The 72089-nt window shown below is 46.6% G+C and overlaps 1 protein-coding gene across 1 annotated transcript; it reads right to left on the minus strand.

The window, feature by feature from the left end:
- Nucleotides 1-10614: 10614 nt before the first annotated feature.
- Nucleotides 10615-52338, minus strand: LOC125760309 (ATP-binding cassette sub-family C member 2-like). The gene is made up of 6 exons (XM_049420190.1): nucleotides 52218-52338; nucleotides 34941-35097; nucleotides 30047-30304; nucleotides 13254-13457; nucleotides 11334-11480; nucleotides 10615-10635 (listed from the first exon to the last, which is right to left on the minus strand). The coding sequence occupies exons 1-6, from the start codon at nucleotides 52271-52273 to the stop codon at nucleotides 10615-10617; spliced, it is 843 nt and encodes a 280-aa protein (XP_049276147.1). The 5' UTR covers nucleotides 52274-52338.
- Between the last annotated feature and the right edge of the window lie 19751 nt (nucleotides 52339-72089).

Consider the following 72089-nt stretch of genomic DNA (forward strand, 5'->3'; position numbering starts at 1 on the left):
CGAAGCAAGTGCTGCCTCAAGGAATCTCGATCGCCACGCTGTGATCCTTAGCAGACAACCACGTGACCACTGTTGCGGCAGACATATACTCAGATGTATCATGTCGCCCACAAGACGCCAAACGCCTCGACAAGGTCTCACGCCCCATAGTCGCCCCGGATCTCAAACCTGAGCAATCAGCCGCCCTATGCCGCATTCTGACTTCCTACCGCGGCATATATGGCAAGACAGTCGACCTCTCGGCCAGACTTCCCTTGTGAAGCACTGCATAAACACTGTTGATGCTCTTCCCATTCACCGCCGACCATATCGGGTGTCTGTAGCCGAGCTTAAGGTCATTCAAGAAGTCCACAAGATGCTAGCCAAAGGCATTACTGAACCCTCATCGAGCCCTTGGGCGTCGCTTGTCGTACTTGTTAAAAAAAAGTAATGACAACTAACAGACAATAATGCCACGGAACGTATAAGGGATGCTATTTGTAGTAATTACGATATATATGTGAAGAAAGTAAAGTGGACGAAAAGATAACTTGCAGCCGGCAGGGACCGAACCTGCGACCTTCGAATAACGCGTCCGATGCTCTACCACTGAGCTATGGCGGCGCTCATCTGCCCGTCCACTTTATGAGGCATTTCTTGCAAATAAACAAACACTCGCCAATGTTGCAATGAAAAAAGAAGAATTTATCACGTTTCGAGACCACTACGGGTCTCTTGTTCACACACAAGCGTTAGAAGTTGGGCCGTGCCTTTATATGCGTAGTAGATGGCGCAATGATCTGGTGTAAGTATCGGGTAGATTTCTACGTGTCCGTCTAAGTGTATGAGGCGCCGACTGGATTAATAATGATTCCAAAAGAAGGCGGGATGACAGTGATTTTTCGGTGCCGATGACAGTCGCTGAATTCCAATCAATGTTGTTACCCGTGTTAAGATGATGTTCAGCTAGTGCGTTGGCGGCAGCATGTCCTTTAGCTACGTCATTCTGGTGCTGCTGGATACGCCGCTTGAAGTTGCCCGATTCTCCTATGTATGATGCGCGGCAGTCTTGGCATGATATCTTATATACCACTCCAGGAACGGCTCGTTTTATTTGTTAGACAGAATATTATGAGAACTAACAGACGATAATGCCACGGAAGGTATAGGGGATGCTATTTGTAGTAATTACGATATAAATGTGAAGAAAGTAAAGTGGGCGAAAAGATAACTTGCCGCCGGCAGGGACCGAACCTGCGACCTTCGAATAACGCGTCCGATGCTCTATCATCTAACAAATAAAACGAGCCCTTCAAAGCCATTTTCTTTCCTTCAATCATATCAAGGGTCTCGTTCTGGCAGGCTTGATGCATTTAGGTGGCATGCGAGGGATTATTGGTCAGCTGCCAGCTCGTAAAAAGATCACGTGCTACATGACGCCAACAGGCACAAAAAGAGTGTTCCAAACTCGCCGCCATGGCTGCGATAAGCGCTAACACTCCTAGGTTTATATTCACATATATACCTCATAAAGTGGACGGGAAGATGACCGCTGCCGTAGCTCAGTAGTAGAGCGTCGCACGCGTTTTTCGAAAGCTATGTTCTTCATTTTCTAACCTCATCCCAATATTGACGACACCACCTGTATTGGCCGATTTTGACCCGTCCGCTGCTACCGAAGCACGAACCGATGCTAGTGGTCAAGGGATTGGAGCTGTCTCAGCCCAACGCCAGCAGGGACACGACCACGTTTTTGCCTACGCCGCCTTACACCTGAGAGCGCAACTATTCAACTTCAGAGCGTGAATGCTTTGCTCTTGTCTGGGCTGGCTCCAAGTTCCACCCACATATATATGGTGCGCATTTCTCTGTAATCACAGACCATCTGCGCTCTGTTGGCTATCGTCACTAATGGACCCTAATGGCCGGCTTGATCGCTGGGCTCTGCGGCTACAAGAGTATTACACAGTGACGTACAAGTCCGGACGCCTGCATCAAGACGCAGACTGCCTATCTCGCTATCCGGTTGATGAATCGAGCACGACCTCTGACACCGACACCGTTGCTTGCGTCTTCTCTGTTTGCCAACTAACCCACATAGCCGACGGCCAACGCCCTGTTACGTCCTTGCGTGCTGTCATCGTACGCCTCGAATCACCATCTTCCGACCGGTCCCATCACACGTTCGTCCTCCAAGACGGTGCACTATACCATTGCAACTTCCACCCGGACAGACCAACCGTGCTGCTTGTTGTTTCAAAGCACCTCCGCTAGGCTGTTTTCCATGAACTTCACGACCTTCGAACAGCCGGTCACCTTGGTGTGTCGCGGACATACGACCGGATCCGCCCACGCTTCTTTTGACCAGGGCTTGCGCGCTCCGTCAGAAGCTGCGTTGCAGCGTGTGAGAAATGTCAGCGCCGAAAAATACCATCGACGCTTCCCGCCGGGTGCCTTCAACCACTTGACATTTCATCAGAACCGTTCTTTCGTGTAGGCTTAGAATTAACTGGCCCTTTTTTCCTGTCTTTCTCTGGCAACAGGTGGATAGCCCTGGCGACAGATTACGCCATCACACGAGCCCTTCGAACAAGCTGCGCCACAGATGTCACCGACTTTCTTCTCCACGACATGATTGCGAGAGAACATGATTTAAACCCTATCTGCACATCGTCTACATACGTAGAATAAAACATGTTACGTGGGATGTACAGGCGAAGAGAATTCGTTTTTATAATAAAAAGAGTACAATTGAGCACCCCATGCTGAGGCACTCCGGTTTCCTGCACAAATTGTCCTGATAGTACATTGCCCACTCGAACACGGAATATGCGGTTCGACAAGTAGCTTTATATTACATTTAATATTATACCGCGCACGCCTAAGTGTGAGAGTTCTCTTACAATTCCAGAGAAACTTATTTTGGGCCTAGTTGGTTCATAATCCTAGAAGTACATTTACAGCGCAACCCCACAGACGCACCACAAAGTAAGAAACGACACACACAGCGCTTGTCTGTGTCGTTTCTTTCTTTGTGGTGCGTCTTTGGGGTTGCGCTGTAAATGTACTTCTAGTGTTATAATTCCAAACCGCCACGTTGTATCCTACGCCTTTTCCGTATCAAGGAACACAGACGAGAAGAACTGTTTATGGACAAATGCTTCACCAATTTGTGCTTCGATACGTATCAAATGGTCAGCAGTGGACTGACCCTCTCGAAATCCACACTGATTGGGGTCAAGAAGTTTGTTGGATTCGAGGAAATGTAACAACCGGCGGTTTATCCTCTTTTCAAAACCTTTACAAAGACAACTTGTTAAGGCTATAGGCCTGTAACTGTAAACGGAATATGGATTCTTGCCCTTTTTCACAATTGAGATTATAATTGCCTCCTTACAAGCAGGGATCTCGCCGGACGATCATACAGCGTTGCAGAGACATACGTAGGAGGGTGTTTTGTGTTTCATGTGGTAGATTTTTCAGCATTTCATATACTACACGGTCGGCACCTGCGGCAGACCCGTTGCAGCAAGCTAGTGCTGCCTGCAGCTCTGCCAAGCAGAAAGGCCGGTCGTATCCTTCACTTTTCGCACTTTTACGTTCTAACTTCTGCCGTTCTGCCAGTGTTTTGTACCGTTGAAAGGCTTCGGAGTAGTGTGACGAGCTGGACACATGTTCTAAGTGTGCGCCCAGGATGTCCGCCTGGTCCTCCAATGTGTCTCCATGTGTGTTCGCCAATGGAAAAGCGAATGTGTGTCGATCTTGTACCCTACCAACCCTGTTCCATACTCTAGCCTAATCCGTGTAGGTGTTGATACATGATATGTATCTTTGCCAACTCTCTCTTCTGGCTTGCCGGCGTGTTCTCTGCCCTTGGGATTTTACCTGCTTAAAATTGATTAGGTTTTCTGCCATGGGGGAATCACGTAGTAGCCTCCACGCTTTTTTCTGCTTCTTGCGAGCTTCGCGGCATTCGTCGTTCCACCAAGGAATACTAAGTTTACCTACTGCACTTCTTACTTCAGGTATACTTTGCAAGGCAGCGTCAATTATAAAAGCAGAGAAATATTAAACTGCAGCCTTAATTCCTAAGGAAGTCATTTAGGCCCAGGAGATGCTTGCAGTAAGAGTTCGGTACTTTTCCCAGTCGGCTGTATGGACTTTCCACCGCGGAGCTTGTGGCGGATATGTTCTCTGGAGTAGTGGAAAATTATCACTCCCAAAAGGGTTTTTTATAAGGCTCCAGTTAAGTTAAGGTAAAATGATGGCAGAAGCAATGCTAAGATCTATGGATGAATAACTTTGGTTGGCAAGGCTATAAAATATTGGTTCTTTCTTATTAAATAGACATGCACCGGCAGACAGCAGAAATTGTTCAATGAGCCGGCCTCGCGCATCGCTGCGAGAGTCGCCCCACAAGCTTCTGTGGGCACTGAAGTCACCGAGAACAAGGTAAGGTTCTGACAACTCATCTATAAAAGACTGAAATTCATGTTTCTGTAGCTGATACTGTGGGTGTATATAAAGTGAGAAAATGGAACCACCCGAATGGCCACCGCTTCCAGTGGCGTTTGCAACTGCAGGCATTGACGCGCTACACTTTTAACACGAAAGTGTTTTATGCCGAGGTCCACCAAGATTTTCATGACGTATTCCGTCACGGAAGTACGTCAGCAAAATGAATGCCATCAAATGGCAAAGAAAAAAAGCTATAAGAAAGAGTTCGGTTGACAGCAGTCTGACCCATGACCTCTCGGTCCGCAACGATGGCTGGCGGGCGTCTAGCCCACTGAGCTACCGCCAAACACATAACGGAGGCTACATGAACGCGCCTATTATCTTTCACACTTTCCTCTCGCAGTGCTCTTGCATGGATGGACGGATGGATGCTATGAGCGTCCCTTTTATAACGGGGTGGTGACGTCTGCCACCAGGCTCGGAAAAAAAATACGTGCCGTTTCTGCGATCGTCCCATTCGGCGCTTTTAATAGAAGTGTAATTTCGTTTAACACACCGCGAGGTGGTTCTTTTAGCCCTAGCCTCACTCATAGCATCCATCCATATCGAAAAATAGCTCTCCGACGCTCGCCTGGCTGTCGCACCGCGTTCCCCGCTCACCCTGTGAGAATTAATTGCCAGGCTAGAGTGAAGACACGACGCGCGTAGCGTTTCTCTTTGCGTTTCACGACGCTTTGGGGGAGTGCATATCGAGTATCAGTACTTATCACGTGCTTGTTAATGTCATATTTGCGCGGAATTCACCCCATATGCGGTGTCCACGTATATGTTAAGAACTTCAGCTAACGCAAGCGTTAAATCATGATCAGGGGCGTTAGTCGTCGGTACGGAGATGTGCCCTAAGCGTCAACGTGAGGGCGTCCACATCAGGCGGTGCTATATCTTCGAAACAACAATAGACAATATACAAGCTCTGACATAGCAGTGTACTAAAGCAATCTACTTCTTCTGTAACGACACGTCCCACTTTCGTGTTATACTGATTCCTATGACAGAGGGATCAACCATCTTTTTTTACTATTATGATGGCAACACCGCCAGTCGACGCGAGCACATCATCACGATCTTTGCGGAAAATGATATAGTGTGTAAGGAAGTTCGTATGCTTTGCCTTCAGGTGTGTTCCTTGCACACACAGCACTTTTGGGTTATGTTTGTGTAAGAGTTCTTGAACGTCATCGAGGTTCCTAAGAAGACCCCTCACGTTCCACTGCATAATTTGTGTTTCTATAGTGAAGGCGAGTTGGTGCTGTGTGTACAAAAGAAAGAGGTGCTGCCTTAGATTACAGGGCCCTTTCTGGGCCCTGTGACGCGGGTGTCACATTTTTTGGAGCGGTTGAGGGGCGCTCGGCGCTCCTTGGGCGCTTGGTGCACCGTTAGGATAGGTGTAGTGTCCATTGCCTCCTGCGAGGCGCCGGACGAGCGCACGTACCAGCGAGACGTTTCCCGTGAAAGTCTCGCCACAGAGGACGAGATTTTTGAGCCCATCAGCCCTGAGGTCGAAGGGACAGTCTTCGGGTCCAGGCTGCGCTGTTCGTCGACAGCGCCAGCTGGGGCCGGAGAGAGAGAGGCTGCCTTGGCTGGGCCCATCGTTACGTGTCGTGACGGTCCTGGGTGTCGGGTTCACGCAGCTCAGGCTTTCGCCGGTGGTTGTGTTGGTGACAACGACCCTATGTTAGCGGGGATTTCTTGCGGGGTGGGTGGAGCAGAGCTAACTGCCTTCACCACGGAGGCGGAAGCCACAGCCGTCAGCTCGCTGTGCGCGAGCTGGGCTTGTGGCGAAGGCCGCTGCGGCGCTGCCCTCCGACGCGCCGCATGAGCATAGAATGAGCCATGCAAAGGTGAACACCGCCTTCGTGCTTCCCTGAATGAGATATTTTCTTTGTATTTTAGTGCGACTATATCTTTTTCCTTTTTCCGTGTAGGACAGGCTCTAGAGTACGCCGTGTGGTCACCTTCACAGTTCGGACAGTGGAGCGGACTGTCGCAGATGTCGGAGGAGTGTTCGTGCTTTCCACACTTGGCACAGGTCAGTCGGACTCTGCTACTCTGCGAACCATGGCTGAAACGTTGGCACTTAAAACACCTACGTGGATTGGGGATGTAGGGCCTGTTCCTCGTTTTTTATACCCAGTTTCAAGAGAATCTGGCCGGAGAGTAAGCAAAAGTGATCATCAAAAATTTTGTCAAAATTTCTTTGTTCTTGCGTTTGATCTTAATTCTTTGCAGCTGAGTTACGTTCTGCTCCTTCCATCCTTCGAGAAGCCCTTCACTCAAGTTTAGAAGGTCATCATCGGAGATCACTCCTCGAACGGTGTTCTTTGACCGATGAGGGATCACTGTGATCGGAACAGCGCCTAATGCCACAAGGTTTATCAGCTTTCCGTACTGTGCACTGTCTCGTACTTCAAGCAACAAGTCACCGCTAATCATTTTGGTGGCCTTATAGCCAGGTCCTATTGTATCAGCAAGGAACTTGGCAATCGTAAATGGGGAAAGGGTTCTGACGGCCTTCTGAGGATCTGTGTAGTGGCTTACATGGAAACGAGCGAAACTTTCGGCTGAGCATAGATGTTGTGGGTTTCTTCGGTGCGCCATCTCTTTGCAAGGGGGCGATCAGGAAGTTTGGGAAAGGCCTTATAGCTCCTAAGTGCATGACAATTTTCGGCCTCCATGGCAGCCGCCCACCACCGAGCCCAACGAGGGGACGCTGCGGCACGTTATAAAAGTACAGACACCGGCTGTACATGACCACTATAACCTAATATATAATGCCCAAGGAAGGGCATATACACAAGGCTAACCCTTGCCGCCAGGAAAACGTGAAGTAAACAGAAGGGAAGAGAGGACAGGAAAGTATTAAAATTGAGAGAAAAGACGAAGTTGTGGGCGAGAGATGTCAATATTGTCAATAGAGGAGGTGTTCTACGACGCTTTGTGCAACTATGCAATACGTCTGAGAGTTTTCTGGGCAGAACCTGTTCTCTACGGAAATAAAATTGTCAAAAGATTGCACGTTGGCGAGTATGACGCTGACGAAGTCTTTACACCAGGAGATAAGTATAATATGAAATGTCATTGCCGTGTGATGTCCTCTACGTTGCTGTCATGTCACGACGTGTCACAAAAATGCCGGTAGCAGCGTTAATAATAATATGTGGGGTTTAACGTCCCAAAACCAGGATACGCCGTAGTGGAAGGCTCCGAAAAGTTCGACCACCTGGAGTTCTTTAGCGTGCACCTAAATCTAAGTACACGGGCCTCAGCATTTTCGCCTCGATCGAAAATGCAGCCGCCGCAGCCAGGATTCGATCTCGCGAACTTCGGGTCAGCAGTCAACTGTCATAACCACTACACCACTTTGGCGGGGCTCGGTACCAGCGTTGTTGCTACTGTACACATGTCCCGTGATCCTGTATTGCGTAAATGGCACCTTTATGGCCATGTAAAGGTTCACACCAATATTTGCGGCATCGTGTGGATGCCTTTTAATTGAAGTTTTTGCAGTTAGATGGCAATCCGCTAGCTGATTAGGCACAAAGAGCAGCAACTCCCATCAATCACAAGAGCGACAAGCAAAAACGACTGACGGCGCTGTCACGTTCAGATCTCATGGAACGCCTATGGTGTGAGCGAGAAATACAAAACTTTTGAGATTGTATCATAATTCTCCCTGAAATGAAACAAAGTTGTTCGCAGTGAAGAAATGTTCATAAAAACATTTTTGTGCATAGTCATTTCGTGCTGCATTATATAGATCTACAAAACAAATATGCTACTGCATCAATACAATTGAAAAGTATCGTATCGGATAGAATAATTGCGGTAGTATCTTGCATCTGTATCTCAAGTACTTTTGGGCGCGTTTCTTGTATCTTATGGCGGTACAACTTCAAAGGCTTATTGTATTTGAAACAGTATCTACTTTTTGTACTTTTCTTCTTTTATATTATAGTGATGTGCGCGTTTGCCAAACCCGAGGGCGTAGACCCGGTTAAGCATAATTTGCGGCTTTTTGTCTGTACCCACCAAGCTTCACTGAGTGTCTTTGATGCGGAAATAAAACCCTGATTGATTGATTGATTGATTGATTGATTGATTGATTGATTGATTGAACTATCTTTGCCGAGCCCTGCTTCAGCGACATTTAGAAACTCTAAGTGATTCTTCAGTGCTTTCGCCCTTTGTCTGACGTACAACCGGAAATAAGAAGAAAAAAGGGCGTGTGGCCCAGTAGGGAAGACATTCGCTTTTGGAGCGTGCGGGTAGGGTTCAAATCCAGCCCTGCAAAGGAACTTTTTCTCTCCTATTAATTTATTCATTGCGCCAGTGTTTTACTTTATAGTGCTCTACTTTCTTCTTCCACTCTAAAGAGGGCTGTTGTGGTTCCAATTCATTCAAAATACACCACTGCCGCCTTAGTGGGCTCTGGGGTTTTTCTCTACGTACGCAGCGATCCGCTTGAAATTTGCGTATAGCAGCTCCACTATAAAATGAACGTCAGACGCCTAAAAGGTGCAGTCATTCTTCCCACTTACGTTGCCGCTAGTCATTGATGCTAAGTCAATAAATTTCGCTTCAGCTGCGATTAATCGCCATTTAAGTCTAAGTCAGTCACAAGTCGGCTTCGAAGTACATCCGACGTCGAGTGGCTAGTCGCTTGAAAACTTCAGACACCGTACCCATCATGCATGTGATATACGAGATTTCTCCGCACGTTAAGAATATGAAGCGTGGAGTCGTTATTAATCTTCAGCCGCCACCCTAACCCTTTCTCTTCCTCACCTAATAGTGTCCTTGCTGCCTCGTCCTCAACTAATATTGTACACCGACCATCACGGTCACTAACCGACGGCCTGCCAACTGGCTCGTCCAGCAACTAGTTTTACTGCACTGTTGAAAATTTCAGTGAGACATCCAAAAGTTATATATAAATGTGTCATCAAAACATCTGAAATATACATTGCTATCTCTGCGCACTGTGTATCACGTCCCCTCTCAAGGCTGCTCTTTTTTTTGGTGACGTTGTCAGTTTTAGGCAAATACTAAAAGCTTTTACATGAGGCTGCCCTACACGCGTACAACCACAGGAAAAACCTGCCCAGTTTTCTACGATAGCTTTGGTCAGTAGAGAAGTAATGATATTGTAGATGCCTTAATACAAAACAAGGTCACTGTACCTGCCTGCAGGTTTTTCCTTACTGGCGCCTCTTCTTCGTCCTTCCCAGACTCCTCAGCGCAACAAAGCCTCACCACGCGACTCATGGCGAATGACATCTGCGCATAGGGAACAAACACTTTATTGCAGTTGACTTTCCAGTTCCATGGAGACTAGGCACAACTTCAAGCATTTTTGATAAATTAGGCATAACTGCAAAGTTTGAGGCTCCATAAAGTTGTGCTTGAGTACTTGCCAAGCACTGAACGAGTCGTGCCTGTAACGCTCGCACTCTGAGCGTCAGGATATCTACAGTGGAAGTGCTTCGTTTTAGTATCTCCCTAGCTGCTTCGCTTTTTCCGAGTGTATTCCCTGCATTTCTTCTTTGCGTTCTCCAAGTGCGTGAGCCCGGCGCATTTTTGAGGTGACAATCGTTTCTTCTCGTCGTGTTTTATAAAAAAAAAATGTCAGAATTGCGCCGCAAGGGCGAAGCAATGAAGGCAATAGCAAGAAATTAAAATGTTATACGAAGTAAGCCTAGCAACTAACTCTTTCGGATCTTGTGTAACCCAATAAGACGCTAGCTTAAAAGAATACTGCCGCTCTAGGAACCGAATAACTTTTCATGCTGTCAGTCCTCTAAACGCGAAGCGTTGTGAGCGCAGGAAGTTCACGAGCAGTTTCCTGATGTCTGTCGAGATAGCGCTCGCGACCGCGCCCTTACGAGCGAAGTTCGCAGTTGCTGCTGAAGCGGCGCCGCCCCCATTCACCCCCCCTCCCCCCCGGCGCCCCTTCATGCTCTTTCACCTGACGAAAGATGGGCGAGGCGCTACCCTCTGCTTGAGCAGAGGGAAGCGTGCAGGCAGAGGGAGCAGCGTGCGGCAGGCCTCGCACGCGGGGCGTTGTTATCGGGTGTATGCGCACACGGCGCAATCAAGCAGCACAGAATTTACGTGGTCTCACTTTGCAGCGCGAACAGTCTAGATGGACAAACTCAGGCGCATATAGAGAAACACACAGGCAGCTCTGCGTGCGCGTCCCTTCATGCGCGCTGATTTGTCCGAATGTCTAGACTGTTTCACGATTTGATACCAATAAGCCGACGTCCCCATTTTCATGGGCCGTACCTTTGAAGCAGGTGTTAACGTCGGTGCTAGCGTGCGATGAAACACTCGCGAGCTACAAATAGCACGCAGCTGCGGCTTTCATTCGCTGTCACGTTGCAGTAAAAACGCGCAAGTGTCGCAATAGCAGCAAAAAACAGTCCTACGTTTCTGCAGGCACTACTTTCCACTGCACCTGTTTTGCTACACCGCTGGATGATGAGGGCCTTTTTGGACGTGTTGCCGACGCGGAAAATTTGTGAAAAGAGGGCGACACGGACTCAAACAGAAACGGTGTTCCAACAGCCGGTGAGGTTATGGACGCTCTCGTGAAGCGATTCGCTTTGTCTAACTGCAAGGGATACCGGAGGTCTTATTTAAAAACTCAGGAAAAGCAAAATAACTATCCGTTTTGCTATCAATAATTTGTATCTAGCCGTGGCGTTCCACATTTTTTAACGAAGGTGTCACTATTCCCTCTTGAGACCGCGAAATTCGGTTGAACAGCTTATAAGAGTATGCAAATCTATTTATACTGTGCGTGGAGGGGTGCACCCAAGTCAAGCAGTACGTACCCTGTTAGTCATGATCATGAGAAGAGGGAGGCTGTTCAGGAAAGCTTCAACGAGGGACAGAAGGTAGACGCTGGAGAAGGATTCTGAAGCACTCAGCATTCTTGCAGGTTGTATTAGCCATAGAGTGGCATACATAAGTATTGTTAGCTGAAAAGGAGAGAACAGAAGAGAGCCTTAATATTTTCTGACCGGTCGCCACGGCAAATGAAAGCAACTTCCAAGTCGCGTTTAAAATACTGATGGCTGTTGTGATTTTTCGACATGTTGCAGAGGAGGATGGCCCATTCAGTTTCAGTTTATCGGCATTCTTTTCCAGACAGTTTCGTGTGAGTTTACAGAGATTGCAACATTCTCATATAATTTTAGACATTACATAGAAAACAAAAATACATTTCATTCTTATGCTAGATCGCTTGATTGCAGGTTTGGCTCTGTCACATTTGCGTCAGACGTGTCGAAAGAGCAGACAAGTTCCCAGCGAAACAACGTATGATTATGAGTTCGTGGCTCGGGCGAGAAAAGATACCGCAAGGAAGCGGCAATCTCCTTTTAACCATAGAAGGAAAGAAGTGTTAATTTCAAGGGCTCGTTTTCTTTGTTATACACAATTTAATGAGCACTAACAGACAATGATGCCAAGGAAAGCATAGGGGATGTTTTTACTAGTAAATGTAAGGTAAATGTGAAGAAAGAAAAGTGGACGAAAAGATAGCTTGCCGCGGGCAGGGACCGAACCTGCGACCTTCGAATAACGCGTCCGATGCTCTACCAACTGAGCAACCATAGAGTTTCATAACATAAAACTAGAGGGGAATTTGGCACTGCGATTGTTCAACCACCATGGGAATGATGGGAAGTACAGGCATCGAATTGGATTTCAGCGAGCTGCCTACGGGTCTTTTTCGTCATTTTCAGTTTCGTTCTTCACGCAGCGTGGGTTGTGGGGTGCGGTGCAAAGCATTCGAGCGGTGCCTTTGTTTTTGAAAGAGGCTGAAGACCACTAGGTCTCTTGGTTTGCTGTGACGTTGCGCTTTTACAGGCTGTATTTGACAGTTTAACAAAGTGTCGTACACGCACCGCTGCGCACAGATGCAGCGTCCCGTGCCAGTGCAGGAAATTGCATAGAGGTCGCGTTTTGTTGATAAGCGCGTCTTGCCAAAACTCGTCCAAATCGGCCGCAAAACGTCGGCGAAGCGAAGTAGACGCAACGTCACGCTCCTCTGACTCAGCTTTACAACGGAAGCAGCGATGCGTTGGGGGGCAGACCACTGTAACGGACGCACCTGGCGTCGCAGCAGATGATACGTAAACTGTCATTGAGTGTAAGACTCTCACTTAATGAGTGTAAGACTCTCACTCAATGCAAGACGGAAGAGAATTTTGAGGTCTCGTTACTATGTTTGAGACAAAGTTAATGAAAACCAGCAGATAATGAAGCCGAGAAAAGTATAGAGGACGTTAATTGTACTGTTTTAAGTGTATTGTAGTAATTCTGAAGGAAGTAAAGTGGACGACAAGACAACTTGCCGCCGGCAGAGTATGAACTTGGAACCTTCGGATTATGCGCCCGATGCTCTTACCAATGAAGCTATTGCGGTGGTCGTCCCATCGTTTACTTTTTGGGTATTTATGTACATGTAAACCCTGGGAGTGTTAGCGCCGCTCGTTGCCATGACGGCGAGTGTGGAACACTCTCTCTTTGCCAGCTGGCGTCACATAGCATGTGATCCTGTAACGAGCGGAGAGCTGACCAATAAGCTCTCGCATACTACCTGAAGACATCAAATCTGCCGGAACGAGACCCTCGCCATGAATGAATAAAGCAGGAGAATCGTTTGACAGAACGGTAATGAAAGAGTGATTTGCAGAACAGACAAAATGAGCGATGAATTTTGTTCCTGTTAAAGCAGTTAAACTTACCAGAGAGCCAGCAGCGCCGGTAAATGCCTCGAGAACTCCGCTGATGATGTCAACCTTCAAGACACAACGCAGCTCGTCGGCCCTGAGTGCTTCTAGAACCTTGGCGTGATTACGTTCCCACGCGTACATCTTGACGGTGCGTATTGAGTTCAAGAGCTCCAGCATTCGCTTCAGTCGTTCATCACGCTTTTTCAGGCTCTCCCGCTGCGCAGAATGAGAACACCTTGATGTACTGCAGCATCCACGTTTCGTTTAACTTGCGTTTTCATTTTTTAAACCTCATGCACTTTGGTTGTTTTTTCTGTCTTTTTATCTATCTATCTATCTATCTATCTATCTATCTATCTATCTATCTATCTATCTATCTATCTATCTATCTATCTATCTATCTATCTATCTATCTATCTATCTATCTATCTATCTATCTATCTATCTATCTATCTATCTATCTATCTATCTATCTATCTATCTGTCTGTCTGTCTGTCTGTCTGTCTGTCTGTCTGTCTGTCTGTCTGTCTGTCTGTCTGTCTGTCTGTCTGTCTGTCTGTCTGTCTGTCTGTCTATCTATCTATCTATCTATCTATCTATCTATCTATCTATCTATCTATCTATCTATCTATCTATCTATCTATCTATCTGTCTGTCTGTCTGTCTGTCTGTCTGTCTGTCTGTCTGTCTGTCTGTCTGTCTGTCTGTCTGTCTGTGTAAATGAAATATTCGCATAACACTTATTTCACGTTTTAGTACCTCGTAAACACAGAAAAGTTTCAGTAATGAACGTTACCAATATTTGCCCATGGAATTACTAGTCTTCTGCCTTCTTATAGAGTATCGGAGGCGTTTTATTAAACGTTGGATAAAATTAAAACACAGCACTTTTACGAATGGAGACTAATAAAGGTTACCCACTAAAGTCAAAATACCAATAATACGGCTGCCAGACTAACGCATACACCGTTTTGTCACCGCCAAATAACCACGCTATGTGTATAACACAGGTTAGAGATCTGTGAACCGGTGATTCGTTCAAAAGAACCGGTTGATTTCAATGAGCGGAGCCGCTTTGTGCTACGTTGAGTTGTTTCGTACTTCTAGGAACGTACGCGAAATTTCTGCGTAAAAAGCTCTGCGCGACGAGCTGGAAAGGATAAACCAGGAGCGAGTTGTTTCATAGAAGGTTGGACTATGAACGCTACGCGCGCTCTGCGCTAACCATTTTTCTTTCAAGAGTTTGATATCACAGCACCGCGCATTGTTGCAAGAGTGACGAGACTGTTGAGTAGTAATAAATTTCTGTATAGGGTGCCTGATGTCAGGCATTAATTACCATTGGGTAATTGCAAGGTTTCAAAGAGAGGTTATTTTCCTGGGGTACACCTTCAGAAATTGGTACTCTTGTAGAAAACGGCCGCACGAATCCTTTATAGGATTTATTCGGAAACAGTTCTAGAATCTATCGTTCTTTCGCCCTTGAGACTGCAATAACTTTCTATCCTTTATGTATTCAATAGAAACGTGTAGCTAAAGATTCGAAATGTGAATGCTGCTATGCAACGCTATTTGAATAGGCGGGAAATAACTTTTGCTAGACATTTCAAATTTGGAAAAATAGTAGAAACGCTTGACTAAGTGAAAAAGAATTCAGTAGATGGTGTTGCGGCTCCTAGACGGCAGCGTCTTCCTCAGTAAATAAGGCAAACGCAACGAGTTAGGCAATATTGACTACATTACGTGCGGTCCGCGCGGAAACCGGGTCCTCTTCGTTTCAAATCGAAGTTTCTGCACTTCTGTGCATAAGCGACTTTGCACATAGGGGAGCTCATTCTTTGAGTTGCGAGGCCCACCCCGGGCTACTTTTACAGACTTTGTTTCTGTTGTTTGCCGGAATTCTTCCCGATGAGACGACATTTTGTGATACCCTTGACTTTAGAAATGTGCAATATACCTAATCTTCTCTATATAAGTGTCTACTTTGGGTCTATACACTTTAAAATCCAAGAGCTGTAGGACTATGGCTTTCTATTACCTGATTGCGCGCTCGGCCTCGATAACTGTGACTGTCCATTTATTTCGGGATTATTTGTCCCTAGCACAACGGCCCAGTGTAGCTTCCATGCACTCAAAACTCGGTGTAGACAGGCGCGTCTGATAATGTTAATTCAAACACTGCAAAATAATTATACAATCGACCGCTCGGAATGAATTTCTATCTCGCAATCTAATGACAATCTCTATGAGGACGCGTTTCCGAAGTGATCTTAGTCAAGTAGAAATTTCTTCCATCTAAAATACGAGAATGTTTCCTCTGATGGTACCCTCAAATTGCCACTAATACACGCCTTCCTGTGCGAAAAGTCTGTGAGAGCAGCCAGACCATACATTCCTTTCATGACCGGGCGACACAGGCGAGGTAGACCGTCAAGTGAAGCTTCGACAAGCTGCAGATATTCACCGACAGGGAGAACGAATACAGTTAATGTGCGAGCAGGCAGAACAATTAATTTCCAAGGAGACGATCAGTGCCACTTGTCTCGTTAATCGTTACATAACTTAAGCAATCACAACAAACCACGAATGCCCAGCGCCATTTGAAAGGTAAAAGCGCTACCGACTGCGCCGTGCAGTTGGTCAAAATAAAACTAGTGCCGTGAATAGTTTGGCTAGATGTTTTGACGCAATAGTGTTACAGCGCACGTCCAAAGAAAAGTGGTCCGTGTAAGAACTGGAAAGAAATCTCTGCATTTTCGTCCACATTGAACTCTATGCGTACCTGCCGGGGAATGGAAATTTCTTTGTTAGGTAGTGAAATTCGTAATATGGGGTTTCGTTAGATCGAGTTTTAACTGTATTAACCCATCGTAACGTGCCAGAATAGACCTTTGGGGTAATTCATGACACATGACAAGCTGTAGGGGTGAAAAATCACGGACGAAAGGAAAAAAAAAAGGGACAGACGACTTGACAGAAAAAAGATGCCTGGGATCTTTTGAGTCGGCTTTTTCGTTCGCGTTTCAATATAACTCGCTACCTGGACACCAAAAAAAAGAAAAGCTCTGACAATAGACATTGTCAGTGTCTACAGGTCTGCGCTTCGACGCGTTCAGTCTTCATCATACTCATCACCAGCCTGCGTACGCCCACTGCAAGGCAAAGACATCTCCCAAGTTTCGCCAAACAAACCTGTACAGTGCTTGCTGCGGCCACGTTATCCCCGCAAACTTAATATCATCTGCCCACCTAACTTTTCTGTCTCCCCTTCACGTGCAAAGCCTTCTCTTGGAATGCAGTCTGTTACGCTCAATGACCTTAGCTTACCTTACCTTGGCGCTAGATGTCCTGTATGACTATTTCTTGTGGATATTGTCCAAGATGTTCTCAACCGCCGTTTGTTCCCCTAACCCACTTTGCTCTCTTCGTATCCCTTAAGGTTACACCTATCATTTTTTTCTTTCCATGGCTCGCTGCATTGTCCTCGGTTTTAGGTGAACCCTCTTCGAACGCCTCCAGATTTTTGCTCCGTAGGTAAGTACAGGTAAAATGCAGCTGTCATATAACTTTCTTTTGAGGGATAACGGCAAACTACCATTCCTGATTGCAGAATGTCTGCCCCACCCCATCCTTATTCTTCTAGTTATTTGAGCTTCATGGTTTGGCTCCACGGTCTATACCTTCATGCCGACCTGCTGCGCGCTTAAACTATAGAGAGATTACGGTAAATATGAATAAATAAAAAAAAATAAAAACGCACGAAGTTGGTATTCAGAAGTTAAGATGTATGGATTCGCGTGTTGTTTTTCTCTTCTCTTGATGTATACTATGAGACCAAGAGCGCTAGACGAAGTCGCACTACCCACTGTAGATTTATGTCTGGTGTTCATTCCAAATATAGAGCGAATAAAATATTGTTCTTGTCACGGAGAAAAGGAAAAAAAAACTAAGAAGAAGGCCTGCCCAGCCCGCGTGATAGGAGAAAAGTGTGAAGAAAATGACGTCTTAGCGGCCAAATGCAGCGGGCATAATTGCGGCATTGCTAAGGTCACGCGGCCCGGCGTATTGTGTGGCGACGGTAGTTCTAGTACGCTCTAGGGGCGGTGACGGCGGCGTGCGCGCTTCCGTGGGTGTCGTACCCAAGCGCGGTGGACTGCAGGTTTTCGACTACATCCATTCTTTGCTCCACATAGCGAGCTCAGCAGTGTTCTCCAGGCGGTTGTTGTAGCCAGGGTGTCTGAACTAAAGTACGCAGAACGCGCACGTAGCCACGTACCATGCAACGGATGCAGAATTTGTAATGCTCAGTAAAATCGTGCTAAGGTGCAATCACAGACCGAAACGACTGTCCTACAAAATCCGTTCGATGAATGCCTTGCAGGTCAGTGACATTTGTGCAGTGTTACTGCTTGTGAGAACAGAAGAAACATTGTGCACCGCAACATGAAATCAGGACAACATAATTTAAAGTTTCGAGCTATACTGAATAACAGAGAGCCGAGGTAGTTGGTAAATATTCATTCTAAAAAGGAGGGCGTCCAACTTCTTTCTTGTGTCCGTGATTGAGCTATACAGGGTGCTTTTTAAAAAAATTACATTGTTTTTTTTTTAAAGAAGGAAAACAAGACAGGGAGGAAAAGCAAAGACGTCAACCAGTTGACCTTGCTACCCCGCACACGAGAAAGGAATGCGGGTGATAGAAGGAAGAGTAAAGAAAGCAAGAAAGAGAGGGGGAGCACACACACATTACGTCACAAAACAGAGCGGCAGTCGTGCGCAGTATACGGCATCATTATGAGTCTACAGCCGCTCGTGCAAGCTGTTGTTCTTAGAAATTTTAACAAAGTCTTGGTTGCTTGAATTCTCGATGAATTTTCCGGACGACACTTGAGGATAGTTACTAGCGACATCGGTCTGTTCTCAAGGCGAGCGAGAGCGATTGCGAGTGATCATCTCTGCTCACCGTAGAGAGGACAGTCGGAGAAGATATGCTGCAAAGTATCCTCGGTACCGCAGACGTCGCAAAGAGCGTTGTCGGCCATCCCTATGCCAAACGAAAAGGACTTTGTAAAAGCCACTGTTAGCCATAATCGGCTTAGCAGAATGGACTCTCTTTGGCGGAGTCCGGGTGGTATTTGAAACTGTAGCAAGGCGTTCAAGTGGTGTTGGCGGTAGTTCTGGCAACTTGTATTCACTGTGGAGGGCCTAATATAATTTGCGATAATTCGAAGCATGGTAGCAACATCAGACCTTGAAGGGGTACAGCCTCTTTCTTATCGCCTTGAAAAACTGACCGAGCAGTATTATGAGTATGTTCGTTGTCTATCACGCCGCAGTGACTTGGCAACCATTGAAATGTCACTTGGTGTTCTTTCTCAGATTACGCATGAATGAGGTGTATAATATCGAATACCAGTGGCTCGTACGGTCCATGTCGCAGAGCTGATACAAGAGATTGTAGGGCTGCTTTGGAGTCGCTGAAAGTCGACCATCGCTGCGGTAGTTCGCGGTTGACAACACAAGGCGCAGCGCGAAGAGCTGCATGTTCCGCAGCCGTCGATGTTGGGTGGTCTCTCTTAAAGCTTAAGGTTACACGTCTCGCTGGGACAACCACTGCTCCGGACGAACGCCGGATGGTCGTTCAGCCGTCGGTGTAACTATTTACGTGGCCGGTGTACTTCTCATGCATAACTTCGCAGGTATAACAGCACGAACAAGAGACACGAAGACCAGGCAGAAAATGGGACATTGCTGAGTTCAACTAACAGTTTATTTTGGTTCGGCTTGCATATGTATGGGAGATCCCATCGATATCAACAAGATGACACCAAAAAGAACTGAAGGAACAACAAAAAAAAAAAAAACCTTCCAAAACCATGTAAGTCAACACGTGACCCGCTTCCAGATCGAGCATTCACTTCCTATCTAAAGCTAAAAATTGTTGTTCTTTTTCAGTTAGCAAAATAGAAGGAGCGCTAACACACGACAAAACCGCTCTGTCAATTTCTCGAGCATGAATAGTTTCACGTGCAATTTTATTCCGGCATCTGCGCACCACGGATGTCCGATCAAAGTGTGGACTGAGTCACGGCAGTGCAAGGCTAAGTGACCCGGCATCAGTCTAGTCACGTTGTAGTGGCGCTCCTTGAGTCTCTCGTTAAGGCCCGTCTGGCCTATGTGTCTTCTCCCGCAGATCAGCGGAATGCAGTACACTACGTCATCCACGCAATCCACATATGGCAGGCGGTGTTGCTTTGAGCAACGGGGAAGAGGCTCATCAGCGCTTACTGCCTTGCATAATCTGGACAATTTCTGAGGCACGGAAAAAACAACGTGGACACCCGCGCATTTACCCGCCTTTTTTGGTTGTGGGAAATCATGTGGCAATATCGGATCACGGCTACATTCTTTTCTTTCGCTGTGGTTTTGGCATCGGAATTGACGGGCTTCTTCAACTTCAGCAGCAGGCTTTCAGCCACTGTTCACAGATGGGCATAGGGTACCCAGCTTCTGTAAGGCGTTGCACTTGAGCACTGGCACTGCTCTCCAATGTATGAGTGCAAGATTTCAGTAATGCGCGGGATAAGCTTGACTGAACTATGGTTCGCTTTGCTAATTTTGATAGCTCAGATAGCCGTTTCAGGACAGGCAATGACAACACTTGATTTTTTTCCTGATTCCTAATACACTGAGGTGCACTGCAGGACGAATCAAACACCAAGGGGGAATTGATGGTTTGGATGCGTGGCTGAAGCATGACAGAAGCTAGAGATAGTTGCGGAGTGTGATGCTAGCGGGATTTCTGAGGGCAGTACTGCAAGGTGGTGGTTATGAGCTCGAGCAAAACGCCTGATGGGAGCTCTCAAGGCTCCTACCGCAATGTGTGTTTGTATCGGTTGGTCCTTGCCGATGGCGACAGTCGCCTCTGTTGGCGCACATTCGGGTACACCACGGCACATCCTGGGCGCCTGAGCTTGTGCACCCGGCAGAGCGCGAAGATTTATCTTGAAAGTGTTGGTTAGTACAGGCCGACTGTATCTCAGAAGCTCGAGAAAAAGTATTCTGCACAGTTCTAACATTGCGTCTACAGATATACCCCAGGCTTTCCCACCCGGGAGCTTGAACAACTGGGCGATTGTCGCCAGGCGCTTCTTCACGCACGCTGATGAGAAACTTTGAGCGCAAAAAGGAGACAATTCACAAGACGAGATAGACAGGACGGGCGCTACTTTCATCTAACTTTATATGCGGCTTCGCCAGCAAATATATGAAGAATACACACATGCGCAAAAATCAAATGCATTGTCAAACCACGTAATCACATCAGTAAAAATAATCAAGAAATTCTGTTTCTGCCTTCCAAAGCTTCAGCGATGTGACACCAACACACCTACCCCCTATCTTCCTGATATGAATCGCTTCCAGTAGCTCCCGTGCCATCTTATCCCTACCTCTGCCCAGAATTTTTACCTCATCCAGTTTCGGCTCACATGCATCGCAACTCGCGCAATGCTCAGCAACATTAGTACCCCCACTCTTAATAGCCCGTAAATGCTCCCCCGCCCGGCCATTAATACACCGACCAATCTGGCCTATATACGCCTTGCCGCAGGTCAAAGGGATTTCATATATAACGCCCGTACAACAGTTAACAAACTTCCTACCGTGTTTGTTCTGGCATCCCCGTTTCTTCCCATCACGAAAAACACGCGAGCACAACTGAACAAGCTTGTTCGGAGCGGAAACACTATTGGCACCTTATGACGGCTCGCCACCTTTTTCACATGGTGCGCAACCTTATGTACGTACGGCACCACAACAGGCTTGACTGTGCTCTTTTCTGGGGTGCTTACATTTCCGCACATAGCTCGCTTGGTTTTTCGCAACAGGGCCTCAGCAACCGACAAAATTCCTGCACATGAGTAGCCAGCCGACAACAACCGGCTTACATGCTTATTAAAGCTAGACAGCACTGAGCGAGGACGGGATTTCGTTAATGCGGACCCCAAACAAAGTTTAGCTACAGCCTTTTTGACCGTCTTTGAGTGAGCCGAACAATAGGGCAATAACTCTTTCTGGGCCCGCGGAGCGTACTCCCAGCAGACATGACCACGTTCCAGCGTAATTCTAATGTCTAAAAACTGCAACGAACCCCGTACCGGCAGCTTGTGAGTGAAAACTAAAGCCTTCCCTTTCTGCTGAAAGATGTCCAAGATTCTACCAACACATTCAGGGTACGTCAAATCTGTTATTTTGTCAACACAAATGAGGTAATCGTCCACGTACCGAAATACTTTTTGCACCCCCATCCCATTGAAGTCTTAAAGGGGTCATGAAGCACCCCTTGGGCTTGTTGAAAAAACACATCCTGCGGAAAGCTGGCACGGCTATGAACTGCTCTGCCAAATACTACAGTCGTGCGCGCCGCGTAAAGGCCACAAGCGGAGCGCGAAGTTGCCGTTTCCCCAGGCGCCCTCTTTTCAAACAGAGGCCGGTTCTCACTCTCGTCGGTGGGCGGGGCGTCTGGCAGTTTACGTCTCAAGAGACATAGCATGCTTATTGGCCGATAGCCGACGTAAATCGAGAGCGGCGTTCGGATCAGATGCGCTTCTTGCCGCGGGGTGCCGCCACTTGTCAGCGCCGCACTCCTCAGTACACGGTAGCCGCACTCGCGCAAGCGAATCACAGCGGGAGAGCGATCGCGTTTCATGACGCGCACTGACGTAACTTCTTTCCCCCGTGTCATCCCTCCCTGTCTAGCTTCGAGTGCGCTCGTCGGCACGAGAAAAGAGAGAAAGCGCTGGGAGCGTGCGCCAAACCCCCGTAACTCCGCTGATTCTTCACGGATTTGAGAAATTTTTGCGGCAATCGATTCGGGAGGCAGTAAACTCTGATACTAAGGTCATTAGATTATTACTTGGAAAAGTGGTTCATGACCCCTTTAAGGGTTGAATGTCGCAAATGAGACAGGGACTAAAAGAAGAGACGACAACACACAGAGCTCAAACTACCAACAAAAGTTTATTTCCTGAGCACACAGTTTTTTATGCACCACTCTTGCGCCAGCAGGTGAGTACAACAATCAACTTCTTAGAAACGCGAGCTCTTTGCGAGATAAGTTAACAGACTGCGTGCTGACGCATTCGGGACCTAATCTAACAATGCTCTCAGCCTCGATTATTTCTCTCGTCAATTTATCGTTCTGCAATGCGACAACTGTACATGCGCTGAACACAGGTTCGCACCCACATGTCTTGCAGTGAATCGCAAGCCATCCGTCACGTCCATTTTTTACATTGTTGTTATGTTCTCTAAGTCTGTCATTAATACACCTTCCGGTTTGACCTATATATATCTTACCACACGAAATTGGAATTCGATACACAACATTACTCTTGCAAGGAACATAGCTGACTGTGTTTCTTAGTACATGCATTAGATTTCATATTGCTATTATTGCGGTGGCATAGGCTCAGGAGTTTGCGCGGGGCTGAAAAAACTACTTTTACTTTGGAACGTTCCGCCACTTTTTTCAAATTGTGTGAAATCTTGTGGAAGTACGGTATGACGGCAACTTTTTCCGCGTTAGTTTTTGAGGGCTCCTCAGTTGAGGGCGTCTGGCGATGCTTTCTGAGCAAAGCTAGAGCTACAGAGGATTCCAAACTTAATGGATAACCTGCTTCAGATAGCCGGTCGGACTGGTGCTCAAAACTAACCGCAACTTCATGCTCGCATGACTTTGATAGAGCATTATGAAAGCAAAGCTTTACAATTTTTACTTTTTACTAATTTGGAGTGTGCCGAGTTGTATGGCAGGACCGGTTTATTACATCGAGGTTGATAGCGCCAACAGAAATGATCTGTGTGGAAGGTGAACATGATGTCAAGGAACTTGATCACATTGTTATCAGGCATTTCATGCGTGAGAGTTAGGGGCTTAAAGCTATCTTTAAAACGAGAAAGAATGTCTAACGCGTATGACTGGTTACCTACGGGGTCGTTGCTCACCTGGTACTCACCAGTGGCGCAAGAGTGGTGCATAAAAATCTGTGTGCTCAGGAAATAAACTTTTGTTGGTAGTTTGCGCTCTGTGTGTTGTCGTCTCTTCTTTTAGTCCCTGTCTCGTTTGCGCGATTCAACCCTTAAGATCATGAACCAACAAGCCCAACTGACACCCATTGAAGCATTGTTGAAGAGCACGGTCTACAAAAGTTAAGAACAGATTACAAAGGACTGGGGCTGCGCATGATCCAATACAGATCCCTTTCTTCTGACGGTAAAATTTGCCCTCAAATGAGATGAATGTTGAACTAAGATAAAATTCAAGAACACACTGAAAGTAAGCTACAGGTAAACCACAAGAATTTTGAAAGTCAACCACACCACACTCTTCTATGGCATCCTTAACCGCGACAAAAAGATCCTCATGCGGCACAGAATAAAATAAATCCTCAACGTCAACGGAAAAGAGGAATCCTAGCGACACTTTTGCTTCAAGAAGCTTCACTACTTCATAAGAGTTCTTAGTTACGAAGGGGTCTTCAACCTGCAGCGCACTTAAGTGTTTCTGTAAGTACTTGCTCAGGACATTCTGCCAAGTTCCGCTCTCACTTACAACAGACCTGAAAGGCACATTCAACTTATGTGTCTTTGCCGTAAAAAACACATTCAGGGCACTACACTTAGCATCAACGATAGCACTCGCGAACATGTTCAATTTCAAGTCCTTGCACAAAGCCGTCGCCTTGCCCTTCACTCTGGTCTCACTGGAACTCACTGGCATGAAGTTCTTAGTGAGTGCTTCTTTCGCTCTCCTGTGGTACTCATTCTGGGCAATCACCACGAACCCTCCTTGCTTGTCTGACAGGAGCAGACGCAGCTGATTCTGTTGAAAGAAGGCCACCACCTTTCCCAGCCCATCCTTGGTACCTCTGGAGGTAAGCCTACGTCTCGTCTTCATGAGCGCATCCACACCATCGAGTAGGCACCTCTCGTGGTTCTCGTCAGACACCTTCCTGGCAATCTGTCGGTTCAAAGCGAGCAGCTCATATCCCTCGATTTGAGGGCGCACGTCACGCGCGGGCTCCAAATGACGTTTCTGTCAATAATTATGCCCAAAAATGTGTTGATTCACGCATAAAAAATCGCCTGCATGTCAATAGGAATGGCATAGGGTGTCATTGGTTAGCGCGTGAACGTCACTAATGCACATTTTGCGGGGATAGCTTGAGGCCGTGTTTGCTGAGGTCAAATTTGCAGTTCCCCACGTATTTGCGGTAGTGTAACAGCAGACGTCTAGACTCATATGTCGTTTGCGTATATGGACATCTTGATCGTACTTGGCAGGTATTCGACAAGTTTAATGAGGGTGCGATTGAACAGTGTGGGGCTTAGTTCTCGGCCTTGAGCAACGCCTCGGCAGGTATAGCGTCGTGTGGTCGGCTCGTCGTTGTTCGACACAAATAATGCTCTTACGGCCAGGTAGCTAGCAATTCACCAAAAAACTCGACCCCAAAGACCAACCACCTCAAGTGCATCGAGAATGGCCTTGTGCTGAACACTATCATCTGCGCCTTTCACATCCAACACCAATGCTGCAGATAGTCGCTTACGTGACCTCTGCTGTTTAACATATGTAACGACATCAAAAAAACTGTCTATGCATGAACGGTCACGTCGGAAACCAGCCATGGAGTTCGGATAGACATTGTAATGTTCAACATACCACTACAGGCGCCCATAGATCATTTGTTCCATTATCTTTCCCACGCAGCTGGCCAATGCAAGAGGGCGGTACGAGGCAAGTTCAAGCGGGGACTTGCCTTGCATCAGGAGTGGTACAAATTGGCTTGCCTACCATTCGTCAGGAACGTTGCATTCTTGCCAAGATTTGTAGTACAGTGGCAGCACTTCTCCCCGCGCGGCCTCACCAAGATTGCACAAGGCTCGATATGATGTGCAATCTGGCCCCGGAGATGAACAAAAATCCTAGGACAGTAAGGTTCCTGTCGTTTTCGCACACGAACTCCACGTCGAGGGGGAAATGCTTCACAGCGGCTTAAAGGACCCTGTAGCAACTAATTAACAAAAACATCTCAATTATCTTTATTATTATTGATTGAGGGCAGGTGTTTATACTAGAACTTGTAGTGCATGACAATTTATGGCATATCCATTATTTAGATACGAAGCAGCTGTTGCTCGGGGCTGTGTCCGTCACCGGAGGTGGCGTCCACGCTCCACTGCGCATGCATTTACTCTCTCTCCCACTCTCCGCCTTTATGCAGGTGTTCGGTCGCCTTCTCTCCTCTCCTCCCCCGCGCTGCACCCGCGGCGCAGCCTCTCCTCCCACGTAATGCAGCCGCGCCGCAGCCAAATACAGCCTGTAACCCACTCTCTCCTCTCCCTACCCCATTTCATGTGTATATAAGTGCGTGCGCTCGGTCGGCTTCCGTCATTCTCGCTTCGCTCCCGTTCCGATGAGTTCTAACGTCCACTCGGCGCCACTCGTTCACTCGACGCTAACGGAAAGCAACGCACAAACACAGCGTAATGATAACACAAACACAAAATACAAAGCTCACACACTAACGGAAACGCCGAGTGAACGTAACGGAAAATTGTTGTGCGCCCCCAATTCTGCTTCGCATCCCGTCATGGTTCCCTTGAGTGGGAGATGGCATAAGTTTTAGGAATCACAAAAGTTACACGTAAATGGAGAGAGTCATCACCGAATCTTAAAGGCGATGTCGAAATTGATTGCGCTGGCGTGCACGAGAGGCGGCCAGTATCTTAGGTTAGACCGGAACTTCCCGTGACAAAGAAATGACAGAAGAAATAAAGTCAATTCAAATTTGAACAAAGGTGCGTCGCGGCAGTATCTTTTCGTGAAAAGTGACAAGTCATCTTACTTGTGCCGCCGCATCACCTTACCGTTGCCCGTGGTGTTTGGTGTTTATCTGTTTCTTTGGAGCTGCGCGCAAGAAAGCCGCAATATCAACCTTCTCTTTGCCTGGGAAGCATAAAACTCGGGAGCAGCTACTGCGGCGCATCTTCTTGCACACATGCCACATAGTAATAGCGCCTGTTTGTAGTTTAGGAAAGAAACAGACAAGCGCTACACATCGCACTCAAACAATGAGCTGTCCACTTCTGTATTTCAGAATGCTTGCCGGTTTTTCTGACCAGATTCCGCTTCGTCGCGCCTTCACTCAAATTTCGTCGCTTCATTGTCATGGGTAGTTCGGTCTGACGTAACAGAGAGGCCGCGTTTCGTGCGCGGCGGGCGCCGTAAGTTTCCATATCTCCCTTAAAATTCGATGACGAATATCTCTGATGCCACGCAACTTTTGCGAATTTAAATAAAAAGCGGGTACGCCATAAATTTCCCCGCACTGCACCTTTCTAATATAAAGAAGTGCCCTCAAGTCAGTAGTTAAAACGTTAATTAACAAACGTTTGTAAATTAGTTGCGTCAGTGTCATTTTACCTACGGAAATGTATTCCGCCTCGTCATAGAGCTCATGAGCGAAAACGACAGGATCCTGACTGTGATAGAAATTTTATTTAAAAAAAAACCTGTATTTTCGAAAAAAAAAACACCCTCTATGTTGACAGTAGCAACTTGCTTGTGTGTATTAAATCATTTCTTGTGTGTTTTGCTTATAATGCACGCTACTAGCTATGTACTCTCGGCATTAGAGCACGCCATGTTCATTCACACAAGTGCCATTCACGCACTGTTCATAACGTCTCCAGTTGCCGAGTTATGACGCTGGTGTGGGTCTAAAGAGAACACGGGCACGATGATCGGGCGCCGTGTGTGAGAGACACAATCCAGCCATGGAAGCCGCGCATGGCCGATCGTGTTTGCTTTGCAGTGACGTGGATAAGTGTCGTATAACCATTGACATCACCCGCCGTAGACCGTGCATCTAGTCCGACGTTCTCTTGTACTGGTCTCCTTGTCGGCCCGCTGTTGCTCGCCACATTTCCGAGGCGCGTGGCCGCCCGAAACTTGTTCGGTAAGTTAAAACGATTCGTCAATCTGTGACAGAATACGTGTTTGTGCTCGTAAATAGCTGACGGGCTAGCCGGCGTCTCTACGTTGTAATGGACGTCAAGTATACCTGTGCTGCCAGCCATCGTCTAGGATGCTTCAGTGCAGTGAGACAGACAGATAACGAACTTTATTGGATCCTGAGGAGTTACTGACAGGACCCCCTAACGGGAGGCCGTTGTAACCGCGGGCCGCGCCCGCGTAGAGGACAGAACGCCGTGACGCTCCGCCCTTTTGTGGGCCCTCTGTATAGCCTGGGCTTGCTTTCGGAGTGCCGTGCTTCTGATGGCCTCCTCCCATTCGGCTTCGCTGGAGTGAAGGGTCTTAGGCAACGCGGGACATCGCCAGAGCATGTGAGCCATGGAACAAAAGGTTTCGCTGCAGTCGGGGCAACCAGGGTCAACGTCTGAGTACGTCTTACTGAGGATGCCCCGAGACGGGAAAGACCCCCTCTGCAACATTCTCAGAGTAGCTGACTGAGCTCCGCTGAGCTTCGGGTGAGGAAGAGGATAGACTTTCCTGCCAAGTTGGTAATGCTTAGTGACTTCATTAAATGTCAGAAGTGGGTCGTTCTGCTGAGCCCCTTCCTGCCCCTCCGGAGCCTCCGGACATGGGGAAGAACGTCCGCGAGGGCTTCCCATACCTCAACGAGCTGGCCCACGATCGTGCGCGAGAACTCAGTGCAGTGAGAATGCGCAATGTTTCTTCTGTATCGCCGCTTCTAGCTGGCAGTCTGTCTAAAAGCCGAGAGAGATGAACACAACGTAGTAGCATCAAGCAAACGTGTTTTAAAAGAACTATACAAACTGCAGGCGCTTGGTCGTCGGAACAGTGCCTTCGATGCTCCGATGAAGCACCATTATTTTCACGTTAGCTAACAAAAGTAAGATTTTATGGTGTAAATTGCAATGTTCATTATAACTTCTTTCAGCGCAAAAGTAGGATAGTCGGGAGAGATGATTTCGCCAATGGTATCGCGGTGTTGGGCGCGTTGAGTTCCGTTCGATTGGTTTAGGATCACCACGGCGTGTTTTCTCTAGAGCTACGTGAATAAAAACCACCACCTGGTTTTGGTGCAGGAGAGACATATATGTCTTATACTTCTCTGTTCGGACGCAAACAACATATCAGAATGTGCCCAGTCAATATGGCAGACTACCATCCTCACCGAGGCTTCACAGAAAGTGACGTCATGGCACCTCCTGAATTCTTTTCTTTCTCCACCGTTCTGTTTGTGTAGAATGTCGTTTTCTGAGCAATGATTCTGAATAGCATCGGTAGAACCAACTAAATGTAAAGTTATGATACGATATAATTGAAATGAGCGCTGGGACTTTACCCAGCGGTACAGCCTTTGGTGGCTAAGCTGTTAGTGGCTAGGCTGCTATCCTGGCTGAGCAGCTTTCAATCAATCAATCAATCAATCAATCAATCAATCAATCAATCAATCAATCAATCAATCAATCAATCAATCAATCAATCAATCAATCAATCAATCAATCAATCAATCAATCAATCAATCAATCAATCAATCAATCAATCCATTGTTCTTCTCCGTCGTATGGGAACGCAAATACAACTCAATGCTCAGCCTTGACGAAGTCTGCGTCCCCAACGTGGCAAACAGCAATATAAAGAAATACATTAGGCAATAACTCAAGTAAAAAACAAGGAAATATAAGATGGCAGCAGCAGTACACTGCTGCTGCCATGTTAAGCACCATGGAAACATATCTGGACGTCCAGTTGAATTATGTAACCTAAATAAAAAAAGTTAGCGTAGCTTGCACTGGAGGCGCAATGCTTAAAATACAGCGGAGCTGATAGGCACCTATGTAGTCCTGGCTTTTGCTGTTTTCCTAAGTACTGCAAGCTTTCTTTCTTCCTCTATTTCGTTCATTTTCTTCTCTCTTTTTTATGTCTTATTTTTTCTGCAGATTTTTATTTCTTGATTTCTCTATTTCTTTCTCCTTCTTGCTTATCCTAGCTTTCTTCCTCTCTCGCCCCTTTCTTTGTCTCTCTATTTCTCGCCTGCTTCCTTCTTTTTTCCGTCCTTTCCTCTCTGTATCGCTCTCTCTCTTTCTCTCTACGTATCACTTTCTCATTCTTTCTACGCAATGCTTTACTCTCTCCGCTCCTCTTTTCCCTCCTCCTCCTCCTCACGTCACTTCCATTTCCCACCACTTTGCTACACTGTACTATGCAAGGCTATGCTACGCTCTGCTAGCGTGCCTGGGTAGCCGAGTGGTCAGGACACTCGCCATCAATCGAGGGTACGCGGGTTCGAATCCCGGCTGGATAAGACTTTTTTCGCTTTTTTTGCTGTCTCTTTCTTTCTCCCCATCTGTGCTCCTTCTCTCACCCATCACGGTTATAACGGGCCACTCCGGCGAAATCGGCGCACCTGTTCTGGGAGCGAAGCTGATGGGGACGAAGATGAAGAAGGGCATGTAGAGAATAACTGCCAGTTGGGCGTGTTGGTATACATTCATGATGGTGAAGCGTGTTCCTGTGTTCTTCGTAAGTCCCCGCTTCTTTTAGCGCTTCACCACCATGGATGCAGAGAGCGCGGGCCGGCTCATGATGGTGATCATTTACGTTTCCTATAGACAAATTACGGCCAGCTTCAACAGCTTCGCTGTTGAGAACCAATGCTGATCGCTCGAGTTGCTGAAAGAGTGAAATTGAAAGCACTTTCCAGGTGTTTTCTCGTCTACAGAGGCGACAGTTGTTCAAAGAGCGTACCTCAACAGCACGAAGTCTTGCGAGGAAGAATCCGAGAGCGGCCGTGGTTAGTAGAAGCCAGATGGCGCAAGCCATGGCGGCTTCGATGCCCACGCGCCGGACAAGCATGTAGAATATGACTGGCATGACTACGAGACCAGCTGCTGGCATCGGGATCAGCGTGACGGCAAAAGAGAGCGTCGTGCAGTCTACGCCGAAGACAGACATCACGTAGCCCGGAGGATTCGCCTTGCGGGCACACGGCGAATGTCGCAGCATCTGCAGAACATCGATAAATAAAAACTCATCAACCTGCTACGGTAAAAGCGCCTTTGCCGACACTTTTTCGCGCATTCAGCTCCTGATAATTATGAGCGCAGAAATTGGAAACAGCGCGCAAAAATTAACGCTTGCATTGGCGTTGGTTAGACAGGTATTATTTGTATAAAGTGCATTCCCTGCACGTTTACATAAATGGGACTCCGTTTGCCTCACGTTTCCAGCATTTCCCTCAAACGACACCGTGTGACGCTAAATTCACCGGATAATTAACGCGATACGTTTCGAGAGCACCACATTAACTCTAGCAAACACGCTTGGAAACTCGATGCGCTGCTGTCGAATTCGTGTAAACGTCGCTCTTCCACCACTGTTGAAAGCTATACAGCTATCTTCGTCGAGTTCCAACGCATTTACAAGTACGCTCACTGCGTATATGTAGAGTACTAACATGCATTGCAGCCAGAATAGCCATTCGCTCATCGCTAACTAATCGCGTACGTTATTTATCACCCTTGTACCTTCAGATTAATTTGTTTGTCCAATATTTGTGAGTTAAAGGTAAACATGTTCGATAGAACTCTGTCTGACTGGGTAAGGTTATAAGAATAAAAATACTCCGCACCGTCTATGGAACCAATAGAGAAGACAAAAAGAAAAAGAACAACGGTGGAGAGCGAGACAACCACTAAAAAGCTTTGGAGCCAGCCGGGTGTCGAAACGTAGGGTCAATTAAAAAAAAAGATGGTTGATCCCTCTGTCATAGGAATCGGTATAACACGAAAGTGAGACGTGTCATCACAGAAGTAGTTGATTGCTTTAGTGCATTGGTATGTCAGAGCTTGTACAATGTCTATTGTTGTTTGGCAGATGTAGCACCGCCTGATGTGGACGCACTCACGTTGATTCATAGTGGCACGTCTCCGTGCCGACGACTAACGCCCGTGATCATTATTTACCCCTTGCGGTAGCTGAAGTTCCTAACATATACGTAGACACCGCGTACGGTTAATCCCGCGCAAATATGGCATCAACAAGCACAAATCAACAATGATATTCGATATCAGTGGCGTATCCAGGGGGGGTGGCCACACCGGGCCCGTGCCCCCCCCCCCCCCGAAGTATTTTTTTGCCATGGCACACAAAGCACAAAATGACACTCGACCACATCTGCCTACGCAGCCCCCACTTCAGATCAAGGTGGTGCTCCCCCCCCCCCCCCTCGAAAAAAATTTCTGCCTACACCCCTGCTCGATATGTACTCCTTCAAAGCGTCGTGAAACGTGAAGAGAAACGCTACGCGCGTTGTGTCTTTCCTCTAACCTGGCAGTTAATTCTCACACGGCGAGCGGGGAACTCGGTGTGACAGCTAGGCGAACGTCGGAGAGCTATTTTCCGATATGGATGGATGCCATGAACGAGGCTTGCGCCAAAGCCACCATTTCGCGGTGCGTTAGACGAAATTACACTTGTATTGGAAACGCGCCGAATGGGACGGTCGCAGCAACGACGCCTTTTTCTGTTTTGTTTTTTGAGCCTGGTGGCACACATGTCACCAACCCGTTATAAAGGGGACGCTCATACATCGATCTATCCATCCATGCAAGAGTACTTAGAGAGAAAAGGTGTGAAAGATAAAAAGCGCGTTCATGCAACTTCCATTATGCGTTTGGCGATATAGCTCAGTGGGCTAAACGTCCGCCAGCCATCGTCGGGGACCGGGAGCTCATGGGTTTGACTCCTGTTAACGAAACTTTTCGTTATAGTTCTTTTTCTTTGCCATTTGATGGCGTTCATTTGGCTGTCGTATTTGCGTGACGGAAATACGTCATGAAAATCTTGGTGGACCCCGGCATAAAACACTTTCGTGTTAAAAAAAGAATTCAAGACTAAATATGGCTGGAGACTTTTTTTATTCATCATATTTGTGAGATATAGCTTTGCACCACACGCGCCGCCATCACTTAAGAAAGCCCTCAAACACTTCTAGAGCGCATGAAGTAAGCATCATCGACCTGAAGACGAAGAAGACGAAGCTCATGCGAAAATGTCAGCGGGATACTCATAGGCGTGTGCACGGGGGGGGGGGGGGGAGGGAGGAGGGTGTGTAGGCTGCGCCCCCCCCCCCTGGTCACCTAAGAATAGGGTGGAGAGAAGTCTGCCCCATACATTGACCTAATAGAGAGGGGGAGGTGCCGCGATTAACCTTCGCCCCCCCCCCCCTTGAATGGGAACCCTGCGCACGCCTATGGGGATACTATCGCACTGTATTGCGCTCGAGTGGCACCAATGGAAAAGCTGGGGCCACCATCGGAGTGACATGCTAGGAAGGATCACGTGGTCACAGCGGCTACGTCGTCTGCTTCGAGAGCTACGAAGCGAGTTGAGAACGAAATTTTAGAATGCCACCTGCGCTGTAATTCTGACTAAGTGGTGAAGCTTTCCCACTTCCAGCGTGCGTTTGACAGCACTTGAAACTACTAAAATATGCATTCACTATATTTGAAGGCGCCTTATATGGTAGGCAAGTGCTGGGTGCTTCACCGCAGGACGTACACAATGCAGCCAGGTGTCAGCTTTCACACGTGTACACAGAGTCAGACCCCGCGTGAAGCTTGGTTTGCGAAACTTAGAAGTGATGAAGAGTCATCGTCTACAACATGCACCTGCAGCCAGTATTTCCGCGAGGGAGACTTCGTGGGGCTGTGATGTTCGGTGAATAGCATAAAACGCTCACTGGGACGCTAGTCCATGCACGTTGGTCGGCTAATGACGCTTTTCACCGGCTAGCTGGCCCATACATGTTTCCCACTTCCATATCACTTCAAAATCGAGTTCATTCATTCAATCGGGTTGAGGTTGGTCCATCTCAAACCCACCCGTTGGCTGCGAAGTCGTATGTATTCTTGACGCAAGGATCCTACGCCTTTTGCATTATATGCACAATTTTGCCGCGGATATTTCCGGAGAACTTGCGAAAGAGTGTTGCTCCTTAAAAATTCATTTGCAGCCCCGCTCTGCAGCAACGAACTAATTTCTTAGTTAATTCTCTCTTTTACTGCGATTCCTAGCTCATGCCGGTCCTTGTCTACTGCTGTCATTTGGAGCAGTAGTCCTGCGAACGTTGCTATGCGGTATTCGTTCACCTCCGCGTTTCAAAATGCCACATGTATTGCCTCGTAGAGTGCTTCGCGTTCAACAGCAGTCGTGATGTCGGCGGTCTTCAGCTTTGGACTACGAACGTTTGGATGCTACAGATACTGGCAAGTTCACTAGAATATAAAGGGAGAGGTAGATATTATTGAAAAAAAAAAAAGAAAAGAAAGATCATGCTTGCCTTAGACCCAACCTGTGAGCGTTCTGGATTACGAAAAATAAGTGGCGGGAAACTGCCCCTGAGGACACCCATTAAACACAGTGTGACGCCGCATGACAAATAATGATAATGAAACGTCTAGGAATTTAGAATAGCAAATTAGCCTTCCTGATGGTACACAGAAGTCGCCGCATATGCCGAAGTCCCTGAAATTTGTAAGAAATTATTTTCCAGCTGCCTTGATAGCGTTCACGTAACGCCGGTTACTTAGGTATATTTAATGGAATCCCGGCCGCGGCTGCTGCATTTTCGATGGAGGCGAAAATGTTTCAGGCCCGTGTACTTAGATTTAGGTGCACGTTAAAGAACCCCAGTTCGTCGAAATTTCCGGAGCCCTCCACTACGCCATCTCTCACAATCATGTCGTCGTTTTGGGACGTTAAACCCCAGATATTATCATATTATTTAAGTGCTCCTCTGATGCGGTCACGCGATCGCTGATTTGGCGCTTCATTCTGGTATGCTCCATATAGTTATACAGGTCGAGAGCATATATGTCACATAGTTTGCCCTCAGCGACTGTCCGCTAGAAGCCGGTTTGAAGGTAATCTATCGCGGCGACCGCGTGCCGTGTGCGCCGACTGCGCACATTCTGTAAACAGGCAGCGTCTGTAAACAATTCACTCCTCTTCGTCCAAGATTTGCCTGCAAAAGTTTCCCTTGTTTCGAAAGTGTTAACAAATATGTCTAGGAGGGCTTCCGCAGGGAGTTTTCGTGGAGGAGTGATACCAGCACGTCCAGGCGCCGAATTTGTTGTTACTTACGAATAAAATCCAGCCTCCCCTCTTCTCTCAAGCTGTCATCGCGCGCACTTCATGCCTCCGCTAACCAGCTCCCAACGTAGTGCTGACTGGAGACACCTTTCACCATTGCTGCCGTCCAAGACACTTCTAACTTCGATGGTGCTGTAGTGATTGCTTAGTTTTCTTTTTATTTTGTATGCACCTTCAATTGTATAATTCCACTTTGTCGCTATATGAGCGTGTATCAATGTAATTAGTTGCGCTTGCTTCCCAATGCTAAGTTCTTAATTCGGTTTGTTTTTTTGCTGAAATAACAAGCGTGTATTACCGCTCCTTTCCACAACACACTCCCGTGATCTGAAAGTATTTGATGATATGTTCTAGTACGCTCACCGCTATATAAGTGAAGGTGTACATTGTGTGGATCCACTACAATAAGGTAGTATTCATGCCCTAGTTTGAGACAGTGAGCTTGCATTGCGTTATGCACACGTATGAAGTGAACGGTCAAAGTTACCCTTGCGAAGACGGCCCCTTGCATGAGCACCTGAAAGCGCTCGCTGAATGCAGAGCACAAGTGGTTCATGTAGCACGTGAACACGGCCTCTCCGACACAGGTGGCCACGAACAGAAGCACCGCGGCTGACAGGCTCTCGGTGCCCGCGATGAGACTCCTGGAAAAGGTATCTTAGTGTGTGCATTTAATTGAGCTTATCCATAGCGAAGAGCTGATGTTTTTACCCCTAAACTGGTATGTGTTGACGCTTAAAGGGGTGGTGCCACCAAATTTGTGGCTTGCGCATTCTTCGCTGTAAGCGTTTCCTATAGCTCCAGTGATGCACGCACCAAGATTCATGTATTCTCGCTAAATAACTTAATATCGCCTTTAGATTTGGACAGCTTTCGGTTTCGGTTTCTGGGCGCCGAGGTTGGGCAGTGATGTAGAAGTGTAGGAGGTGTGGTCACGTGACCACACAAGGCTGTGACGCACATAGCCAGGAAACGATCGAAACTCGGGGAGTGATGTAGCAACCGATGCTTTGCCGGTACTACAGTGAACTAGAATGTATTCTAGTTCATTACAGCCGGTGCGTACGTTGCGGAAGTGGCGGAGGTCCGGAGGTCACTCACGTTACTACAGCAGATTTGGTGTGACGTCACTACAACTTTCGTTGCCCATCCTACAGATCTACGTCACTGTTGGCGCGCTGGCGATGGGTTTCGATCGGGAGAATGAGCATTTAGGTACACTTTGGAAGTGAATTAAAATATAGTCTAAACGTTTGTTGTGTCCGACCCTTCGTGTGGAATGTCCTCGCATACAGAGGAAACCCACAACAGGCTTGTTATAGCCTCGAAATTTGATGGCACCACCCCTTTAATCAATTCATCAGCGTAACTATATATGGAACCGCGCTTTGGAATTAATGTGAAAGCTATTTATGAGAAAACGCTCTGGGATCTACCTTCTACCTCTACCTTCTTTCTACCTGCTAGATATCTTGCACTTTATGCTGTGAACACGTAAACAAATTTTTCTGTCCGTATCAAGCTGTCTTTAACGTCGGCGACTAAACGTTTTCGTAATTCGTAAGCATGCAACGCGGTATCACTTTTCTATTGAGGAGGTTACGTAAATATATGCTTCAAGATGCATTTTAAGTTTTATTATATGTATCAAGTAAAAACCTGGAGGACGCTTGAACTTCGCCTTCAAGAGCAGAACGTAATAGCGCAATCGGGCGCCGTTGACATGGCCTTCTCATTCGCTAGCGAGCCTTCGCTTTTCGGTGGACACTGCAACCGTGCCGCCTGGAAACGAACGTCTGCGCGCGTTACATTGTCCCTTTTTAAACTCTGCTAGAATGCATGCCTACTGCGTGTACAGCTGCGAAGTGCCAACTACGCCAGAATTCGTAATTTGGCGGATCATCGAGACACCCACTACGCCTCCGTAAGGCAATACCTGCACCTGCGTAGCACCACATTTTCTTGATGCTGATACTGATGATGATGACGATTTGGTGCTTATTTGATGATGATGACTATTTGTTATGGGAGGGACTTTCAACCACCCACCTATTTCGCAATCCACATGGTGTGACGCCTTGTCCCATTATATGCTTCTGCCACGCAACATTACATGCACTGACGCGACTAATCGCACTACATAACACATTCATAAGTGAAAACTTGAAAGCGCGAACGACGAAGACGAAACACATACAACAGGACTTGCGCTCCTGTTGTATGTTTTTCGTCTTCGTCGTTCGCGCTTTCAAGTTTTCACTAATGATGGACCAACTCGCCCAAACCAAGGTATTGTTAGGTTCATAAGGTTTTATTTCGGATAGTTTTCAAGGAGCACCAAAGAAATGTTATGCCCATTGACATGCTTCTTCTAATAAGTACGCAGAGCCCATGAAAAATTTAAATCTCAGACAGGCATGCGAAACCAATTGTATCACCGCGGTAACAATTCATACAAATGGCTTTATGAAATCAAGAGTTCGACGAAAACACGTCTGCTCGGGAATGCTCATGGAAAAAGGTAAAATGAAGATGCCATACAAATAAAAAATAAACAAACAAAAAACTTTAATACAAAAGACGTGTCGAGTCCCGTACGGGGGCCTTGTGCAAAATTTGATAGAGAACAAGGCCCAGTATGGGAGCCGAAACGTCTTGGAGACTATATGTAGTTTCCAAGACGTCTTGGAAACGCCGGTGGAGACTATCCCAGAAAAACTTGGTAATGGACCCACCACTGGAAACGCCGGCGCCACCGTCGGCGTGACGTGCTTGGCAGGATCACGTTGTCCCAGCGGCCGCGTCGGCTGCTTGTGGAGCACTGCCGCGTGCTTCGAAAACAAGTTTGAAGTCCCACATGCGCTGCGGTCTGTTCAAATTCAGAAGTTTTCTCTCATTTTCTACTCAATTGAAACCATTGTAATAGAGTGGCTGCCTCCGAAGGCGACGAACATGGGGCTCTACCGCTCGGTGCCGCAGTGCCGCGCTTGCGCAACGGAGCCCAGTGTCTGCCTGCACTGGTAACCGCGACACAAGAAACTGCGTGAAGCCTTGGTTGTAAAGCTGAGAACTGGCAAGTAGCCATCGGCTACGAGTCTTATGTGCAACAAGCACTTCCGCGACGAACTCTTTCGTTACTGCTCGGGTCTGCGATGTTCGGTGAGTAGCAGACAGCGCACACTGAGACGATGGCTCGCACGCGCTTCCCGCCGGCAAATGATGGTTATCTGCCTCAGGATGGTAAAAGCGCTACCTTTTACCACGTGCGATGCCATCTCAGAACCCTCCAATGCGACCTCTTGATCGTCGGCCCCGTGCACAGCGTCCACAAAATCGGCTGCAGATGCGCAAGTCATTGTTTAGATACGTTGAATTACAAAACTCACACGGTCCCTCATGCATTCGCCAAAGATGACTAGAAGGCGAAAGCCATCTTTCGCTTGTCAGTAGTTGTATTGATTCTCCCGCGCACCCCTTCAAAAGCGTTCTGCACCTAACGCGTTTTTGCACGGCCTCCGTGACCGATCACGGAGGCTATGCAAAGCGACCATGACGTGTGAATACGTCATCATGTGACATCACGTTATGTCACGTCATGGTGATTTCATAACGAAGTTACAAATTCAGGAGATCTGTGACGTCATGATGACGTCATATGGTAACGTCACCACGTGACAATTATTTTTTGCGTCACTCGTCTTGACGCCGCCGACGGTCAATCTTCCCGTTTGAAGAGGCTTCTAAGGCTTTCCCCTTCATAAGCTACGCGACGTTTCTGGTGGACTAGCGAGAGTCAAATGCTGCGGCTGTGTGCTGCATTTATGTTGGCAATAACATTTTTTCAGCCGAGCTTGCGTTCCCCTGACGCAAACAAAATGTGCTAAGAAGCCCAAACTTTTTTGTGCCACTCTCAAACTCACGTAGGGCCTCTCTAACCCCGTGTATTTTCTTGGAGCCTCATTTATTTACGTGGGAAAGATGCCGCCCTGTTGGCGTTACACACAACACTGCTGCAAAAATTGCTGGGGTACTTGTCAAATATTTACTATCCTGTTTTGCGGCTGCTGGTTGCTGGAATACCTTCTATTTTATTCACCGCTATTTCAAGTTCATGTGGGTCCTAGTTCACAGCCGATGTTTGCAGAACAAGTCCGGCAAACGTTACTGTATTTTCTTTTCCTTGGCGTTGCATGCTACTACATGCTCGGTCTCGCAGACTGCTTCTCCTTCCACCAGCAATCTCGAAGTGGTGAAGCTATGGTCTATGAATTTGTTGATGACAGAGAGCGGCAAGTTCACTGGAATGCAATGGGATCGATAAGTAAGGAGCGTTAAAAAAGGCGTCGCATTTGCTCACGTTTTGTGTGAGCACCAAACGAAACGAATGCACTGAATAAAGAATCAGAAGCAGCGGCATTTGCCCGCTGAGAAGACCGATCAATACACAGTGCGAGACAACTTGTCAAATTACATTGAAACGTACACGAATTTAGACCGAAAATAAACACTGAATCGTCGGGACGGCACATCACGAAGTTGCCATGCGCACCGAAGCCGTAGTTGTAACGAAATTGTTTTTGAACTGCTCTGATAGCGTCCGCGCAACACTAGTTGTTTGTGTACTCACAAATTCTCATATTTTGAGGCCGAAATTTCACAGCGCGGTGCCAAAACGCGCTCGTAGCAAAAGTGAAACCATCATAAGAACATACATGCACACGCTCATGCATGCAGAGGCACTAGTCAGTCGTCGCGAACCAGTGCAATCGCTGGCTTGAGGCTTGTTTTTGTTATGCTCCGTTTGGTTATACAGGCAGTCTGCTCTAACAAGATATTTCACATAGTTTGCACTCAGCGATTGACTATACATTCACGCAAGAGGCCGGTTCAGGGGTCTCCAACGCGGTGATCGCATGAAGCGGGTGCTCGGTTTTCTGCAAAGAGACAGTGGCTGTAAACTATCTTGTGCTTTCGTTGGTCGAAAATTATTATTTTGACAGCAAAGAACGCAGTTCCTTTTGAAAGTACTTACAGAAATGCCCTGGAGGGCTTCTGCGAGGTGTTTTTGTAGAGCGCCGACAGCAAAACCTATGGGGAGCGCGCCGGCGGTATCCTACCTAGCACGCAATCGAGGCGCGTCCGATAGAGGGCGACTCCGTAACACATCGCGGACAATATGTAAGAAGCTTGCTTCCCTATACACATTATATCTTAAAATTTCGAATACACCATAGAGTCGGAAAAACGCAAATATTTTACTAACACACGAAAGGGGGACGTCAAAGAACAGATGAGCCTTATCTGAGCATTTTGCAAAATATTCACAAAGATAATGTGGAACAGGGTACGAGTCACACTTGAATTTAATCAACCTATACAACAAATTGTCTACAGAATAGGGTACTCTATCCTTGATAGCCTTCATGTGATTTAATCAAATATTTCTGAAATTTCTCCTTATAAATGGCATTCATAGATTATCAAAATCATTTGGGCCGCTGGATATACCAAATGTTCTAAACGTTTTTTGCCGACAAGGAGTACTTAAAACATGTGCGCATACTATAGCCAATATATCTTGAGATTCCACATCTATTCTTGCAGTCCTCATGAAAATGAGCAAAATCGCCATAGAGAAAGCGATTGGTCAGGGAGGTACAGTCTCTCCACTTTCATTCGCTGCCTGCCTAAAAGAAGTATTCAAGCGACTCTATTGGAAAGAAACAGGAATGAATATTAACGGAGAATATCTCAGGAATACATGGTCAGCAGACTACATCCGACTCTTCAGCATTGACGATGACAAGTTACAAAAAATGATTGAAAAATAAACAGAGCAAATCTCAAAGTAGCGTTGAAGATAAGCGCAAGATGAGGATAATGCTCGCAAAGATCGAGAATTCGTGATAGACCGCTCGACTCAGTCGAAGAGTATGTCTACCTAGGCCTGCAAAGTCTACAAAGGAAATCCACCAAAGAACAAAGACGGGCTGGTGGACACTCGCAAGTCCTGACCGATAACGTACCACTGTCACTAAAGCGGAAGCAGTACTACCATTGCATTTTGCCAGTTTTAACATATGAGTCAGAAATTGGCAGATTAGCAAAGAAGCTCGAAAATAAACTAAAGATTGCCCAGCGCGCAATAGAGCGGAAAATGATAGGCGACGCCCTAAAAGACAGGAAGAATAGCAAGACAGCGGGAGGATCAGAGAGCAAACAGGGGTAGCCGATTTCTTAGTACAAATCAACAGGAAAACAGGAAAAGAATTCGGCAGATCCCACGTACCGTGGGAATGGATGTTAAGGTAAGCATGCGGCGGGAATGTGACTGTGGCGTATTTGTTTACATTGAGAGAAACGTTACAAAAGGACGCTAAAGATATGTCCAAATAGTATGCGCAAACACTTGTTGAAGAGCCGCACATGTGTTATATAACCAGATATTTACATTTACCTAACTATTCCAACAGCAACATGGGTATTATTAACATCAGACGGGGAAGCTGATATGCAGTGCTTATACTTGTCCGTTATGATGGAGAACGCATGTACTATAGACAAACCCGTATGAATGTGTGCAAAGCGTTCTTGAGAGTTCTCAGGTAGATGGCGCCGAGCGGAATATATTTGTTATTGTCACTAATGTGCGCAATGCAGACCTCGCCAATTCCGCTGCTTGCGTGTGTGTGTTCTGTGCCTGGCGGCCGGCGAAGTGGTATGCGGCCTGCGTTGATGTTGCCCATCGCCGTGTTCTCATATGTGCCCACGCCTCCTCACCTGCAATGAAGCCGCTTCCTGCGGACGGCGCAGTGGGCTCATTGCTCCATGTTTCAGAAAGTGCTAACACGCCAATTTCAGTGAGCAGAGCGTCTTTTTCGACGTCGTGCACGTGCGCGTGCACAGACTACGTTGGGAGCGGTGAGCGTGAGGTGATTCTTGTGGTTGTGGCATCGAATGAAGATGGTAGCCTGTGCCAGGACTATGTCTAGAGGTCTGTTAGCTAGCCGGGTCATGTCGCCGTCGATAGAGCCGGCAACATGTCAGAGCCTGAAGTCACCTTTTGCGTTAGTGAGGTATAGGCAGTCGATACTGGTAGCCCTGCAAAGTTGCTACGCAGACCAGCTTGAGCGGTTGGCGCTCATCGTATGCTTAGACCTCCTGGGCGTATGTGGCCTTTTGTGACTTACATATAGTTATGGCTTTTGCTTGCGCAAGGGGAAAGTGTGTTCTCTTAATACACGATGTATTTTTCTGGCATATATCGTGGCTGTGGTGGTTCGCATTACCATGGGCACCAATTTCAATTCTATTGAGAAGTGTGCGGTAATGGTGTGCTGCGTCCTGGCTGGGACGACAATGCCTACCGTGGACGTTGGAAATTCAAGCCACAGTCGCACGTGATGTCCGTGTTCGTCATGCTAAATGTACCACAAGGTGCCCATGTTTCCATTAACGAGGCCTTCGCTTACATCGATGTTGGCCGTGATCATGTACGGATTGCCGATGCTCATGCAAATTGAGGCCGGCAGGCCTCCCATGTAGGCTGCGTTTCCCTTGGCCACCTTGAGCGTAGAGGCAACGTGCGCTATAGCGGTGGACGTCCGCATTGCTGTAGCATAGCCGTATGCCGTGAGGGCAATCAGCGGCGGCTTCTTCGCGTGTCACAAAGCGGCTGTCAATCAACCTGACGTCATACTCGGTCAGCATGAGGCCATCGCCCAGCCTCATAAGAAAATGAGAGAACACTGCGTCATTCTGGCGGATCACGTGGACGAGTGAACGGCAGTCGAGCGTATTCCAGGAGAGTTCTGGCTTCAGCTCCCTCACTTGCCTGCCGTTTCAATGTTTATGTTCGCAGTTGCTGTGTTAATTGATACTGTGGACCAAACAGATCTGTCCACCCGTTTATAAGCGTTTCTTTGTGTGTGTGTGTGTGTGTGTGTGTGTGTGTGTGTGTGTGTGTGTGTGTGTGTGTGTGTGCGTGTGTGTGTGTGTGTGTGTGTGTGTGTGTGTGCGTGCGTGTGCGTGTGCGTGTGCGTGTGTGTGTGTTTACCTATTTTTGTCCAAGTCTTCGTCAATTTTTTCTTTACTTTCCTATCTCCTTTCCTCTTTTTCTCCTCCTAACTTCCTTTCCTCTGTCTCTTCCCTCCTCCCGAAAGAGCAGGCAGGCGTTGTGCCCCTTCTGGTGGCAGTTGCCAGCCCGCTCTCTCCCTCTTTTCTCTGTGTCCTTGTGCTTGTATGTATGCAAATCAAATAAATAAATAGATAATCACCTGTGGCACATACCCACATTACATGAACTGTGGTATGCAGGTATGTGGCACATGTGCCTGGTGGAAAGTGTTTCATGACGTACGGGACAAGCGGTTTGCGTTATTCATGTCATGACCAGTGAACCGTGTAACTCATACACTGATCCCCTGCTCTGCAAAATTCGTTATTTTACAAGTCATGGAGGCGACCAGGAGAGCGCGGAGACGCAGGCGGCCAGATAGATAGATAGATAGATAGATAGATAGATAGATAGATAGATAGATAGATAGATAGATAGATAGATAGATAGATAGATAGATAGATAGATAGATAGATAGATAGATAGATAGATAGATAGATAGATAGATAGATAGATAGATAGATAGATAGATAGTAAAGTGGATATTTGGGCAAGTTCGTAAATCTTCATCTTAACACAGCGCACACACACGAACACAGAAGAATATCATCTACATGACTAATTCCACACCCTCCTTTCCCTTTGGCTCCCTTGCGTCACACCTTCTTTGCACCACTGCGCATATGCTACTCGTCTTTAAGGGCGCTGAGAACACGACGTTCACTCCAAACCGCCTTCCTATTTTCTTTATGCCGTGAGACATTTTGTGCACATACGGAATAAGTGCTAAATGCTTCTTATTCCTGCTATCATCCCCGTCTTTTTCATGTTTCTTGTTTTGGAACTTTATCCATTTCAATAGCTTTGTTGCTGTCATTCTAAGGACCGAGTTAGGGTAACCTGCCACTTTCAATCTTTTTATCTGCTCTAAAAAATTTTCTGCTACTGCGTGGTGAAACGAGCGAGTTAGAGCGGCACGCAAACACGTGAAGGCCACCCCTTTTTAGATAGATAGATAGATAGATAGATAGATAGATAGATAGATAGATAGATAGATAGATAGATAGATAGATAGATAGATAGATAGATAGATAGATAGATAGAAACGGCCAAAGTGCCTGAGATTCGCTAAGAAATGCTTCGCATTAACTAGACCTGTCAAGGTCACGTAATGAGAATGACAGATACCAGATGAAAAAATCCGTAAACAAGGGGCGCGTGCTCGAGCCGACGTTTCGACAAGTGGACTTGTCGAAACGTTAGATGTCTGCTCCTTGTATACGAATATTTCATTCATTTCATTTCATTTTATTGTACCCGTCAGGGCCAGAGGCATTACAGAGGGGGAGTGGTAACAATGCTTTGACACACACGAAAAAACAAGAAAGAAAGGAACCAAAGAACAATAAAACAAAAAAGTACAAGAAAACGCACATGAAACAAGAGCAAAATGTGAACTTACAGTGAGTTTAGAAAGAGCCTGAGTACACAATGTTAGCTACGGAATTACGGTACTGTTCATGATGATTAATGTTCACAACGTCCGCGGGAAGGCCATCCCAATCGCGAGAGGTTCGTGGTAGAAATGAATGATAAGAGTGCACAGTATGAAGCGAGTCCGAATGACATGAAGCGAGTCCGAATTTGTGACGATGATCTGTGCGATGCGATACATAAGATGGCTCAGGGATGAGGCGATCGCTTAGTGCAGGATGATGATACGTCTTATGAAACAAGGCAATCCGTGACACTCTCCTGCGCGATGATAATGATTGGAGGGAAATTTTTGATTTCATGGAAGTTATAGTGGCGGTGCGGCTGTAATTAGAGTGAATGAAACGTGCGGAGTTATTCTGAACCATTTTTAGAGCATAAATTAGGTTTGCTTGGGTGGGATCCCAGACCGGTGTAGCATATTCCAGTTTAGATCGAATTAGTATTTTATAAAGGAGGAGTTTCAAGGAAGGAGGAACATGATAAAAATTTCGACGAAGGTAGCCTAACATGCGATTGCCTTTGTTAATTAAGTGCTCGATATGAGTAGACCAGTTCAGGTTTGCTGTAATGTACACGCCGAGGTATTTATATGAAGTGAGTGATTCTAAATGAGTGTTCTGAATGTAGTATGGTGGTGGACAGGAAAATTTTCTAGAAACGCACATGATTTTACATTTATTAATATTTAGCTGCATTAACCATTCGTTACACCAATTAGCAACTGCACCAAGATCAGATTGGAGTGAGGAAGAATCATTAGTATTCGTTATATCTCTGAAAATGACACGGTCGTCCGCGAATAGAAGAATGTTAAAGTTTACAACGGAAGGAAGATCATTAATATAGATTAGAAATAATAAAGGCCCAATGACTGAGCCTCGAGGAACGCCTGAATGCACATCTGTAAATGCAGAGTCAGAGCCCTTAAAGGAAACAAATTGTGAGCGGTTTAGAAGAAAACACTCAATCCATTTCAGTGTTATCAATATTAAGCTTGTTTAGTTTAAGCAGTAGTAATTTATGACATACCTTGTCAAATGCCTTACAAAAATCTAAAAATATGCAATCGATGAGTGATGATCGGTCTAGAACTTAATGTAGAGCACGAGTGAAGGATATGAGCTGAGTTTCACATGAATAATGTTTTCTAAAACCATGCTGTGCTGAAGGGAAGAAAGAGTTTGATTGAAGGAAACTGACAAGGTTGGTGAATGTAATGTGCTCAAAGATTTTACAACATGTGCTGGTTAAAGATATGGGGCGATAGTTAAGAGGAGGTGTCTTGCTACCAGACTTGTGAATTGGAATAACCTTCCCAATTTCCACACTTTTGGAAGCACGGAATGATCAAATGATTGCTGAAAAAGTATACACAGGATTAACGCAGCATAAGCCGAAGTGTTTTTCAAAAACTTCGCACCAATATTGTCACACCCGGGTGCTGAATGAAGGCCAAGTTTATTAATGAGCTTAAGATTGAAGGCCAAGTTTATTAAGAGCTTAATGACCTTCAGTGATATACCTATCACTGAAGGTCATTCTTCAATCCCTTCAGTGATATACCTATCACTGAAGGGATTGAAGCGGTCTCAATATCACTCATAGAAAGCAAGCAAACACATAATGCTGAAGTTTACCTATCGTTGCTGAAATTAGTCCTCACGCTAAATTATTTTGAATTTGATTCATCCTACTACCGGCAAACTTTCGGCAATAGTATGGGAACCCCTGTTGCACCAACATACGCCAACATTTTTGCGGGACAGTTACAATCAGCGCTGTTGTAATCATGTCCAGTGAAGCCTTCCACCTATCTCCGTTACATAGACGACATATTTATCATATGGGAACATGGCTTAAGTGCACTAAACGCCTTTATTGACCACTGTAACAAATTTCACTCTAGTATTAAATTCACCATGCACCATTCTCCCAGTGAAATTAACCTTCTAGACACGACGGTATCTATTGAAGCAGGAAAATTGAAGACGACGCTTTACAGAAAACCGAGAGACAGCCAGCAATACCTAGATTACGTACACTAGTCATCACCCGCGACACTGCAAACAAGGGATATTTTTAGGACAGGCGAGGCGTATAAGAAGGATCTGTAGCGACGACGGTGACTGCGTACAGCACTTAAGCGGCCTAAAGGAAACATTAGTTAAAAGAAACTACCCGCAAGATGCTCTAAACAAGGTCTACAACGAAGCATGTCAACTAGATAGGAAATCATCACTAGGTCAAAGGGCCCCCATAGCACAGCCTAACCAACCGCCAGCATTTATAACCAAATACTCAAGTGCGCTACCAAACATAAATAATATCCTCCGTAAGTATTACCCAATACTGACAAGCAACGAGCGCCTTAGAAAAGCATTTCCCGAAGTACCAAAGGTCGTGTGTCCCCGAAATAGGAATTTTAAGGACATGTTAGTGCATGCAAAAGTAAACCCTCATTCTACTGCCCACATAACACCTTGTTCTCGTCCGAGATGTAAGACTTGTAAACACCTTCAAGATGACGTTATAGTTAAAAGCATCGGAAGTGATTACGTCCATCATATAAAATCTAGTTTTACCTGCAGTAGCTCAAACGTTCCAGGAGAACTTGCGTTTGGCCTAGTTGGTGCTTACTGTTAGACATTTTGACCGCACAAGATACGACGACACGGGCGGTAAACTTTCAACTCATTTTATTCACTGAAAGCCGTAGCAATATATAGACATTTATGACATGTGCAGATACAGTTACGTCCGCTCATCAGTTTAGTGAGGCAGCCACTTATCGATGAAAGACAGTTCTGAATGAAATAACTTGATAGAGGTGTCACTGACACCAGGCACGTAGCCAGGATTTTTTTTCAGGGGGGGGGGGCAAGGTCTAATTGTTCGAAAGAAAGTATTTCCATGGCAAAAATAAAACAAAAGTTGCCCGGGAATATAGAAGGCTGGACGAATTTCGGGGGGGGGGGGCCGCCCCCCCCTTGCCTACGTGCCTGACTGACACAATCATCACTTTTATTTCTTATAAAATAAGCTTCTAATAGCTCCCGAGCTGTTTGGTCTTGGCTTCTGCCCAGAATCTTTATCTCCTGAAAGCGTGGTTCACACGCGCAGTCTTTACAGTGCACAGGCAGGTGCGCCAAAGCGTCTTCTTTTTTTACCTTTTGCTCGTGTTCCCTGGCTCGATCATTTACGCACCGCCCCGTCTGCCCTATGTAGGACTTGCCGCACGTCAGGGGGATTTCGTACACGACTCATGTAGATCACTTTGCGTACGGCTTTGCATGGTTTTTACCACAGCCGAGTCTTCTTTTAGGTTCTCTGGAGGTACGGGCGCAGAGCCGCGCCAGCTTGAAGAGTCTTGTTATTACGGACCTGTTTAGGGTGGTTAGGATGTGCGTTGAAGAAAATGGCTCGATTCCTTTCCAGAACGCAGCTGGTATCTCGGTGGGACATTTTTTAACGCTTTTAAGGCTCGTTCACACTGGGAAATCCGCCGTACACAGCGACCGGAATGCTCCTGCCGCCGAAACACAGTGTCGTCCGCACTGCACGCGCACCGTGCCGCCGGATAGCCATATTGCGCCATCTGTCGAGTAAACCATCAACCACGGGTGAGCGCGGGATGGATTCGCAGTTGCCCGGATGTTGTCACGGCTCGCAACTACGCCATGCAATTTTGCGGGTCTTCAGCGCTTCTATAAACGACCATGCTCGTTTCAACGTTCTTTGCGACCAGGGCGTGCAAGGCAGCTACATCACAATACTCAATGTAGTGCTCGCTATATCAGAAACAAAGCAACATAGACAGCAGAACTCGTACATACCAGTCAATCCATGCTCGTTGCTAATTTTATTCCACAAGTCGTCCTTCAGTAAACTGTCCTTGTGCTTCGGGTGGCGTTTGTCGTAAAGGACGAGGTAGTTCCGCACCGTTTCGATTAGCATTTCAGCTATGTGGATGTTTTTCGACTGCGACGTAACGAGCATGTCGGACTTGGCCGCCATTTTTTCAAGTTCCGCGGCGAGGGGATCCGGCGGCGGTTGCCGCAAAAATCGGTCCGGGAGCGATCGGCGCGGAGAGGGCCGCTTCGGCGAATCTCGCCACCGCCGAACCGGATTCTGCGGCTCTCCGGTCGCCGGAATGCTCAGTGTGAACGAGCCATTAGAGACTTATCTTAATAGCACTTTTATCAGCTTTGACGAACAGCTTTTTTTACAGAAGCGTGGCATCTGCATCGGGTCGTGTATTGCGCCGCTACTGTGTAATATATTTCTAGGTTACATTGACAAGGCGCTCGAGGAAGCTTTTAAAAGCAATGCGTTTTTAAACATTTTAACCGTTTTTAGATATATGGACGATTTTTTAATTGTTTTTAACGAGCAAGGAACTTTAACCACCTGTGATGTCATTCTGGATATGTTTAAACGCCTTGGCAAAGGTCTTTCCTTTACTCATGAGCTTCCACTTGAGAATACCCTGCGTTTTTTGGACCTAAGTATTTCTTTTGGCAATGGTCATGCCTGCTGGCAGTATTTTCCACGGGCACAGAAGGGTTTGGTGCCATATAATTCTTCCCAGTCAAAGATTGTGAAAAGGGGAGTTGCTATGCTCTGTTTAGAGTCGGCTCTCAGGAAGTCGTGCGTTCACAAAATGCAGGATGCATTTGACAATCAGATTTCCCGTCTCAAGACGGCTGGGGTCCCTGACTCGATGGTGACGCCAGTGGTGGAAACTCTCCTGCAGAAGGTGAAAGGTTCGAGGAGGGAGGCAAGAACGAGGACGACCACTCTTACCGTAAGACCTGAAGTGGTGCCTTATATACATAAGGTCAGCCACAACCTAAGGAAGGTAGCAGGGAGGTATGGCGTCCCCCTTGTTTTTTCGGCGCCCTTCAAGCTGGCGCGGCTCTGCCCCCGTACCTCTAGAGAACCTAAAAGAAGACTCGGCTGTGGTAAAAACCATGCAAAGCCGTACGCAAAGTGCTCTACAGGAGTCGTGTACGAAATCCCCCTGACGTGCGGCAAGTCCTACATAGGGCAGACGGGGCGGTGCGTAAATGATCGAGCCAGGGCCTGTTTGGCGTAGCGCACACCCACAAGGACAAAAGAAGGACACACACACACACACAGCGCTAACTTTCAACTAATGGTTTTATTTCTGATCACACGTGTCCTTTTTATACAGCAACAGGCGATCGATAAAACCAAGAAAAAACATGTAATAGTACAGCATTGACCGCGTGCACGTCATCACTGATCACATCTGCACCCACCTTCTTCAAAGTGACAATTCAAGATACCTCTTTTCTTTATCGGACAAACCTAAAGAAGGCGCACTCACGCATTTTTCTTTCGCTTTTTCAATTTCAAATGCCTCGATTATTTCCCGGGTTGTTTTGTCTCGAGCCCTATATAGAATACGAGTGCTCTCAAACTCTGGAACGCAACCACACCTTTGGCAGTGAATGCCCAAGTGGCCAGACACAGCTTTGTTGACATTATACGGGTGTTCTCTGAGTCTCTGGTTTACACACCTTCCGGTTTGGCCAATATAGACGCGTTCACACGTGAGAGGAATAGAATACACTACTCTTTCGCTGCAATTTACAAACTTTTCGCGGTGCTTGATTGTGCATTCGCGCTTTTCTTTGCTGTCCGCATTAACCTTTTTGCTTATCCTTTGCAGACGTTCGGGAGCGGAAAAAACTACGTCCGCACCGGACTTTCTCGCTATCCTGCGCAAATTATGCGATATGGCGTGCATGTAGGGCACCACCGCAACCTTGGTTGCTTTAGTGGCGGCGGTCTGATTACTGGTGTTCGCTTTTCCTTTTTTTCTGATATTTTCGGCGACGGCGGTTAACAGGCGCAGGGGATAGCCAGAATCAATTGAACGTTTAGCCTGGGCCCACAAGCTCGCTTCAAGCTTGTGCCGGCACGATTTCATCAGTGAACTCTGAAAACGCTTACGGCTGCTTTCAGTTTTTGCAGTCTCTTGCTGCGCTGACTTCTTGGCCCTCATCAATTTTTCGCACGCCTTTGCGATTACGACGTCCGGGAATCCTGCTCTCCTTAATCTAGCCACCTGTTCGTCGAAACTATGGCGGAGGCCGTGTACGCATGTTCTTTCTACTGAAAGCAGCCGTAAGCGAAAAAGGTGCGCTGTTTTACCCTACGCACACAAGTTTTCACATGGCCTAAAAAACGTCGCTAAGCGCTACGGTGTGGACGTCGTCTTTTCCTCCCGAAATAAGTTGTCTGGCATGTGTGCCCGCGTGAACAAGTGCGCGCAGCCGAGTGGGTCGAAAGAAACCAACAGCGAATGTGGTACTAAACACACGTCCAAATTTGTTGACTGCGAGGTGGGAATCGTGTATCTGATCCCGTTGTCGTGCGGTAGATCCTACATAGGGCAGAGTGGAAGGTGTCTGAATGTTCGTTTGGGAGAATACAAGCGTTCATTGACACAAGACACGCATTCTCATTTAGCAGATCATTGTCGGGAGTGCGGGTGTACCCCGCACTTTACTGACACCATGGTTCTTTCCAAGCACAAGAAGCAGCTTGCCCGAGAAATTATTGAGGCCTTCCACATTAGAAGAAGCTACGAAACATGCGTTAGCCAGCCATCGATAAAGCTTTGTGATAGCGAATACGAGTTCTTGGTCAGCACGTGCGAAAATGTGACTTAAAAGTGGTCGTGCGCATGCTATGTTACGGGGCAACAGCCATGAATGTTCGTTTAGTTTTTCGCCTGGAGCACAAGTCACGTGACTCGATTTTTCTTCATGTTTACTTTTTTGTGTTTTCCGGAATAAAAATTCAGTTGAGAGTCAGCGCTTGTCCTGTGTACTTCTTCTGTTCCTTGTCCCTTTTTGTGAGCGCTGCACAGCCCTAAGTATGAATCAATACCAACTCGCTCAATTTTCTCTTCTAAGAGAATCATACAGTGTGCGCCCGTGTTTCCCACACTAGAATCGCTGCTAATGGGCAGTTATAGATGGAAGAAGAAGAAGAAGAAGAAGAAGAAGGGCCTGACCGAGGTAAATTGCCACGTTGTTTTGAGAGAGATTTCTCTGAGGAGGCGCTAGTGGTGCCATGCCCGAAACCGGGCATGTAGGGAAGGGTGTCTCAGTTCTACTAACGTCGTCGGAGAACTACGTCGAAATGCAGCTTACCCTAAGGTGCTTCTTCTTCTGCTTCTTCCTCTTCTGTCTCTTATTGCCCATTAGCAGTGATTGTGCCATTAGTTGTCTTCGCGTTACATACCGCAACATGCTACGAAGTATGCTTTACAGAAGAAAACTTAGCATTTCAAACCAATTTTGAGACGGAATTTCACAACTTCCTGGTAATAAATGATATTAAGTCCTGATACGTCATCGGCTATCCGTTGGGCTATCTGTTGCCCTCTTCAATTTTAGTGAACTAGTGGGGAGTAGTGGGATTTAGCCCATTTTTGTGGTGTAATGCCATTTATGATGGACCGTGACGACGTGACACGCCGACAAGCCGAGACCATAAGGTGCTTTGCCCCTCAAAAAATTGCGCGAATGAGCTGGCGCGAGACAGAGTGCTTTGGAGAACGTCGAAAGAGGCCTTCGTCCTGCAAGGGACATGAGACAGGCTGATGATGATGATAATGATGGTAAGAATTAAACAAGTTCTAGCTGGTAATAGTTACGTATGCAGAGCAACAAGCTCTTCACAATTTGTAACCTTGGTCATCTGACATCTCCAAGTTTCATTCCACGTGCAAACTTAAACCAAGCGGCAAAGTTATTTTGATGATTCTGTAAGCCTTTGGCCCTTACAATTAAGAATCTCAGGATTTTCTGGCACGGACGTGATGTCTTTTTCTGTGGCGTCAAGCACGCAATCATACTGTATAAGATCAATAAACGCGTTGCTTGGTTTTTAATGTTTTCATAAATAACCTGTTATGTGATAGCCTCTTCGTCTGTAGATTTCTAGATGAAAGCACACTGTCGTTTGTTAGCCCTCAAACATACTGGCAAAAGAGCTTACAAAAAAGCGTGTTATGAAGCCCTACGGGGCAAGCTTTGATGTATCGCCCTCTCGCGTTACATCAAAGCCCTTTAAATGATAGTTTAAAAAAGCACCCTCGATGGCGGTTCTTACTCTAATATGATGGTTCTTGCCGTGAGACATGCGTAGTAGCCCAGGTGAGCGACCATCACCCAAAAGGCGTCCAGCCATACTGCCCAGCAAAGCGAATAAACCAAGTTTCTCTCCTTGCCAGGTTGCCTGCATGGAAGCAGATATTCACTGCACCTTTTATGTGGATTAATGTTCTCTTATATAGCACGGAATGGCTGACGGACAATAAAAAAAATGGAGCGGGTACGCACTAATGGTGCGAATGCATAAGAAAATAGAGGAGCTGGTGGCGTTGCCCTCCGCGTTTTCCTCCTGCTGACCCGCACTTTCCTTTCCTACTCTTTGCCATACTGTACACGGCTATGCTATTCATATGTTATAAGCATGTGGACCACGGTTGAGGAAACAGCATTCATGGATGGCTGAAAAGGACAGCTAAATAGGAATTCATAAAAGTATTACACAGCTACTAGTTCTCTCAGATATTTACAATGCTCTTAGCCATAAGGAACGAAATTCCTCGTCGAGGAATGTTACCTTATCAGAGACATGACTGTTTGAAGATGATCATGGGATTTGTGAAGATGACAAGCGCACGCTGATTTTTTTCCCGTTGTCGTCGTCGCGCCTTACACTTAGAAATAGGGTGAAGCAATACGTCAGCAGCAAGTCAGTCATTCTTACATCATAAAGCGTAAGCTCCTTTCAACCTCTTCTGTGCTGATATTTCAGATGTTGCTTTACCTAACGAAAATCGTTGAAAACATCGTGTTAAGGCTTCTTGTGACGTTATCTTTTGTTAAATATTATTTCCATTGATACACAAGTAGAGAGCATGCATTATTTCTGTAAAGGTAGTTGAATAAGCGCTGTTATCCCGAGGTCTCTCTACGGGGCCATTTATCAATGGTTACATCATTTGTCGCAGTTGCAGCAACCACTGATCTAGCATGGTGGAAAAACAAAGACGAAAGGCTCACCGTTTCACCGACCAGATGAAAGCCTGTTGTATAGCTGGCGTGCAGATCATACTTTTACTCAGTTTCGGTATTTCGTTTGTAGGCAACGTCTTGGAAACGATTGCAGTCCGCAAGGATCTGTAGTAAAAAATGTGATTTTTTTATGAGTGTAAGAGCAACGATAATGAATATAAGAGATAGGGCATGCAAACACGAACACAAGAAAGAAGCCAAGACAGCATAAACGCTCACTAAACACCTAAGAGGCGCACAGCGGCGGAAAAGAAAGAAGGCACAAAAACTTGCGCACGCCCAGATAATAGGCCAACCTATCAGTCTGGTACGTGGGGGGGCCTGAGGCATTTGGCTTCTTCTTTATGCAAGTTAATCGACGGTTGACTCACGCACGCGCTACCACTGTTATCGAAACGCTAAGCCTCAATCATTGCATGCGCTTCTTCACTCCTCTGCCGGTACAAAACTGCGCATTCATCGAATTTCGGCCTGCACTTACACTCTCGACAATGTAAAGGTAGACTAGAAGGTGAGCTTCCGGTTAGTGATCTCTTATTTTCCACTAGTCTCTGGTTAACACAGCGGCCCGTGTCTCCTACGTATAAGCGGCAGCCGCTAAAAGGAACTTGGTACACCACAGCTATACGAATAAGTGAATTTGTTGTTTTGCGAAACAAATGTCAGTCCCTTTCTTACCTATTACTCGCTTATTCTTTCTCTGCACAGCGGCACAAAGTTAGCTTATTTGCAGCCGTAAAAACAACATGAACGCAGTGCTTCCTACTTTCTTTAGCTTCCTACTATATGCTTCCTACTGTTCTATACTATAGCGAAAATGCTGCTGTTCTTGCCAGAGCCTAGCAGACGACAAAAGCCGAATCCCCGCCTTTGCGTCACCGGAGCGCCGTTCGCAGCGCTGCCATCGGTGGCGCACGAGGCGAATAACTGTTATCGCAATAAAACAATCCAAAAAGCAGAGCACTTGCTACGGGCGTTTCACTAAAATATTTCGTGTTGGTGGAATAAAATCCCTGCGTAGGGCACGGTGTCAAGCCGACATCGAGGACTGCACAGATCAGGAAAATTCCAACTGTGAGAAAATTTAAGTATAAAGGAAGATGAAATACGCCCTGCCGATGCCATCCGAAAAGAGCCTTGCAGGGACGGCCTCTACCTACCATAAAGCTCAACCCTTACGCATCACTTAGAGAACTCCGAAAGGACATTCTACGTGGAATTTTTTAACCTCATCTTCTACTATTCCTGCTAGCATTACAGATAGATAGAGCGGATTTATTAGAAGGCAGAGAGGTCGGCCTGAGCTTGAGCGCTCTAGCCTGCTACTCTGCACAGGGGAAAAGGGGAAGGCGGAATGCTTCCTACTAATGCTTCCTACTTTCTTTAGCCTGTGAGATACTCGATGAATGTAAGGAATACCTACGACATGTTTCTTCCTATTGCTTTCTGAAACCATGCTTGGACTTAACAAAACCGACTTCTTTAAACGTTCGACGGCAGTGGCACAGCAGCGCGAGAAGGCGCGTATCCTGTGCTTTAAAGCTGGCACTCATTTTGTGCTCTCACGACTTGATGAGGGAAGACTTAAGGCATGGCATGGTTATACCGTTTTTTACAACCTCAGAATGCTTCGACGAGAAGCTTAACAGCGGTTTTGAACGTATAGGAGGATACTGCCAGCATACGTGGTTCTTCTAAGAAATGTCTTGAAATTGTATTCCATTATTCTGAGGCAATTCCTTGATAAAGGCCAGCGCTCTTCCACTTCATTCAAATTTTTTGCTGACTGAGGTAACCATGGATTCAAAGCCCTCACCCCCAAAAAAGTCAAGTAATCGTCCACATTGCGAAGAACCTTCGTAATGGAATTACCTAAGGTGTCTTCTAAACATTTGTCAGTCTTGCTAAAGTATAAATCGCTAAGAACCGGAGCAACATTTGAACCTGCACAAATCCCTGATTTCTGCACATGAATGCCTTGTTTCCAACCAACCAGCGTCGACTTTAAATATACGGAAAGAATTCCGAGAAAATCCTTCGTAGAAACACCTCATTTATTAGTGAAAACCGTTTCCTGCAATTGTTTGTTAATACAGACAATAACACATTAGACAGTTATAGTTTAGCGAGTTTAACGGAATAGCGGGCTTACCGGAATAGCGGGATCGAAGTGCGCATGCGCAGTACCGTAAACGAGCCGTAGCGTTTACCGTACGCACGCTATTTTTCAGATTTAGCGGTACCGTGTTTGCGTGGTTAACGTAGTGTACGTAAAACACGGCAGTTGTTTTCGACGCCCGCTTCGAACTGAATTTAGCGTTGATGTGGACGGATCCACTTCTTTCGTAGCAAACGACTGTGCGAAATGGGGGTTGCGACGTGGGCGAAATGGCTTCGCTTGCCTTCAGGTAGCTCTGGCGACAGGATATTACGGATAACTTAGCGTAGTTTTTGAGATCGCTTCCCATTTCGAACGTCCCTAGGCCTAACTAGGAGATCGGTGTAAACAAGTCTGCAACATGCAAGTTTTCGCTTTTGGTGCTTAGTTCATATTTATTTACTTTTATTTTCACTAAAAAAAGGAGTAATATTGCTGCGTGCGGGGATACAGGCGAGCATTCTCGGTTTTGTTCTTTTCACTTTTTTTTAACGAATTCACCCTTCGATAGGTGGCGCCACCGTCCCGGCTTGGGGATATAAACGCTATCCCGCTAAACTAAAACACGTTTTCCGCAACCAACGTTTGCGGCACCGTAACGCTATTCCCTTAACCTCCGCTATCACGCTAACGCTAAACTATAACTGTCTATTTTAACAACGCCTCATGCGGCAAAGAGTAATAAAGGTTCTCAATGTCCATGCTAAAAGCTTTACAACCACTGCGATTCTCCTCTCAAAGAAAGTGAACTAGCGCCTGAGAATTACGCGTACGAAAAGGGCCTGAAAAACTGAAGGAGGCCAAGGACTTCTGCAAGCAACAAGAAACAGCTAATTTCCAGGTGCCTTTCTCTGATATTATTGCTTGAAAAGGCATCTCGTTCTTATGTTCTGTCGCTGAAAAAATTCTAATGTATACGACTGAGCCTCATTGACGTTACGAGCTATCCTCTAAAGATTGTCTTAACAAAAGGTCCACAGCACATTGCCTAAGTACCGATGGTTTAAGTTTCACCGTCGTAATTTTTTTATGGCTGTTAACGCTTCTTCTGAGAACATACTCTCCGGCATAATTAAGAAATACCCTTCCTTATCTGAAATTACTGGCCTAATTTTGTTTTCCGCACAATATTTAACCAATGATCGGATATGATGAGCACTGTTAAGATGCATATTAGATCCCTGGATACTAGCAACACAGTCTGAAATGCAAGGCGAGCTCTATTCTTCAGGGTCTAATCTAGTGATGGTAGGCGGCAGGCTTAAAACGTCTATTGGCTTGAGGATAGGCTTAAAACAAAATTTTGAACCTAAGGCCGGGGACCTGAGGCTAGGGTGTGTTGACTTCTTTCTTATGTCTGTGTTTGCACCACGTGTCTTTTAGATTTAACACTTGCCAACTAGCTCAGCTCTCGGTTATTCTAAAGATAATGATCATGTTTAGCGGCTATGTCACAGAGGACAGCACTTTTCAAAAGGTATCCTTATGACGCAAAAGTGTTTAAAGTAATCAACTGACAATGCACTTCAGACAACAGAGCCACTAGACATGCTTCACTAACCGTGCCATCCACTAACCAATAATACGGACGGACGGAAAAAACTTTATTAAGAAAAAAAAACACCTGCAAGGTTGCCGGCCCGGGCTCAGGCCACCCGGGCCCGTTGAATTGCCCAGAGCTGTTCGTGTAGATCCGAGCTGGTAAGAGCGCTTAGCCATCGCTCCTCGCGAAGGTCCGGCCCTCTGTTGTCCTCTCTGTATATTGTCCTGATGCGTGCGCATTTAAATAAGATATGTGCCATATCTGCGTGTTCTTGCTTGCAGAGCATACAGCTAACTTCTGGGTATTGTCTGTAATTTACTCTGTGTAAGCGTACTGGATCTGGGAACGCGACAATGACGAAGTAGCGATTCAAGACGACAGAGACAGACTCGTCACGTACCACGACATACTGGCACACTATAAGCAGCAACGAGAAGAGTACTCACCACCGCACAATTAACTAGACAGATCTCCAGAAACAGATCGGAGAAGATTGCAAACCAGAAAGTTACATTAATAAATACTTTGCAGTAAACAAAGCAACACCAATAAAGCCAATATAAATCTTGCACGGCATCTCTAGAGGTGCACTGCTAGTTTCTTAGAGTTTTTTTTTTCAGACTGGTGTCTCAAGCCCCGTAAATTTGTCGCAAGATATTGTCTGTCATCGAAGTGAATCTGCATGGTGCAACTTTCCTACGTGCAAAGGTGAACCAGGTCTACCAACTACCAAAGGCACGACACTCTCATTTTCGCGACTCCCGCGAGATGTGTGAGGACCATAGAAGCCCTCCTACTGATTGTGAGGCAACACAATATAACTCATTGGTGTAAACGGTAGTGGCAGTGCTTTACTGGTGAAGAATGTCACGCTGCATCATGATTTGAAAATTTGAAAACATGTTGCATGTGTAGCGCATAAATGGTGCGTGGGGATTGGGGCTCCATTTTAAGAGCTGCCCAGAATTTGGCTGATATTGATAACGCACTTGTATGCTGCACCGGATTCGACTAGGCGTCGCTTTCACTCGACGCTATGCGCACCTTATCGGCAGTGCGGACAGCCCGAACTGTGAGCGCTGCCAAGTAGATGAAACTTTAGCCCATATATTGTGCGACTGCCCTCTGTACGTGTGCGAACGGTGGACGCTGGCTTCAACGTTGGCCGACATCGGTGTGAGCACTCTGAGTGAGACTAATCTGTTGTCCGCAATGTCCGACCAGACAGCATCGCCAACTGCTACAAGAGCATTCATAGATTTTCTCAAGAGTACAGGACTTGACGATAGACTTTAAGAAGACCACTGTGCTACATGGTTAATGTACATACGCATTACCTCTTCCTGTCTCCATCATCATCTTCATTACTCTTTTTCCGCCTTCCCCTTTTCCCCTGTGCAGAGTAGCAGGCTAGAGCGCTCAAGCTCAGGCCGACCTCTCTGCCTTCTAATAAATCCGCTCTATCTATCTGTAATGCTAGCAGGAATAGTAGAAGATGAGGTTAAAAAATTCCACGTAGAATGTCCTTTCGGAGTTCTCTAAGTGATGCGTAAGCGTTGAGCTTTATGGTAGGTAGAGGCCGTCCCTGCAAGGCTCTTTTCGGATGGCGTCGGCAGGGCGTATTTCATCTTCCTTTATACTTAAATTTTCTCACAGTTGGAATTTTCCTGATCTGTGCAGTCCTCGATGTCGGCTTGACACCGTGCCCTACGCAGGGATTTTATTCCACCAACACGAAATATTTTAGTGAAACGCCCGTAGCAAGTGCTCTGCTTTTTGGATTGTTTTATTGCGATAACAGTTATTCGCCTCGTGCGCCACCGATGGCAGCGCTGCGAACGGCGCTCCGGTGACGCAAAGGCGGGGATTCGGCTTTTGTCGTCTGCTAGGCTCTGGCAAGAACAGCAGCATTTTCGCTATAGTTCGCTCGCGTCGCACGGCGTTCCTCGACTACTAGCCGTATTTCGCAACGCGAACTCTACTGTTCGCGTGGAGCGCTCAAGCTTAACTGAACAATCTAAAATAATTGGTAATGTTCCGAGGCTTCAGGCGCGGCGAGTGCAAGGCAGTGGTTACACGTGTAACGGGTCGGTTGCATAATAGAAAAAGGCGCGCGTGTGGCATTGCCCTCCTCTAAAAAAGCACCGTCCCGATGCGTAAAACAGGAAATCGAAGCGAAAGATATGTGTGCACAAAGAAAGGACAAGAATAGAGAAAACAAAACGTAGAGTGCGCAGGTTCGCTATCGCGTATAAAACAGCCTAAGGCGCACGACGTGACCGACTTTAAGCCGTGCGCGGCACCGCTGAGAGTTTGTAATGCCATCCGGCACGAGCTCGTGGTACCAGAGCTTTCTTTTTGTTGTTTTCAAACCTAGCGTCTCAGTTCTACAGTATCACGTATATAGGGCTCCGTGTTCTCGGATAAATCCGAAAATGTCCGATAAACACTTTGACAATTCTTTTCTGACTTTGAAAATTTTTGACAATTCGGGTTTATCCAATAAACTCCGATTTTAGAAGGGCGATTTCAACGTTCAAAGGGCTTTTTAAAGCTGAGAATCATAACTAGAAAGGAGCGCACTTCCATCAGTGGCAGCAACCTCCTAAAGTACGCTTGCATCTATTACAACACGCTTTAAGGTTGTAATACCAACAACTGTATGTGTTTTTTATTGAAGTATTTGTGCTTGTATCTCTATGTGTTTCTACGTTCAAAGCTGTTGTCGAGTTCAGATATAATCTCAGCTAAGATTTCGAAGTAATAATAATAATAATAATAATAATAATAATAATAATAATAATAATAATAATATAATAATAATAATAATAATAATAATAATAATAATAATAATAATAATAATAATAATAAGTGCGTTATTTTTCCTCAAGAAGATGAGAGGCTGGGAGAAACAGCTGAGAAGCAGCGTGACTAGCTCTTGCCCCCTTAAAGGCCAACTCCGGCGATTTTTTGGCCATGTCAAAGTAATGGTGCTTTTATGTTCCTGAGACGCTCCTGTTGCGGGCCCGATAGCAGAAATACTCGGCAAATTGGAGAATAATTTTAAATAAGCAAAAAAGCGCAACCCAGAAACCGAAACCCAACCGAGTGTACTGTCTACGTATGACGTAGACGTTGTTACGAACGAACCGGAGGTCGGGCAAGGCATGCCGGTCACGCCGGCGCGGAGTATGAAAACTGTAACAGCCGGGACGACCAGCGAAGCGCCGGTCAAACCAACGCTGTCTCTCGCCTTGTGCGCAGCAGACGCTCGCTGTAGCGGCCGAAGCGCCGAAGTTAGCGGTGCCCTCAGCTGCGTCACTTCCGCCACCTTCCCAACACTGACGTCACAGACGCAATGTTGCCAATAATTGTGGGAAGCCAGGAGGGCGTTTGCAGAAAATCTTTAAAATTCATTTGCAAACAATCTGTGCATGTCTCAAGCCTGTAATTTGGCATAAATGACGGAAGCGTGCAAAGGAACGTACCCAGCGAATTTCATTGAGATCCATCGACCTCGAAAAATCGCCGGAGTTGGCCTTTAAAGTACACCTGAGCGATTGTTAAACATTGTGGATGAACGGCCTTATGAACAGGGTAAATGAAAATGAAGTGAGAAAAATTGAAAGGATGGAGAAACAGGATTATGAGCAACAGTGCAACGCATTTTCATCAGAAATAAAGTCGAAAAACACATTGACACATCTTATAATGCAAAATTAAACACCGAATTTCGGAGAATTGGAGATTGACGAGAAATAAACTCCAATAAACGCTGAATTTCGTAAAAAAGACTACGAAAAACACCCTCCGCATTTCAAGAAAAATGAACATCGAAAACACGAAGTCAGGCATATCTATTACTCACTAATCTGCAGGAAAAAAAGTGATACATGCGCCAGTTTTCGGGAACTTGCGTGTTTGTCACTCTGTAATTACTGGGTCGTTTGCATGATTAGGACCGCTGTGTTTCAGTCGCATTTTGATATATGACTTACAAACCTAGCTTGCGCTATTGATACCGGGTTACAATTTCGTTAATGCTTGTATGTTACGCAACGATTTAGCCTTAGTTGTTGCTGATACCATTCGATCCACAATATTATAACTGCTTACTGCAACAATGAAAATTACGCGATCTTGAATGGAGGGTGAAAGCCCAGCAGGAGGAGATCGGTTACCTGTACATATTACTGACGAAAAGTACACCTACTGGCGACTTTGCTCCTTCCTCTTCTGGTACGTTGTACTGCAATGAAACAACAAATAATAACTACATCAAATAGTAGAACGGACGCTTGAGTGATGCAGAATACCTGAAAGGTATCGTAAGGAATAAGTAAATAATGGGATGGTGGCATTGGTTCCTTGGATCAACATTTAAAAAAAATTGGCAGCGTATCGGCGTGCTTCGCTGCAAATGTCGTCGAAAGACGATAGTCTTCTGCCGGCCGTACCACATGAGTCCTCCGCCTCTATGTTGAATCGCCGTATCTGGCTCATAGCGTCGCATTTTCAGCACAGCCTAAGAAACACTAGGGTCTTTAGAATTACGTATCAATGTATTTTCTAGTATAGGAATACACCACCTAATACTTAGGAATTGATGTTGCTCCCCAGATATGCATAATATTTGCTTTTTGATCGACAATGTTCACAAGTATGAACGCCGCTACTAGTTCGAGATGGCTGGGCGTTCAGCAAGCGCTTAAACTTTGGCCGGGTTGCTGAATCGTGTGACAGACAGACAGAAACTACTTTCTGCGTTGAAGTATCCGAAGAAAGACTAAAAATGTGCGCAGCTTGCACTAGTGGCGCTTCGCTGGAACAAACAATGGAGCTAGTGTTCGACCTAGCTTCTAAGTTTTTGCCACCAATGCCGAGCTTTTGCTAGAGATGCTAAGTCTTTGCTGGTTGTACTAAGTATTGCTAGGCTTGGCTATTCTTCTGCGGTTTTGGTCAGTTCCCCACACTACGCTCGTGTTGGGTCGCTTTGGCGGGAACATGTCACGTGACTAGCTCTTACGTGTTGTGATATTACTCACGCGAATAGCTGTTACGTGGTTTTTGGAGGGAACATGTAGCTTGCCTGGTGGCTACGTGATGTTACGTGATTTTTATTGACGTGACTAGTTACGGGATATTACACAATTTTAGTCACGTGACTAAAATCGTGTAATGTGCATGATGTTACGTAATTTTTAGTCACGTAACATGATCGTCCATCACAGTTATTGCATTCCACGTCGGACAAATCGGCGCACGTGTTGTGGCAGCGAAGCAGAAGAGGACGAAGCGAGTGCTTGCCAATTCATGATGACGATAATTTATGTTTGCACTACCCGGCGCAACGAAAAACTTCAACATCTCCGCTGTCAGAAAAGCCACATTTTCGTCGCAAGGGTGAATCAATGAATGCGATCGCGACAAATTGGTTGTACGAAGTAAGGCTGGCAGCCGACTCTTTTATCATTAAAACCGTCGTAAGTATAAAAAAAACAACAAAAAGAAAACCGCGGCTGCTGAAGCGAGCACAGCGACCTTAGTGCCGTCTATAACTTCGCTGCAAACCGAGCGGCGAAACAGCACGTAAGAAGCCGATGGCTGATCGCTGTAAAGACAAAGCACGCTGACCGCGCGAGGTCGAGGAAAGTGCGAAGTGTGCCAGAGCCACCCAACCGTGCCCCTTTTCCCTCCTGCTCCCCATATAGGCCCGTCGCACGACGACATACGGACGGCGCACTTAATGTCAGTTTCAGCCCCGGCGGCGCTGACGGTGAAGGCAAGAGCGCACTGGGAGCGTACAATTATAAAAATGATTGTTGACATCTTATTCATAGCAATCGATCACAAAACGAAAGTGAAATATGTCTCCACAGAAATAGTTGCACCTGTGTAGGGCGTTGGGAAGCACAATTTGCACATAGTGCATTGCTATTAGGCAGGCGCGCCAGCCTTCGATGGGGTATATAGCGATTCACGAGGTAGGAACGGTTTGTAGCGCGCGCCTTTAACGCGTGAAAGCGAACTGCTTCGATGCGCTGTTGACAGATGGTGCCACCATCCATAAAAAGCGGAAAGCAGATGGGAAGCATATGTGGCGTGCTCACGCCAAGAAACCTGTTAGCGCATTCAGCGCTATGGCACGCGCGTCAGGCTTTTTGCTGGAAAGCCGCGCAGTCAGAGGTTCGATTTTCCGGTCGAATAACAGAGTCGAATTTTTTGTCTAGGTTACCTTTATTACCTACCTGTATCCCCTTTTAGTGACGTCACTTCCGTGACAGAAATGACGGGCGCAAATTCTTAGTGAACAGCGGCTAACCCTTAAATATTTCGTGAACCACACCGCCGTCTCGAAAAAGCAGTGACCGTTTGCAGCAGCTGGTGTTATTAGAAGGGAAAGATGTCCGCACTTCTTACTATGCAACAAATGTGTGAGCTTACAGCCGTGGTCGACACAATACCAGTTCATGGACATATCATCAGCATATATAGTGACCTAAATTCACACTTCACTTTCTCATATATCAATGATAGCTATATAATGCATAATGAAGGATCTAAAACGCGTTGAAGGCTTCTTAAACCACTGCAGCACCACAAGTCCCAGCACGCTTTTTGCACCTAGCATAACGCATGTGCAGAGAGGGGAACTAAGCGAAGCCTTGAAGGGAATGCAAGGTGACAAGGCCGCTGGTGAGGATCAAGTAACGCCAGATCTGTTGAATGACGGTCGACAGATTTTGCTAGAAAAAATGGCCACCTCGTGGACGAAATGTCTCTTAATTGTCAGCGTACCAGAATCTTCGAAGAATAGTACATCATCTTAGTTCATAAGAAAAGGGACGTCAGGGATTTGAAAAATTGACAAATGTAATAGCTTGTAGCGCCATCATCATCGCCTTTCATCATCATCATCAGTTTCCCGCCGCCGTGCCTCTCGCGCAGCTCATGCCCAGAGCTCGAGGCGCAAGCGAGAAAAGAACGCGCTCACGCCCCTGGCTGGTCTGGGTGCCGTCAGCCGCCGCCGCTCCGCTGTTTGCCTTGAAATAAAATTAAGTGGCGAGAACGACACGGTATGGCGGTAAGGTTAAACCCTACTGTCCCAACGTGGGAACCGCCTGCGTCAACTTAGGGTTGATCTTCAGGACCCGAATAAAGTTCATCATACCATACCACATGGCCACGTTGGCCGCCGTCACGTCTCTTGTCTCTCGCTACAAGCTAATAGCTTTGGTACCACCTTAAAATTCAATCAACCAAAGGACCAAGCACTATTTTGTACCGGCTACTCGGCAATAGACCATACACTATAAATCAGGTTAAAGTGTCGAGTTGGGCTTGTGGGTACATAATTATGGCACATTGCAGCGCAAAAAAACACACAACGGACGGTACACTCACCATCCGATGGTTGGAAGTTCAGCGCTCGTCGTCGTCGTTAATGTACCGTCCGTTGTGTGTTTTTAGCGCTGCAGTGTGCTATCAATGAGGTGTTAGAGAAATGGGCGGAGTATAACTAACCTCTATATATATAGCCTTCATAGATTTAGGAAAATCATTTGATGAGGTCGAAATCTCAGCAGTGACGAAGGCAGTAACCAGTAGGGAATCAGGCTGTAGATGAACCATGTGTAAAAATACTGAGATAAACCTACAGCGGCTCCACAGCCACTACACATCTCCATAATGAAAGCGATAAAATTGCAATAAAGGAGGGCAGACAGATAAGACCTATCCATGCTATTAACCGCGTGCTTACAGACGGTTTTTAGAGCCATGGACAGGGAACAGCTAAGGATAAGAGTTAATTGACAGTACCAGTGGCGTACCAACTCGTTCGCGAGTGGGGGGGCTGGCGTCTCTCACTCTGTCTGCTGTATACATAGGCGCACCAACCGGGGGAGCAAGGGGGGCGCTAGCCCCACCACTGAGAAATGTTAGGGAGGTGGAGCCCCCCCACTTTCGACAGTGGTCATTGTCGTCTGCAGACTGGGAAACTAACAAGTCAGGCAAACTACCGCAGCAATAACGTAAATATGTTATAAAATTTGTCCACCGATTCAGCTGTGACGACTGTCCTCCTTGTGTCATGACCACGCACTGTAGGCTCTCTGCGGTGCGGGCTGCCTATTCCACGCTTTCGCGTCTTGCGTTCGAGCATTGCAGAGGAGGCTATTGCTCAGCTGGGGCTCTATATAAGATTACAGCAATCTGTCATGATTTTAGTTTGTTCTGCCTGGCCTGAAATTACAGTAATCGGTGGCGCAAACACGGGCGGGAACCAGTGAATGTTTTATAGCCCAACGAAACGCTCTGTTTTATTCGGGAAACTTAGTTTCTTTGAAAACGATTAGCATCGCCACTGCTGCATATCCAAGCTGCTGCGAGTTGATGAGTGTGCCGAAGTGTCGAGTATTTTTGTTGTGCCTAGCCAGGAAAGCTAAAAAAAGATTTCCACTTTAGTCTCCGATTAGCTTGCTTCACCTTGCATATCATATGCTATCCTGCAGCGGTGGCGGCGGCTTTTGACAAGGATGTGGAGTCGAGCATATTGAGAAGCCCAGCTTTCAAATTTGCCCCGTTACTTGATCTACCTCACCAGGGAGATGATCAGCGTCCACGGTTTTCTGGACTAAGAAGGCTGCCCACCTGCAAAGGATTCTGTCTGTCCAAAATAATGTTTATTTCTCTCCCTACCTATGTCAGCAACGATGAGTTCACAGAAAGTTGTATACGCGCATGAGCAGCTCAACATTGTTATACTGCCCAAAGGGGCAGAAAGCTTGAGTTTTACGAACTGGGTTCATCATTAGGTGAGGACGGACGACGCAGTGAGCCATGGAAAAAAATTACGGATACAACCTTAAAGGGGTGATGAACCACTTTTTTAAGTAACCATCGAATGACCTCAGTGTCGGAGTTTATTGCCTAACAAATCGACTGATGGACAAATTTCTCGAGCGGAGTTGGCAGTAACAGGGGTTTGTCGCGCCATTTAAGCGCGTTCTCTTCTCTCTCGTCCAGACAAGAGCACTGGGAGCTAAGCAGGGAAGGTGGGCAGGGGAAGGAAACGTCGGCGCGTGTAATTACCCTGAGTGTGCGTGATGAAACGCGTTCGCTCGCTCCCGTTGTGATTCCTGCGCGCGAGTGCGGCTCACTGTGCAACGTTAACAGACTAGAGCGGCGCGCCGGCACGAGGTGGCACCCCATGGCAAGAAGCGCATCTGACCCAAACGTCGCTCTTGATCAATGCCGGTGCTTGATCAATAGCACGCTGTCTCTGTTCCACGTCAAACAGCAGGCGCCGGCAGCTCCGACGATAGTGAGCACATGCCTCTGTATGAAAAGAGGGCGCCCGAGCAAATGGAAACATCGCGCTCCGCTTGTAGACTCTCTTTGCCGGCACGACTGCAAGATGCGGCCGAGATGTTCACAGCAGTGTCCGCTATCCGCAGGATATGTTTTCTCACCCAGCCCCAGGAGCGGTTCACGAGCGCTTTAATAGAAAAGAACAGAGCACAGTAGATCGGGGAACAAGCAGTTGTTAAGATTATCTTGGGCGAAATCAAGAAGAAGGAATTGGCGTGGGCAGGGCATGTAGCGCGTAGGCAAGAAAACCGCTGGACATTAAGAGTAACGTACTGGATTAAGGGAGAAGGCAAACGCGCGAGAGGGAGCCAGAAAGTTAGGCGGGCAGATGAGATTAAGGATGCGGGATAACGTGGCCGCAGCAAGCACAGGACCGGATTAATTGTCGAAACATGGGAGTGGCCTTTGCCCTGAAGTGGGCGTGGTCAGACTAATGAGGACGATGATGGTGGTAATGCAGGTGCACTAGTAGATTACCGAACACGCCCGTACTATTGCGAGGGAAAGCATCGCGAACAGTGCGGCATCTCCACGCTTCGCTGTTCGCAGTTCATTTCAAGCGGCTGTAACCTGGATGGCACTAAACAGACACTAGAGTTATCCAAGATGCATTGAACGACGACTCCAGCGTTTTTTTTATGCCGCCAAGGTAAGAGCACGATTAAAAATTGGGGGACCCTTCAGCTTCACCTTTAAGAGCTGAACGCGATAGCGAAATCCGGCCCATAGTGCGCACTTGAACCACTAAGTCCATATTTATTAATGTGTGTTGTTACACACACACGCACATGCACACAGACACACACACGCGCGCGCGCGATGTATCTATAGTAATAGTACAGGTTTTCGAGCACTTCCCTGTGCTAGAGTCGAGACATGTTTCTGACAATGTCTCACAGATGGCCGCACATTATGCTGGGAGCACTTTTTGGTGTTTGCTTGATATGTTTTTCACTAGATGGACATAGTTGGTCACTTTTGGAGCTGTTTGCAAGTCTGTGTGTGTTTTTAGCGGTGATGGGTGCACTATGCAGGCTTTTTTCTAAGCATGGCATCGCGAAAAAAAGCGTACTTTTATGGCCTTGCCAATGCGCCTACAAATCGCCGAATGGGCTCATTTTCGGCGGTACACCTGCCGAACATAATGCGTTAAGGAGGCTCCTTCCACAACATGGCATTTATGTAGTGGTTTTTTTCCGAAGCAGTTGAAAGTAACATTGTGACTTTGTGGTAGGACACCTGCTTGCCAGGCAAAAGGCCCGGGTTCGATCCTCAATGGGACCGAAGACCTTTATTCTTTATTTGATTTGCATCTTTCTCGATTTTTCAGTTACGGACGATTTTTCGCTCAAAAGTGACGCCGTCACTGACGCCGTTACCGACTGCGGTATTTCTGCGAAACGAGCTCTCTAACGCTATCGCGTTGAAACAAAGGCGAACAGCGAAGCACTAACGAGCCGCGCTATTCGCAATTCTTTCAAGCAAGCGTGTACAGTCTGGGTCAAGCTTATCTAGAGCTGTCAGTCCGCCGCTTCAGCCGCCATTTTTTGTTTTGCCAAAACATTCAAAGACCGACATAGTAGTGGCATCAAACGCAGTCATACCGCATTCTAGGTCCTTGTGCCATAATTTAGGCATGAAAGGGCGCTTGCACCTAATGCGAGGTAGCACCTGCGCACGGCGACTGCTTCCACAGCGAAGCGCTCGACCGCTCTAGACAAGTGTGACATACACTGTACGCATCAGTTTCAAGAAATTCGTCCACAATATGAGTGGTTAAAAGAACTAATGCTCCAGGTACTTGCCTTCGATGCTGACGAAACAATGACCACGGTGTCTCTCAGTGCGTATATAACCATATTTCCAGCCGATGCAAACGCCAGGAAAGCGCTGATGTGCATTGCGATTGCTACTGATGTAAAGTACGTAATTTCGTGGTCCTGAAAGGATGTGAATAAGGATGAAAATGTCCAATAAGTGACACACATAAAGATGTCGATAACTGAGACTAAATAACGAGAGCAAAGACGGTCTTCTGGCCGACGTAAAAGGTCGCTATAGTGGAAGGTCGGTCAAGCTGTGGAGGAACCCCGCTCCTATTCATACACTATTTGCTGCACATGTCATACGACGATTTATTATCAGGCAAAGACTCAGAGGGTCCCTTATGCATTCGCCTTAGGCAACTGGAAGGCGAAAGTCATCTTCTTCTTCGTCTTTTAAATGTGTAGCGCTTTAGAAGCCTGCTTTGTCGTCCATCATAAATGTCATGCAGCGTGATCACGCTGAAAAACAAGCGGTCAATACAGACCTAAAACAAGGCTAGCAATGCTTAAAACAGCGGTAAAGTAAGCGAACGAGGTCTAAAATAATGCACTTGAGAGAAATAATCAAGAAGTAATTGCAATAATTAACTTTATATCGCTAAAAACGCTTCGGAAACATCCGGCTGACTCCATCACTGCGCAAGAGAGGGCGCCACCGCCTCGCCACGTGCACGATTGCTGCCCTCGCCAGAACTAGAATTCCTTATATGCTACCTTTAGGTAGCAGAGTTGCGCATCTGTCTTCCAAACGCCGCTAGCAACCATGCGTTGCGGAGAAGCTGACGCTCGTGCCAATTTTTGTATTTCTCGATGCCGCCGCTGCAGCGAACTGGACTGACACTAGTCATTCACAGTAAAGTTAATCACTGGTCTTCGACACTCCAAAGATTTCGATCGGTGACCCGGTAGGCACGCCGCCTGCAAAACGGAGCGCGTCTTCGCAGCATAGCTGTGGTTGCTAGCCAGACCTATGCGCAACTCTGCTACTTGGAGGTAGCATATACGGTAACTCTAGCAAGAACTTCTGCGGCGCGACATCTGAAGGGCAAACAACATGACGGAACTCGCTGCAGACGACAAGTATCTCAACCGCCGTAACAAACAAGAAGTCGATAACGCGCAGCAAAAAGTAGCGAACACGTGGCACACCAAGTTTGCGAATCTCCCTAACAAGATTCTACTCGGTTCCAGGGACACCTACGTGTTTACCGCAAACAATGACGTCACCGACGATTTGGTAAATGGAGCAGTGGGAATTCTACTGACGGGAATCGCTTGGTGTCCGCGCTACGCACTTCCTCAGGTTTCACAGTAGCGGAACTGCCTTTTTTATGTGCACCCAAGTCTAAGCACACATGTGTTCTTGCGTTTCGCCGCCCATCGACCTGTGGCCGCAGTTAATGGCGCCCACATCCTCGAGCTTAGCAGCGCGGCACTTTCACTGCTGAGCTACCACAGCGAGCAACCATGAGTGGGAAGCTAATCGCTTCGTATTTATTCTGGGTCGATTACATTTATCCTTCTTCCCCTGAAGCTTTCTCTACCTCACGTGATGTAGCACTTGCAACGATGTCAAGTGATGACGTCGTCAGATGGCATAATAGCGACGTCATGTGTACGTCAACATTTTCGCGATTTGTGACGCCATGATAGCATCACATGATTACGAAAACGACGACGTCGTGCGACATTGCGGTCGTGTAGCTTTCCGTACGATGACGGCACCCATAGTTTCATGTCAAGATGTACTTTTGGGCTAGTTGGTTCATAATCGCAGTGGAACAGCGCCGGCGAAAACAACAGACCAGACTAGGAGAAGGACACGTAACACAAGGCGCCTTGTGTTACGTGTCCTTCTCCTCGTCTGGTCTGTTCTTTTCGCCGGCGCTGTTCCACTGCCATAGTTTCAGTTCAGTGTCGCGTGAGTTTTCACCGACACGTATTATTTAGTTTTTTTTTTTACCATTTGTGAAGTATAGCGAAGTATCATGAAGTCTCGCCAAATTTCGAAAACCTCTTGACTCATGATACATATAAGGCGCTCGCCCCATTAACGTGTCACATAGCCGAGATAGCTCAAGTCGAAAACGAATAACGCTTATCATGCGCGCAGCGAAGACGAGAACGCATTTCTTTTTTCTGCTCTTCTCTACAATGGCCGCCGGGAGAAATGAGTCATCCCGGAGACCAATGGCGTGGCCAGGGTACGGTAGCCATTTGTGTTTTCCCGAGGCCCCTTCGGCATTACAGATGGGGTCGGGCACGTTAGCCGCACAACATCAAACACAACATAGATGCATAGACACCAACTTAAATCATGTATCGGTAACGCAATGATATCGGATATAATATTGCTAGGAAAAAATGTCACATTGCAGTAATACAATAAATCATTACAACAGTAAATGAAGTAGTTACTATAATGTTGTCCAAAATAAAGTAGCTGTAGTAGACACGTAGTGTTAGATATCTAATTCGGGTGCAGTGACGTTAGTTATGGCATGTTTGATGTGGCACTGATTACTGGTGCTGACAATATTACGCGGCAGCTTATTCCATTCACTGCAAGTTTTCGCAAGAAATGAGTTCGCGCATGTAACAGCTTTACAGCGAGGAACGGAAACTTTACGTGCATGGTCAATGCGACGTGATACGAATCTAACAGGAGTAATAAAGAGAACGCGAAGAGCCTGATTGTTGTAGTATATTTTTATGAAAAAGTGTGAGGCGCGCTACATTGCAGCGGCTAATAAGCAGTAGAAGGTTAAATGAGCGTTACACTTGCTGTACGATTAAGCTACCGTGAATGAATCTAGCTGATCGGGTTCTGAACGGATTAATGCGGCTTAAGTCGGCTACCCGGACCGTGTCACGACCGCAATGTTTGAAGTCGTGGGATGGCGTCACAGGTTCAACAAAGGAGTTCACAGCGGTTGCATGGTGCGTAAGGTTCGTTACAGCACGCCAAACGAGGGAAGTAGACAAAAACATTGGTGGTGAGGCGCGTTACTGTCATGCCGCAGCTTTTTGCGATCTTCGGCGGCGCTCGAACTCGTAACAGCAAACTGCACAGTCATCTGCGTACTTGAACGCTTCAGGCACTGGTGTGCATCGACCTGAGTGGAGCCGCTGGATTGCTTGGCACCCCTTTCTTTCTCCTTAGGACCTGAATAAAGTTCCCACTCACTCACTCACTCACTCACTCACTCACTCACTCACTCACTCACTCACTCACTCACTCACTCACTCACTCACTCACTCACTCACTCACTCACTCACTCACTCACTCACTCACTCACTCACTCACTCACTCACTCACTCACTCACTCACTCACTCACTCACTCACTCACTCACTCACTCACTCACTCACTCACTCACTCACTCACTCACTCGGTAGCGTCGGGCGGTCATGGAAGCAATGTGCCGCTTGTACAAGGCTTTCGTGTGTGCATCAGGAAAAATGACAAAAAGGCAGGGGTAGCTTGTTTGGCAGTATTATAGGCGCACAATGCGGACGACAGAACAGTGTCGCCATATACGAGGCGCCGTACAGGGCCCGTCGAAAATCCCAGGTCACTATCCCATGTATTACGATGGCAGCGTGGCCTGGGTACTTTTGACGAACCTTGTATATATTCAACATATCAGCGAGTGTGCTGTTGAAACCATCTGTCAAGCCGTTCGTTCGCGGTTGTTAGCTGCAGGCTTTCCGTCAGATACGCAGGTTACCGCTTAAAATAAAGAGCAATAAGGCATCTGCGTGTTACATTGAACTTATCGGAAAATAAAATGCTTGAATGATTTCGTAACTTGTATTTAGATGAATACTCATATTTGTGCACAAATTGCTTAGGCTACCCTCTCCTTTTCCGCCTGACCGCCGTAGATGGTGGTTTTCTGGTGGTCGCGGATCGAAGGAACCAGAGGAGGCGAGCCGTCACGTGACATAATCATGTAATGATCGTTCCGTGGTCACGACTGTATTTTCTAAGAACGATATT

This window comes from Rhipicephalus sanguineus, chromosome 10, assembly GCF_013339695.2.
Source record: "Rhipicephalus sanguineus isolate Rsan-2018 chromosome 10, BIME_Rsan_1.4, whole genome shotgun sequence".
NCBI classification, from domain to species: domain Eukaryota; kingdom Metazoa; phylum Arthropoda; class Arachnida; order Ixodida; family Ixodidae; genus Rhipicephalus; species Rhipicephalus sanguineus.

Coding starts and splice junctions, on each gene's coding strand:
- LOC125760309 (XM_049420190.1), bottom strand. CDS start 52,273: ATGGTCGCTCACCTGGGCTACTACGCATGTCTCACGGCAAGAACCATC. Junction 35,098..52,217: donor GCAAGAACCATCATATTAGA/GTAAGAACCGCC, acceptor TACCTTTTCCAG/GAGTCTCATCGCGGGCACCG. Junction 30,305..34,940: donor AAGGGGCCGTCTTCGCAAGG/GTAACTTTGACC, acceptor GATGTTCTGCAG/ATGCTGCGACATTCGCCGTG.